The sequence below is a fragment of the Microtus pennsylvanicus genome, chromosome X (assembly GCF_037038515.1).
Source record: "Microtus pennsylvanicus isolate mMicPen1 chromosome X, mMicPen1.hap1, whole genome shotgun sequence".
Classification (NCBI taxonomy): Eukaryota; Metazoa; Chordata; class Mammalia; order Rodentia; family Cricetidae; genus Microtus; species Microtus pennsylvanicus.
Genome location: NC_134601.1, coordinates 95,564,318 through 95,636,406, shown reverse-complemented (window position 1 = coordinate 95,636,406; position 72,089 = coordinate 95,564,318). Strand labels below are relative to the sequence as shown.

At 40.6% G+C, this 72,089-nt stretch overlaps 3 protein-coding genes across 3 annotated transcripts; all 3 read right to left on the bottom strand.

The window, feature by feature from the left end:
- Window positions 1-37,768: 37,768 nt before the first annotated feature.
- LOC142840424 (melanoma-associated antigen B4-like) lies at window positions 37,769-38,900 on the bottom strand. Its single transcript, XM_075956948.1, has one exon. The coding sequence runs from the start codon at window positions 38,858-38,860 to the stop codon at window positions 37,769-37,771; it is 1,092 nt and encodes a 363-aa protein (XP_075813063.1). The 5' UTR covers window positions 38,861-38,900.
- A 13,572-nt stretch (window positions 38,901-52,472) lies between these two features.
- On the bottom strand, window positions 52,473-53,528 carry LOC142840423 (melanoma-associated antigen B5-like). Its single transcript, XM_075956947.1, has one exon. The coding sequence runs from the start codon at window positions 53,526-53,528 to the stop codon at window positions 52,473-52,475; it is 1,056 nt and encodes a 351-aa protein (XP_075813062.1).
- A 13,516-nt stretch (window positions 53,529-67,044) lies between these two features.
- LOC142840422 (melanoma-associated antigen B4-like) lies at window positions 67,045-68,157 on the bottom strand. Its single transcript, XM_075956946.1, has one exon. The coding sequence runs from the start codon at window positions 68,155-68,157 to the stop codon at window positions 67,045-67,047; it is 1,113 nt and encodes a 370-aa protein (XP_075813061.1).
- Between the last annotated feature and the right edge of the window lie 3,932 nt (window positions 68,158-72,089).

Here is a 72,089-nt window from a genome sequence, read left to right as displayed (position 1 = left end):
TTTATTTTCCAGTTTTGTGGCATACAGGCTTTTGTAGTAAGATCTAATGATTCTCTGAATTTCCTCTGTGTCTGTGGTTATGTCCCCCTTTTCATTTCTGATCCTATTTATTAGCATGTTCTGTCTCTGTCGTTTAATTAGTTTGGATAGGGGTTTGTCTATCTTGTTGATTTTCTCCAAGAACCAGCTTTTTGTTTCATTGATTCTTTGGACTGTTTTCTGTGTTTCTATTTTGTTTATTTCAGCCCTCAGTTTTATTATTTCCAGTCTTCTCCTTCTCCTGGGCGCGTCTGCTTCTTTTTTTTCTAGAGCTTTCAGGTGTGTTGTTAAGTCCACAATGTATGCATTCTCCGTTTTCTTTAAGTGGGCACTTAGTGCTATGAACTTTCCTCTTAGCACTGCTTTCATTGTGTCCCATAGATTTGAGTATGTTGTCCCTTTATTTTCATTGAATTCAAGGAAGACTTTAATTTCTTTCTTGATTACTTCCTTGACCCAGGTGTGGTTCAGTAGTTGACTGTTCAGTTTCCATGAGTTTGTAGGCTTTCTGGGGGTAGCATTGTTGTTAAATTCTAACTTTAATCCATGGTGATCTGATAAGACACATGTGGACACTGATATTTTTTTGTATCTGTGGAGGTTTCCTTTGTTTCCGAGTATGTGGTCAGTTTTTGAGAAGGTTCCATGAGCTGCAGAGAAGAAGGTATATTCTTTCCTATTTGGGTGGAATGCTCTATAGATGTCTGTTAAGTCCATTTGCTTCATTACCTTCAATAATTCTCTTAATTCTCTATTAGGTTTCTGTCTGATTGACCTGTCCCTTGGAGAGAGAGGTGTGTTGAAGTCTCCTACTACTAGTGTGTGTGGTTTGATGTCTGCCTTGAGTTCTAGTAATAGTTCTTTTACATAAGTAGGTGATTTTATGTTGGGGGCGTAGATATTCAGGATTGAGACGTCATCCTGATGAATTGTTCCTGTTATGAGTATAAAGTGACCATCTCGGGCTCTTCTGGTTGATTTTAGTTTGAAGTCAGTTTTGTTACAAATTAGTATGGCCACACCTGCTTTTTTCTTAAGACCATTTGCTTGAAACACCTTTTCCCAACCCTTTACTCTGAGTAGGTGCCTGTCTTTGTGGTTGAGATGTATTTCTTGCAAACAACAGAATGTTGGATCCTGTTTTCGTATCCAATCTTTTAGCCTGTGCCTTTTTATAGGTGAATTGAGCCCATTAATATTAAGTGATATTAATGACCAGTGGTTGTTTATTCCAGTTATTCTTATTGCTTTTGGTAGTAGAGATTGTGTGTCTCCTTTCTTTGAGATGTGCTGGTGAAGGGTCACTAGATGCCTGGGTTATTGTAGGCAGTGTTGGCAGTGTTGGATTCCTTGGGTTGCGATTTTCCTTCTATTACTTTCTGTAGGGCTGGATTTGTGGCTACGTATTCTTTAAATTTGTTCTTATCCTGGAATGTCTTGTTTTCTCCATTGATAATGAATGATAGCTTGGCTGGGTATAGTAGTTTGGGTTTGCATCCATGGTCTCTTAGCTTCTGCAGTACATCTATCCAGGACCTTCTGGCTTTCATAGTTTCCATAGAGAAGTCAGGTGTAAGTCTGATCGGTTTACCTTAATAAGTTACTTGCCCTTTTTCCTTTGCAGCTCTTAATATTCTTTCTTTAACCTGTATATTTTGTGTTTTGATTATCGTATGGCGAGGAGATGTTTTTCTTTGATCCAGTCTGGTTGGTGTTCTGTATGCTTCTTGAATATTTAAATAAATATCTTTCTTTAAGTTGGGAAAGTTTTCTTCCATAATTTTGTTGAAAATATTTTCTGGGCCTTTGAGCTGTGACTCTTCTCCTTCTTCTATTCTTATTATTCTTAGGTTTGGTTTTTTATTGTGTCCCGTATTTTCTGAATGTTTTGTGTTGAGAATTTGTTGGCTTTGCTGTTTTCTTTGATCTGTTCGTTTATTTTCTCTATGGTGTCCTCAGCATCTGAGATTCTTTCTTCTATCTCTTGTATTCTATTGATTATGCTTGTTTCTGTAGACTCTGTTCATTGACCTCGATTTTCCATATCCAGCTGGTCCTCAGTTTGTATTTTCTTCCTTGCCTTCATTTCAGTTTTTAATTCTTGAACTGTTTCCATTACCTGTTTGATCGTTTTTTCTTGGTTTCCCAGGGTATCATGTACGTATTTACTCATTTCTTCAAACTTTTTGTTATACTTCTAATCCATTTCTATAAGGGCATTTTTTACATGTTGTTTAAGGGACTCTATTGCATTCATAAAGTCAATTTTTTCCACTTCTTCTGTGTTAGGTTGTTCAAATACTTCTGTTGTAAGATCATTGGGTTCTGGTGTTTCCATGTTGTTTTTCAGATTATTGGGTGAATTCTTGCCTTGGTGCCTGCCCATCTCCTCCTATTGATCCTATAATGGGTCTTTTAAAAACCGGATCAGGTTTCCCTGTTGGCCAAGGGCTCCGCTTACAAAATGCCCTCGCTCTTTTTCCTGGTTCCTGCCGCAGGCCAAGAACCCTCTCGCCCCTCCAAAGGGTCTTCAGGACAGGACCAGGCTCCCCGTTTGCAAGTGACCTCGCCAACCAAAGGCCTACCTCTTTGATTTAATTGTAGTAGGGCGATCTGCTCTCCTTATTGCACGCCTGTCCCCGCCGCTTGCGCCTGCCCCTGCGCCGGTCCCCCAAAGCCTCTTCCTGAATGCGGTGTCGCTCCGTTGCACCTGGCCGCGCCGCTCCACCGCGCTTGGCCGCCGCGCCTCTCCGCCTCTTTGCGTCTGGCCGCCGTGCCACTCCGCCTCTGTGCCTCTGGCCGCCGCACCGCTCCGCCTCTGTGCCACTACTCCTAGTTTTTAATGTGCATATTTAGAGCTACAAATTTTTCCTTAAATATTTCACTGCAACTCAACTCAGATATTTCTGTGAGCTTTGTTCTCATTTAATATTTCAAAGTGTTTTTATTTTAATTTCTTTCTTGACATATGAATTCTTCAGAAATGTATTTATTATTCTCCAAGCACTTTGTGCCTACAATAACTTTTCACCCAATTTTACTTTCTCTTATGTCTTCATAGCATGCTTATATGATTTGTATCCCTTCAAACTTGACAGTGATGTGAATGGACAGAATGTGGCCTACCATTATTGCCATATATTCTATTCCAGCTTGAACATGTGTTTTTTTATCTTAAGTATTATATAAAACTTCATTCAACTTATGGTAATTTTCTGTTCAATCTTTTCTTACTTATTCCATCACCTTTGCATCCATTAGATATTCACGAGTGATAAAATCTTTAATAATGAGCTTTCATATCTTTGACTAGTAGTTGTCTTATCTGACTCATTTTAAGACTGTGCATTTCAATGTATACATAATACACAAGCATGTTATCATCCTTCAAAAAATTAATGATTTTATCATTATGTCTTGCCCATCTAGCCCTGATAATTTTCCTTGATGTGAATTCTGCTTCTTCTTAAAATAAATATTGTTCCCTCAGCTTTCAGCTTTCTTTTTATTTATGTTAATATTTTGTGCCATTTCCTATTTTTTTAAAATTAATCAGTGTGGGTAGTTGAGAGATGGCTCAATTCTTTAAGAGCTTGCATATCTCTAAGAATATTTACAACTTGAGTGCCTCACTGCAGAGGATCTAATTCCTTCTTCTGACCAGCACTCATGCATTCACACAGTCTAATATTTAAAAAAAATAAAAATAAATCCTAAATACAATCCATTTCTATCCTGCATACACACACACACATATGATCTCAGGGCATGACTTCATTTAGTGCTTGCTCTCAATCTGAATTTATGTTCACTATCAATTAATGCTCTAACACTTCACATTATTTATAAGATTCTTATAATAGGGTATTCTCAATATTCTTTCTTTTCTTTCATAGTGTCATCATACATTTCCCAAGTTCATAAATTACAAACAATGAATGTATTAGTGCTCTTATCTTTAATAAATTATCAGCTAGATCGCATATAAATACAAAATGAAACTTTTTAGCAACTATTTCTTTTGTGATACATTTGCTTTCTCTATGAAGATCTGAGTTTCTGGTTTACTTTATCTTCTTACTCTGAAAAAGTACATCCAACATTCCTTGCAAGACACAATTCTTGGCTACAAATTATCTGTGTCCTTCTGTGAAAAATTCTTTTGCAGCCTGGCGGTGGTGGCGCATGCCTTTAATCCCAGCACTCGGGAGGCAGAGGCAGGCGGATCTCTGGGAGTTCGAGACCAGCCTGGTCTACAAGAGCTAGTTCCAGGTCAGGCTCCAAAACCACAGAGAAACCCTGTCTCGAAAAACCAAAAAAAAAAAAAAAATCTTTTGCTTCGTATAGAATTTTATGTTGGTGGATATATTTTTTTAGCATTTTAGGGCTTTAGCTTGATTTTATCTCTGTGTTTTTATTATCCACTCTTGTTTGCATTTTTTTTTTACTTTTTTCATTATACTTTTTAGTATATTCATCATGGGTATTTTAAGTTGTTTGGTTGATAACTTTAAAATATTTTCTATATATGAATAATACTCTAATGTTGTGTATTTTATCAACTGATTTTTTCATTTAATATAAGCTTTAATATTTTATGAAATTCTGGTAAACTGTAATACTTAATGAGGAAATAATTTATGTGCTTAATGTGAAGTTTTATGTTTTTATGGCTAGGAGTCAGGCTGTGTTTAGAGTGGTGAAAATGGTTGGGTGCTGAAACTGTTGTCTTTTTGTCTACTTTTTGTGAGATGCTCAGTTCTGTCCATTTTAATCCTGTTATTACATAGGAGCCCTCTTGATGTTGTGGCAAGCTGTGAGGTGAGGGAAAGCATTCTATAATCCTATGATTAGATCTCAACGTCTTAGTGAACTTCTGCCATATGGCCACTTCATAAGTACTTTTCAAGTTTTTTTTTACACTTTAGATGAAGAAAATAGTCAAGAGGGCATGTAATTTGGTGTTTCATTTCGACTGCTTAGAAATCTAGAGAAGTTAGGATATCAGTATTTTCTTTCTTCCAGACTTGTTAGGTCCTGTTGTATCAGGTGCACTCTATTAACAAGCTTCTCTTTTGGTAGGCTTTTCTGTCAAAAATGGGTTACCCTGCAAATATACCATATGAGATTTTTTCTCTCTCAGTTTGAAATCAAAACCATCTTTAGCCAAAAGTCAATACAAATTCTAACAACCTGTTAGATTCTTCAAATTAAAAGTCATAAAAGCATGACTCTTTATTCTGGACACTACTAGGGTTGTTTAACTTTCAACACAATCTACTATGATAACCCAGCAGTCTTTCAAAGCGTTTTAGTGTTTCTTATCCAGATAGTGTCTCCAGCTGTGGCTTCTGTCCCTAGTTTCTGTTCTAGTGGGTTATGATTATCTTTATTTTCTGTATGTTTCTTTAGGTTTTTAGAATCAACCATTCTCTAAATGATCTATAAAAAGTCGTGTTTTTATGCTTGGTCAACTATGTCATTGTAAGGAATACTGGGGTGATAAAGTCCAATCTTTTCATGTTAGACTACAAACTAGAAACTTATGTCTAAGTCCACTGTTTTTCTTGCCAAAATTTATTGCCTTTTGTCTATTGTATAAAGTGTAGAAGATAAATCAAGAACTCTCTGAGATCTCTTTCTCTTTCTCCCTGTCTCTGCCTCTTCAGCACTGGGAAACTGGGACTACAAGTACACACCACTATGGCTGTTTCTTACGAACTGAGATTCTCACGCTTCCGTAGCAAGTATTTCACTATTTTAGCTCTCTCCCTAGCTTTTGTTTCTGATTTAGTCATACAACCTTCTCATTTTAAAATAGATTCTGAAGTAACATGCTTTATTTTCCTTTCCATAAAATACTAAAAGACATGGCAACTTTCTTCACGGGTGAAGCTAAGTAGCAAGAATTAATTGGTAGCCTCTTGGTTTGTTATGTAATATAGATTATCAGAGAAATTTCATCTTATTTTGCCATACTCAATTTTCAGAGTAATGTCTCATCGGATTTCTCATAGTATTTTCCTATAAACCTAAAAAACATCTCTACCTACACTTCAGGGAGAAAGCATGAGTTATGACCACCAAAAGGTTAGAATCTTTACAGAGCCATGAGATAGATCCTGCTATTATCTGTTTCTAGGCCCCATTATCCATGTCCTTATAGTATACAAAATGTACTCACCTCTCAAAATTCTTCCAACCCATATTTACACATATTATCACATCAGCTAAAAATTTGTATTTCATCATCAAAACAGCAATCACCTAATGATACTTGTGGTAGATTTGTAATAAATATATCTAGTAAGTCAATTTATGTATTTGCTTATAGATTTGAGAAGCAAAGAAGTCACCTATCCCACAGTCAGTGTATATCAGTACTATAAGTCTAGGGAAGTGGTCATATACATACTTAGCTACTGTTCTGCTTTGCTTTATTGTTGCTGTGATAAACACTATGACCAAAAAGAACATGAGGAGGAAACGCTTTATTTTAGCTTATAGGTTATAATCTACCATCAAAGGAAGGCAAGGCAGCAAATAAAGGCAGGAACCTAGAAGCAGGAACTAAAGCAGAGACCATAGAAGAATATTGCTTACTTGCTTGCTACCATGCTTGCTTTGTTATACAACTCAGGATCATCTGTCCAGGGATGACAAAACCCATAGTGGGCATAATCATACAATATCAATTATCAATCAAGAAAATGATCCCGTCGACTTGAACATGGGATAATCTTATAGAGACAATTTCTCAGTTATGTTTTTTCTTACCAGGTGTGTAAAGTTGATAACCATGATTATTTATAACAGATACATACAGACATTATTGGAATCACAAAAATCTTACTAGACAACAGCAGGTCTGCTATCTTGATGAAAAATATCATCAGTTTTTTTGGTATTTCCAAACCTAATGTTAATTATTTTGTCTACTGCCATCATCCGAAAGGCTTCAGGTTCCACCTTCTCTGTTATTATTTTTTTTTAATAAAGAGTAGCAATAGTTTACAGTTACGTAAGCAGGATGACTATTTACCTTACTGTGATAAAATGCTGTATGTACCTGGAACTCCAGACTTCTCTCTTCAAGTAAAATGTTTCTCTTGAAGTATCTAAGGTTCAACAATAACAATGAAGGGTCATGTTGCATTCTCGGCTTTATTAGATACTCTGGTACCAGCTAACTACTCCTGTAGGCTTCCTCAACAACTGTGATGTAAATATAAGCATCAGCAACATAGTAACAGATTACATGTCTCAGGAAACTTGTATCATTTTTTCCTTTGTAGACTTCTACCTTCTAACAATTTCTTTTAAATGATTTCTCTGAGCTTCCATGGCAGTCCACAAACTTTCAACCTCTCCTGTAATAAATACCAGCTTCACTAAAAAGGATCATATAGTACCTTTCAAAAACAATTAGTTAATGCTTGAAGGAAAAAAATGTAAACAGTGTACACTGAAACTGACTAAATTTTTTTTTCCTTTAAACTTACGTTATGGAATCCACACCCCCAACACAATAATGTAGCCTTTTGAAAGGACTTAGGTCATGTGGATTGCATTCTCATGAATAGGATTAGTGGCTCCAATGGAAAAAAAAATCCTGGAGTTGGGAGTGCTATGCAATTTCCAAGATTGTATTTTTTCCAAGTTCTTGAATAAGCAAGGAAAAACCTTAGAATTTTTTTTTTACCAAAGAGAAGAATGACCATCTAGAGAAGGCAAAATTTCATTACTTTCCCCTTTATTTACCTATATTTCTTGTGCTCAATAAATGTTATGCACCATTATTTATATTTTCAATAAAGAACATTTATGCCACATTAGCCTGAATCATAATACAAGGAAAAATTTCCAATTTATTTTCATATGCATAGCATTCACCATAGGAATAGTTATATAATTAATGTCATAATTCTTAAAGGTTGTGTTCCAAAGCTACTTAAACATTCAGTAAAGAGGGAATATCATTTAAAACAAGATGAGAAAAAAGAGGATGAGAGGCAGGAGAGTTGCCCCAGGGGCTAAGAGTACATACTGCTTTTGGAGAGGACTGGAATTTTGTTCACAACACACACCTCAAGTGGCTCGTTACTTGTCTGTAAATCCAGCTCCATGGGACCCTACACTTTCTTCCATGGGCTCTACACGCAAGTGCACATACTCAAATGTATATGCACATACATATGCATATATATTAAAATAAAAATAAAACCTTTAAACAAAAGAGAATGATGACAATAAAGGAAGGAAAAATGAACAGAAGGAAGATGGAAATAAATGATTAAAAAGGAACCGAGGAATGAAGGAAGCAAAAGGGAAGAAATTCTTCAGAATATTCATCAAATCAAAATAAAAATGATAGTGTATTGTGTTCCCTTGTGGCCAGTACTAGCCTTGTGTAAGTTGTTAAGTTACTATGTAACCAGAATGTAAACAACCATCTTGCAACTTCAGTAGCCGTGGTATATGTTGCACAGGGTCCAGAAACATGGAATACCTGCAGTAAAAGCACCATCCCTGGTTTGAAGCCAGAGTTGGACTCTTTTAATATTCTTATGAAAAGTTCTTCATTCAGAGATAGAAAGAGAAAAATGTCATGGATTTTAATAAACAATGTTAGACTTTCTATTTTATTATATTTTCAGTATGAGCTCTTGTTCTCCCCAGTAACTCAAAATTGATGTTATCACTGTTGAGCACATACTAAATTTCCTGTTACATTTTCCTATACTACCAAATTTCTGGTTCTGAAGTTTGTTGGTTTCTCATAGATAAAATGCAGTATTTCGAACTGTGTCTGCATCACACAAAAATTATAAGAAATTCTAAGCTACCTTTAATAGTGCAGTTGCCTTGGATGCAGTACGACTTCAGGAGATTTATCTAGACCCTGGATTCTGGTAGTCTCTGTCATTACTCTGGTTCATCATTGATGAATTTTGAAAACAACACAGGAAAGCATACCATTTTCAGGATACCTTAAGACGAGGTCAGTGACCCTTCCCTCTTACATGCCATAGACTACATTGGGTGGCTGGATTTGAATGTAAATTTGTTGATGATTTTCAGCATGTGTATCATCATGGTGGGATTTTTGACTTTAAATCTTAGCAAAATACACAAAACAGAAGAAACACTTCTTTTTATGTACCAAGTAGTCAAAGTTATTGATGATAGCTAACACTCAGGAGTTCATTCATACAGATCTGTATTACACATTTTGGCATTTCATTCAGCACATACCAAAGACTAAGATGTGCTATGTTGACCACAAGTAAAGCAATATTAGCAAGAGGCCAATGCTTGCAACAGATGAATTAGAATATATGTTTTTTTTTGTGCACCCAATGAAATAGCTTCAGTACCTACAGAAGCTTGTTTACTGTGAAATTTTGTGTAATTTCATAAATACAGCTTAATTTTTAAGACCAAAATTTAAGGTAAGATAAAAATTAAATTGAAACATTTAAATTTAGTAGATCTTAAATTTGTAGTTACATTTGGCTTTCACAGTAATGACAGGTACTTACATTATGAACTAGTTACTATAGTTCTGAGCCACTGAGTGGGTTCACGAGTCAGGCAAAATGAGACTGAAATTAATAAAATGAAAATTTTCCTTTTCCTCCCAACTTTCTAAGAGGATTTGGGCAGGATTTGCTCATATAGTTTCTATTTTGTGTAAAAACGGTAATCAATTAATGCTTTCATTGTAAGTGTTTTAAAATGTGTAAAACTCTAATGCATTTGTGTATGAATTTTATTTCATCTTGCTGTTTTAATCCTCATATCTTAGGATATATGGAAAGCACCCACTTTTTGTCATATTCAATATAGTTTGAAGTTCCATGGTTGCTTGTGTTTTAGGGAAATATGGGCACTCAAGTTCACAATTAACTTTCATGATTAAAATATTAATAATAATCTAGAGTATAAGCAAAAATTCACTTTATGGACTTTAAGAACTTTTCTTGAGACTTCCATGACAGGCAGAGCTTCTGTAATGCTCAGATGTTCTTAAAATAAGCTGTTGACATCTTCTGAAGAATGATTGGTAGATGGGATGAGCAGGGATGTGTGGAGAATAGCATGTCATTACAGCAGACAGTATCTGGGAGATAATTAGAAAATTTAATTTTCGTTGCAGAGGCTTGAGATCCCACTTTTTGGTACTGGCTCAGTAGCATCTACAGACAGATGCATGGTATTTTTCTGGACTGAATGAAGGGGCAAAGATAGGATCGTTGTTTGATTCTGAGTTTTGTGACCTGCTCAGTCCTCGGTCATGTGGATGTTCGTTGCTTTTTGATGAAAGGCTTATAGTTTCCTTGTGCCTTTGAACAACAATGTCTTTCGTTGAGAATGAGTCAATATGTCAGGCTAGATGTGGAGTAGGGCAACTGTGGCAAAAGGCAAAAGTTCAGGGTTGATGATGGCTTGTCAGAAGAAAAGAATATTGATTTATTTCTTTCTCTTCTGGCCTGAATCTGTCTCCCTTTGTCACTGGCCAGAAAAGATTGACAAGCAGCCCACAATGATTATCTAATCTGGATAATTTGGACAGACTTTGATCTTTTAAAGTTATTGTTAACATTGCATCATCTACCATAAGTGCCTGCTTATTTAACCCAGAAATATAGAAGCATATATGTAATAAAGTTATTAATAAATGTATTGTAAGTGATTCTACATTCACATGTTTTCACAAAAGGCCAAGAGTTTCACGAAAGGTAATGTTAACTATTCTGCTTTTATTTTATTTTTTTAAATTACATACAATCGTGTTGAAAATTTGCAATTCTCACCTGTTAAAAAAACTAAGTTGTAGGTTTTGAAGTTATGTAACCTATGGAGTCATTGTGCTGCAATCATTTACATATTTCTGCTTTTGAATCTATGATCCAATGTACTTTCTCAGGTTCCTGTATCGAAGCACTATTAAGGCAATGTTCAACGACACTTCAGGAGGAGAGAAGGTTAGAGTTTTAAGACATTTAGTTTATTATATTGTCATTCTTATATCTTCTCTCATTTGCTATAGAGTAGCCCTAGCTCAAGGGCATGTCCTTCTCTTCTTCCACGGTAAAACTAAGACTTAATGTATATGAAAAAGCCATATGTAAATCTAGTAATCTAATTTTAAAACTACATATGTGTAACGCTATTTAAGTGGTTCCACCATGGTAGATAATGCTGCCCCCCAAAGCGGTAGGTTAGCTAGCAAAACTCCCAGTAAGAGATGTAGCTTATCTCCCTATAAGTTAGTTATTGGTTAGAAAGGCCCCAGAAACTTCCAAACAATGCAGGCTATTGGCACTATGCTTTGTAAACTGCATAGCAAGATTCAATTGCTGAAGACACCATACAATTTGATAGTGCTATATAGATAAATTAAGGTAGGAACAAACTAAAAACTTCCTTGTTGATCACAAGCCAGAATATAGTATGCAGGCTGCTAAAAGAAAAAAAGTCATTCATAGTCCTTCCAAATTTTGAACTCTGTGTGCTATAATACAAACCTGCCATGTAAAAATATGTCCACTGATGTAAAAGTCACAAATATTTTGGGAGTACCCAAATGCATTATGATTAGATTTGAGGTCTGATTCAAGGAGAGAATACATATGCCCTGCTGTAAAGCTTATGACTGGGGAGGTCACAGTCCACAGTGGGAGCTTTACTACTGATGATGGACAGGTAGTCAAACTACTTCTAAATATTTATGTTTCACCCACAGCCAAATGCTGTTTTGAGCATTTTTTGCAATGTGTGATGGTTAATGCCAGGAATCACAATTGATTAAAATGCAGATCATAAGTGACTATTGCGTACTTAGTCTTAAATGAGGTCTATGTCATCATCACCATTAAAAGGCCCAAGGAACACCATAGAAGATAGAGAAGGAAGCTTCTAAGAGCTGGAGAATGGGAAGGATTGTTGTGAAATTCTGTATTATCGATATGATACAGCTGTAGCAATCATGAACACATAATAGTTGTGTTTAACTGCATAAAACCTGCGAAAGAACACAACATTAATGTGGAAGGGGGACCAGTTGGGAAGAAGAAAAAAATCAGCAGGATTAGGATGGTGATAAAAGTGTGTTAATGGAGGTGAATATAATCACAATGCATTGCATGGATATATGAAATTGCCAAAAATCAAAAAAAGAAATAGTATAACATCAATAATTTATACGGATCTGGAGCCATTGTATCACTCATACATTGCTTTTTGATAGACAAAATTGTCCAGGGTTTATGAAAACAAATGTAAAAGATTTTGTAAAATTAAACTCATATATTTCATATGATCAAGTGACTCTGTCCTGGATATTTCACTATAATGAAATAAATCACATATTTTTGTAAACAAATGTACCCATCTGTTACACTCACTTTTCCTGTTCAGATAGAAAGAAATATCTATTCATCCAAATTAACGAACCAATGACACATTAAAGAAAAGTTTCCACAAAAGACAGTTTGGCAAACAAGTGAGGGGTGTGGCTATAGGATAGGGTCATTTCAGGTTCCCTCTCCTCAGTTGCCCAAGGTACTAGCTGGGGACATCTCCCTGGACACCTGCGAGCCCCTCTAGAGTCAAGTCTTTTGCCAACCCTAAGATGGTTCCCTTAATTAGGATATATACTTCCCTGTTCCCATATCCACCCTTCCTTTATCCCAACCATCCCATTCCCCCGAGCTCCCCCCATCCTCCCCTTCTCACTTTTCTTCCCCCATTTCCCCTTAGCCCCATCCTACCCCACACCCATGTTCCCAGTTTTTTTTCCTGGCAATCTTGTCTACTTCCCATATCCAGGCAGATGACTATATGTTTTTCTTTGGGTTCACCTTCTTATTTAGCTTCTCTAGGATCACAAATTATAGGCTCAATGTCCTTTATTTATGGTTAGAAACCAATTATGAGTGAGTACATCCCGTGTTCATCTTTTTGGGTCTGGGTTACCTCACTCATGGTTTTAATCCTAGCACTCAGTAAGGCAGAGGTGAGTTTGAGGTCGGCCTGGTCTACAGAATGAGTTCCAGGACAGCCAGAAATACACAGAGAAACCCGGTCTCAAAACAAACAAACAAACAATCAAACAAACAAAAAAGGCCACTGTACAACTATCACAAAATTGTGATAAAGACCAGAAATGGGTTGTCAGAGGTTAAGATTTGGGGAAGAAAAGTGTAACTTAAATGCATAAGTAAAGATGTTTAGTGTAGTGAAGTTTCCCATCCTGATGATAGTAGGGGCTACATTAATGAATAAATGTTGGATAAATATCAGCATTATTAGGAATTGTGTTAGTTGGTGTTTTATCATTCTCACAAAGTATCTAAAGAATAATTTATTCGGGCTTATGATTTCAGTCCATGGTTATCTGCTTCCATTAATGGCAAGAAAGCATAGCAGAATATGTTGGACAACACAGCTGTTTCCCTCATGGTGACAGGTAAAACAGGAAGAATGAGGGGAAAAATCTAGGAACAAGATACTCCTTTAAGGCCACAGCCACAGAGACATAATTTCTCCAACTAGGGCTCACCTCTTACTTTCTTTTACTTTCTGTTAATGACATCTAGTATTGAAACAACCAGTGAATAAATCTTGTCAGAGCCATCATGATTCAGTTATGTCCCTTTATACTACCAAAACTGAATAAAGTGTATTACTTTTATACAGTTTTTAAATATGGAATCCAAACATGTCAGAGAAAATGCACTTTAAATATAAATACAATTTCTTGAAACATTTTTTCAAGATAGCCTTTTAAGTTGTGTCAGTATACATAGTATAATGCTTAGTTTTTAATTATTCCACAGTTTATCAGTGGAGGTTTTAAACCCGTTTAAAACTAGAGGTTGAATATATTTAGGGAACTATTTAGCCAATGATGCAATACAACATTCTAGAGCATGCAGTTATTTTTATTATTGCCAGGGTTAATTTTATGTCAAACTGACTCGACCACTGTGTGTTCATATATTTATTTAAACATTATTCTGGATGATTGAATAAGAGTAAATTCAGGAGATATAAGGAAGAGGAAGCAGAAAGATTGTGAGAGCCAGAAGGTATGGATGACACCAAGGAAATACTGTCTTCAAACACAATGGGACTGGCACATATATGAACTCAAAGAGATTGTGGCAATGAGCATAAGATAGGTTCAAACCAGATAGGGTCTCAGTGCTAAGAGGGGGAAGTGGACAGGAACTCTCATCCTTAAGCAACAAGCCATCTCAAATTAATATTCACTTTCAAAAGAAAATTAATTTTCCCCAGTGAAATCTCACTGGGCATATTAACTGTACATAAGGATAAACCATATGCTCAGCACAAAATGACCAACAGAGAGTGACCTCGGTGGGATTTTTGTAGGCTTTTTGTTTCACATTGCCTTGTTTAAGCATTTTAAAACTCTTGCTGGTCTTTTGTTTGTATATTATAGTTTCAAATTTTTGTTTTTATGGGTAGTGTGTCATGATTTTTTGTGTTATTGTTTGCCTGTTTGTTTTCTAAAAGAGAAACAAAAGGCATGGAGTTGGGTGGGTGGGGAGATGGGGTTAATCTGGAATGGTTTGGGAGAGGGGAAACCATGATGAGAACATAGTGTGAAAAAAATTGTTTTTCAATAATACATTTTAATATAATTTTAGAAAATAATAACTTTGAGTGACTGAATAAAGCACCCTTTTCCAATGTGAATGGACTTCAGCGTGAACAGAATATTTAAAAAAAAAAGCTTTCCAAGGGTAGGAATCAATTTTTCCTAGGATATCAGCTCTTTTACTGTTTCCCTTCAAATTACCAGCCATGTAATCAAGTGATCCTGAATTTTGAGTTTGTCAATATTTGCTCTAGAAGTGTCTCATTGGAGCTTCTATGTCTCCAGCTTAATGGCACTTCCTGAGTATGGAGTAAGTTATGAATTTCCATATTTAGTGAGTTATTTCCTTATTTAATATGTGCATATATTCATACATGTGTAAATATATGAATATACTTGGACGTGTATATTAAAACCTGATGGGTTCTCCAGCAGATAGGACTGAGGCAGAGCCAATCCAGCTGATCTCTCCCTGGGGCTGAGAAGGAGGGTGAGTGTTGACAAGCCACACCTCCTCTCAACCTCTGGGGAGAAACACACACTGAGTCGGGAGTCTGTCGAAGCAAGAACTCACTTTATTGCATCAGGGCAGGAACTTACATAGGGCTGAGGTAGTGGGCTGGAGTCTTGGGATGGTGTGAGGAAGAGTGAGGAATAAGGGCCACTAATATCCTGTCTCATCAGCAGTGGGTGGGCAGAGGTGGACCTAGGTCAGGCTGTGCTGAGTCACCCCTCTCCAAACTCAACTTAGGCTCAGGAAGTTACACTGGGCCTTACCAAATTCAAGTTAGGCTTAGGAAGTTACATTGAGCCTCATCAAACTCAAGTTAGGCGTAGAAAGTTACGCTGGGCCTCATGAGGCCCAACAAAAACCTTCCTTAGTTCATTTGGGCTAGCATAAAAGAACAGTGTAGACTGAATGACTTCTAAACAACAAAAAGTTCTTTTAAGTTTTTTTTTAAGTTCTGGAGGCTCATAATTACAGACTTAAGTCACTAGCAGATTTAGTATCTGGCAAGGCAAGGTCCACTTCTTCGTTCATAGGCAATCATCTTTCCTGGTATACTCACATGAATAAACAGGATGCTTTTTTAAAGGCACTAATCCCTTTCATTAGAGATTTTCTTTGTTAACCTAATAAACTTCTAAAAATTATACCTTGAAATATCATATTTTGTGATCATAAGTTTACATGTGTGTATTTCATTGATACTGCAAAATATTGAAAATATGAAGAACATTTTTGAGTCATTGCATACATTTTTATCCATGGAACATGAATATTTTGGATAGTTTCCTCTACTGGTTTATACTATTTTAGTAAGATGTTAATGGAGCTATAGGAATTCATATGCATATATGTGCATATAACATATATAAAACTGCATATGTCTTGGAGTTTTTATTCTAATCTTTTAAATGTTGCTTGGATCAACCCAACTACTAACGCTTTTATCTCCAATGGTGGCCTGCCTGTGAGATGTGCTACTGTGATGGTGGCCCAAAGCTTGTGGGAGTAACCAACCAATATCTGATTGGATTTAAGGGCCACTCCACAAGATGGAAAACATCTGTAACATTGGTTGCGTGGTCAAGAATCTAATATTAGATAGGCCAGGGACATAGGAGGAAACCAAATACTATTGTTCTCCTAAATGAAAACAGCAATGAAATGACTCCTAAAGACATTCTGCTACACTTATAGATTAGAGCATTGTTCAGCTATTATCAGAACAGTTTCCTCCTATACTAACTAGGAACAAATACAGAGACCCATAACTGGACAGTGTGCAGATAATGGGGACCTTGAAACACTCAGTCCTAAATTAGATGTCTCCACCAAATCCCCTCCACACAGAGTTCAGGGAATGACAAGGCTTAAAGAGTGTAAGAACCAGAAGGGGACACCAAGTAAACAAGGCTATAATAAACACAGTAGGATTGATGATCCTATGACATTTCAGAGACTGAGGCAGCATGCACAGGTCCTGCAAGGAACTGCATCAGATTGGATCCCAGTATTCAGGGGAGAAGTAGACATATGCACCCACCCCTAACTCAGAGGCTCTCTCCAATTTATAACTACTTGAAAATGAAAAATTAGTTTTCTCCAATAGAGTTTCAATGTGTATACAAACCACTCTTAAGGGCAGGGCCCATGCCCAGTAGGAGATGACCAACACAAAACAAATTCAATGGCATCTTTGGAGATTGTTTGTCACATAATGTTTATCAAGGCATCGCCATCCCTTTTTTGAATGTGCATGTCCTTTGTGTATAAATCATAGCTTCTGATTTTTTATGGAATACCTGTGTGTATGCTAACACAAGTCTCTCTGCACCTATATGTTCTTCTTGTGCTTTTTCTTTGGATCTTTTTCTTCTGTTTGCTTGTTTGTTTTGCTTTATTTAATTTTTTTGTATTATGTTGTCTTATTTTATTATTCCTTATATGCCTGTTTGTTTTCTAAGTAGAGGCAGAAAGTATGGATGTGTATGGGAGGAGTGGTAGGAAAGATTTGGAATAGTTGGATGAAGAGAACCATAATTAGGATAAACTGTATTAAAAAACTATTTTCAACAAAATAAAAAATATTCTTAAATAATATGAGCAAAATAGCCATCTGAGAACATAAAAACATTTCGCTTTGCTTAGAGTTTGAAAGCATTTGCATTTTATTACTGGAGTTTTAAATTTAGATTTTTAATAAGAAGATGATGTAAAACATAGTAAAAATATTTTTATGTGCACAGCATAAATTCTAATATCCTAAGCATTAGGAAGCTATAGAGAATGATTCCTGAGAGGCTGAAAACAAACAAGGTTTATCATTGCCTCAGCTCAGTACACTGAATTCTGTATAAACATGATCAAGACTAAATTCATAGTGTGTGCCATTGAATCAAATTACCAACCATGCAAAGAAGCAGGAAAACATGTTCAACAGGGAAAATTAAAAATACACATGAAACATCACAATGTATTACTTAAGTATACATGGTTATTGTTTGTTAATTAAAGTAAAAATTTTAATTCCCTAGATCAGCAGAGCCTGATGGCACAAAGTTGTATTCTAAATTTCTCAGGAGTCTCACAAATTGAATTATGTCAGGACCACAGAGCTAATTCAAGGCCAGCTTGAGCAACTTCAAAAAAACTGTCCCAAAATGACAGTAAACGGGGTGGGAGCTGAGCATGTGGGAGGCCTAAGGGACAATGTAGAGTACTCCAAAACAAAATCAATACATCTCATCTGATCAAAATGATGAGCAAAGACTTAATGAGTTTTTATAACTATAGTCCATGTGTTAAAAAAAGGGGGAAATATTAAAGAGATGAGTAGAAAATAAAAACAAAAATGCATAAAAGGCAGTGTAGACAATGTCAGATATAAAAATGCTACAACATTAGATATGGCAAAAGATTAATGAAGCTTCAAAAATACCATCATATTTCTAATAATTTTCTGCATTGAAAAACCCAAGAATCAGCTTTATAGATCTAGGAAACATATGCTACATTTATTGAGTACTTGGAGGTTGATGTACGGACTGGGAATTGTATAAATTTGGAAATTATATTTTCAGTATATTTTGTAATTATTTGGATATAAGAATATATGTACCACTAGTAATAATATAGCATTTAGTAATTACAATGCTTAATTGTGGTCAACGGCAGAAATAGCAGCTGTACACTGGATAAAGTAATTGTTTGCTAATGTAGGAAACAGAATATGAACTATGAATACAAGTTTATTTCTTTAGGAAGGCTGGCAGAATTAAGGCTGTGGCACAGTTACAAACCCTGCTTTATACAGTATTCTAGATCAGCACCGTCAAACAAAGGAGAAGGTAATGAATAATAGATGAACAATTGAAATTTGTTATAAATACAAACCCTTCCTTATATGGTATAATTCCTATGAATGACAGATTCTCCATTTATAATCTTTAGTTACTTTTTTGAGCTTACTCGTGTGGTAACTGTTCATTAATATAAGAACACATTAAACTTTCAGCAAGAAAGACTCAACTTATGAACTAAAAGCACCTTTCTGTACTTACTTTTGAAGTAAATTCTAAATCAGTAGGGTGAAATTTGCTTTTTTGTGTGTCTAGTTAAAAGTCTAGGCCAGGTGATGACAGCACACACCTTTAATCCCAGTGCTTGGGAGGCAGAGGCAGGTGGATCTCTGTGAGCTAGAGGCCAGCCTGGTCTACAAGAGCTAGTTCCAGGACAGGCCCCAAAGCTACAGAGAAACCCTGTCTCGAAATATATATGTATGTGTGTGTGTATTGTGTGTATATTTGTGTGTGTGTATATATATATGTGTGTGTGTGTGTGTGTGTGTGTGTTCTACAAAATTTATCAGGATGGAATATGCAGCATTCATTTAATAGATGCCATTATATTATAAGACAAAACAGGATTTTCCTGTAAGGTCAGTAATTTGGTATTCTTTCCTAATTTCCTGTGTATAAACATGGCTTTGAATATTCACAAATAAAGTAAGCCCAGATATTTGTGCATTTGTTTAGGGGCAAGACTCAAACAAATCTACCATGAAAATTCTGCTGAAAATGCATTGTTCTTGGTAAATTTCAGATCACAAAAGCAAATATATTCTCAGCCAAAAAAGATTCTGTTTCTCTGCTCAATTTTATGTTATTTTTTTTCAGAATTGTTTGGATTTTATGGCCTAAGGTGAACTCTTAGGTAGAAGGATACTGTGACGTTTTTAAAATCTGTTTTGAGATTACAATATCATTACACTGATTTCTCCCTTTCCTTTCCACCCTCCAAAACCTCGTATATACCCATGTTTGCTCGCTTTCAAATTCACGGCCTCTTTTTCTCTAATCCTTATTGCAGGCATGTATGTATCTCTGTGTGTATTCCTAAATGTAACCTTTCCATTCCATATGTTACTTGTATTATGTTTTTAGGACTGATGTATGTATCAGTGTTTTGTAGACGTATTCACTGGGACTGGGTTCTACAACTCTGCATTTTTGTTGGTTGTGGTTTTCAGTGGTGATTTTAATCTGTTGCAAAGAGAAGTTTCTCTGATGAGGGATGAAGACTAAATTTATCTGTGGGCTATAGGGACATGTTTATAGATTATTGTTATGGATTATGCTCGTTTACTAAATTTAGAGGTTGTCCATTTCACCTCCTATAACCATGACTTGTGAGCACCAAGTAGCCACCTATGTTTCTAGAATCAGACATGTTTTCCCTCTTGTTGAGCAGGACGTAACTCCAAATGGAGAGCTGTTGTTTCATGCCAAGGTATTAATGCCACTATTTCACCCTTAAGGTTATTGACCCATTGAAGTGTGTCATGGAAATTATAGCTAGATATGAATCTTAGTTGCTTATCTTCTTTGGAAACTTGTACAGTGCTTTCTGGGGCACAGCTTGTAGAATGGTGCCAAGCACACTTAGAAACAATACTCGGAGCTTGGTTCCCAATGTGGCAGTGTTAAAGGGTTGGATTTAAGAATTGGAGACGAGTGCAATATGCTAGGTCATGGCATCTAAACCCTCATAAATTGCAAAATGTTATACTGGAACTGGTTCAACTCTGTGGGTGGATGAGTTCTTGTGAGACTAGATTGTTATAATGAAAGGCCACTGTTTGCCAGGTCCCCATTTGTATAGCATCATTTTCCCTTGTGCTGCTATGTCACAATGTGATACAGTTAGTACTTTGTAAATAAGTTGCTGATACCAGGCTATTTGGAGAATTGTAAGCCAAATAAGCCTCTTTTCTTTAAAACTTATCAGAGAGTGCTGATCCTGCTGCAGTGATGTATGATGTTAACCCCAGAACTTAGGAGACAGACACAGTAGATATTTCTAAGTTCAAGGCCAACCTAGTCTTCACAGGGAGTTCTAGGTCAGCCATGGTTACATTGTGAAACAGTGTCTTAAAAAAAGAAAAAGGTCTTACAATTTTAATAGCAGCCTAAAACAAACAAAAGCTCTTAGCATTTTTATATGACCTTAAATATATTTTACAGTTGTGAGAAGAAATAGGAATACAGAAACACAATCTCTGCGATCAGCTAGGAGGAGAGGAATTGTTGGGTCTTCTGTATGTTTTTGTATTTAATTCTACTGTATATTACCCGTTTATTAATGCCTTGATTACTAATCATCATCACCAAGGCAACTCTATTAAGAAAAGCATTTTATTGTGGGTTTGTTTATAGCTTTAGGGTGTTAGTCCATGATCATCCTGGCAGGAAGCAGACAGGCATGGAGCCAGAGGAGTAGCTGAGAGCTATTCATCCTGATCCAGAGGCAGTAGTTAAGAAAGAGACACTGGACCTGATGTGGCCTTTGACACATTGCCTCCAAAAAGACCACAACTTCTAATCATTCTCAAATAGTTCCACTACCTGGGTGCTAAGTATTTAAACATAGATGGTTATTGGAGCAATTTTCGTTCAACCCACCATAATTAATAAAGTGAAGTTTTCTTTTATACAGATAGCTATTTATGTATTAACTTATTCACTGAGAATTTTATATATTTGATTACATTTTCCCTCTCCTCCAGCTCATTCTAGATTCACCCACCCACCCACTCAACTATATACTCTTTCTCTCTCTTAAAAGCAAAACCAAAAAAATGGTTTCTGATTTCTGTTTGCCATTGAGTATGAAGGCTATCCTGGAGCATGATTGACATATCCAGTGTCATTCTACTGAAGAAAACTGATTCTCCTGCTTCCAACAGATATCAATTACAGATACCTTCCTATCTAAGGATCAGCTTCCATCTTCCATGCGAGGACTATTTTCTGACTTTACCTTTTCAGATATTATACAAATTATCACAGTCTGTGTGAGTTTTTATGTGTTTCTGCCCAATGTGTCTTGAGGATGTTGGTTCCCTGCTATTATTCACCATCTCTAGCTATTATAATTGTTCTTCCTCCTCTTCTGCAAAGATACATTAAACTTGAAGGGAGGGGTGAGATTAAAAAAAATCCCTATAGGAATGACTGCCACAAAGTTTCTTACTATCTGCACATTATCCAGGTGTGGGTCTCTATCTGGGCACAATTGAATGCATGTTTTCTCCTCTGATAGTGTGTGTAGCACCTACCAGCACTCTGAATAATAGATACTGGGACAAAGCTTCCAATTAGAGTACCAGTCAGAAATCTTCATGCTCTATATAGTCAAAGAGCATGGGTTTTAGATGAACTCAGATCAGGGCTTTTATCTCTGCCTTATTACTCAGCATCATCAAGAACTTTAAATAATTGTGAGAGTTATTCACAATTAACAAAGTGAGTCTGATAAAGATTATCTTGTAATACTATCAGAATACATGTAATATTTGAAAATGTTTGAAGCTGGACTGGAGAGAGGGATCAACTGTTAAGAGCACTTACTGCTCTTTCAGAGGTTCCAGATTCAATTCCCAACATACACATGGCTAATTACAACCATTTTAAAGTTCCATTCTATGATATTCTGAACCTTCTTCTCGATTCCATGCACATCAAGCTTGCATATGGTATACACACACACATACACATGCAGGCAAAATATTCATTCACATAAAATAAAAATGAATATTTTAAAACTACATGGAGGCTGTGCCTTTTAAATAATGTCATTTAATTCTTATTATAACACTAGACAATGCTGCCAGCAACCTTGACATTTTAAGAATATCAATATATATAAAAGTATGTAACACCTTGGCCAAAAATAAAAGAGTTTCAAATAAATCTACAGTAATTTTTCTTATGTGAGTCTGTATTTCATTAATTTTGGCAAAAATTCTATAAACTAAAAAAAACACTTGAAAGTCATAGGGTTTACTAAAGCCCACCACTCAGATACCTGGACCAAAACCAATCCCTTCTCATTCATTTGTTCATTACCAAAATGAGGCTCTCCCTAAGAGTTTACCAGACTGCATACAAGGTAACCTAATTATGAAAATACCCCTTTTAATATGTCTTAATTCAATCTTTTTTTAAAAAAAAATGACTTTGGGTGTCTGAGTAAAGCACATTCCTTCCTGGTGCCAATGGACACTAAACAGACCATAAAGATTAGCTTTCCAAGGGTAAGAATCAGTTTTACAGGGACATTAGCCCTTTTCTGTTTCCCTTAAAATTACAGAATTAAACAAATGCAACGTAAATGAATGAAACACATTTTTTTGCATTATTAAACGTGTGTGCATGTGTATGTGTGTGTGTGTGTGTGTGTGTGTGTGTGTGTGTGAGAGAGAGAGAGAGAGAGAGAGAGAGAGAAAGAGAGAGAGAGAAAGAGAGAGAGAGAAAGGGAGAGACAGAGAGAGAGAGAGAGAGAGAGAGAGAGAGAGAGAGAGAGAGACAGCAAGCACAGGTCCTACAAGGGACCAGACCAGGTCGTCTACACATCCATAAACACTTGCATTCACACACACACGCAAGCATGTACACACAAACATGCACACACATGCATGCCTGAAAACACAAGCACATGTATACACACACACGTGCACACACACACACATACGCAGAGGACCTGGTCCAGACCCTTGTAGGGCCCGTGCTTGCTGCTTCAATCTCTGAGTTCATATGAGAATTGTCCACTTGATTTATGCAAGATAACTCTTTCTATATGTTATGAATTAATAACTATATTGAGAGGGTTTTTTAAAATCCCTCAGTACCATAAAAATAACATAATTCTACATTTTGGACAGAATTATAAGGGCTTTGTTTCATCTTATTTAATTCTTCTGATTTGTATCCTGCCTTTCCTGATATTTTTGTTTGTTTGTATTTCTCGAGACAGGGTTTTTCTGTAGCTTTGGAGGCTGTCCTGGAACTAGCTCTTGTAGACCAGGCTGGACTCAAATTCACAGAGATTCCCCCGCCTCTGCCTCCTGAGTGCTGAAATTAAAGGAGTGCACCACTACTGCCCAGCTGCCTTTCCTGATTTATTTGTATCAGTATAGAATATACAGGCTCCAGTTATTGGTACATCACATACAGTTTGGGGAAGATTCCAAGAAGTTCTCTTTATAAGTTTAATTCCATCACTTTTAGGATGATTGCTATTATTTTTTTTTACAGAAATTAGCACAAGCTCTTTGCCATGGTTTATTGTCTTCCCATTTATATTTCTTCAGTAGTGAAAGGCACTATAATCACTGCTGGGTCTATACCTGCTAATTGACAAAGACTTAATTTACCTTTTATAATTAATTCAGAAACATTTTTCACAAAAGTTTTTAGTTTTTTACATGGTTTATGTGGTAAAAAGATCCATTCTAAGATGATATCATCCCTCTGCATTAAAATTCATGTAGGAGAAATTCTGGAAGGCAATATAACTAGAATACAATGACATGTGCCTACTGTAATTTCTCCTTAACAATTGTCAATTCCTTTTCTGCTTTAGCTGTTAATTCTTTTGGACTATTTAAGTATTTGTCACCATCTAAAGTTTTACTTACATGAACTATTAGGTCTGGTGTTATCCAAACAGCCAGTTGTAGACTAGAAATATCCCCTAATAATCTTTGAAAGTCATTAGGAGTCTGCAACTAGTCTCTCCTAATTTGTGCCTTTTGTGTTCTAATTTTCTGTAAACCTACTTTGTAACGTAGGTAATTAATAGAATATCCTCTTTGAATCTTAAAGGAACAATCTGTAATCCCCATTTAGGCAAAAGTTTCTTTACTTTTTAAACATCCTTTTTAAAGTATCTGCATTTGAATCAGATAACAAAATGTCATCCATATAATGATAGATTATAGACAGGAAACTGCTTATGTATTATTTTCAATGGTTGACTATGTATTGACACCAAGTGGGGATATTGATCATTCCCTGTGGGGGGACGGATCTTTGATATTTCCTTGTAGGCTGAGAGTTAAGTAGGCACTGTGAAGGCAATTTTTTTCTATTCTGTTTTTGTAAAGTTATAGTAAAGAAACAATCGTTTAAATTAATAACTATGAGAGGCTGTCCCTTTGGTAACAGAGAAAGCAGAGGAACTTCAGATTGTAGAGGGCCCATAGGTTGGATTACCTGTTGTCAACTCTTAGGTCTGTCATCATTTTCCACTTACCAGATTTCTATTTAACAACAAATACAGGAGAATTACAAGGGCTGGAAAATTCTTCAATGTGGTAAGCATCTAGTCACTCTTGTACCAGCTGTTCCAATGCCTGCAGCTTTTCCTCAACTAGAGGCCACTGTTTAACCCATATTGGTTTCTCAGTTAACCATTTTAAAGGCAAGGCCATTCATACTTCTGAAGGTTTATCAATTGCTTTGTGTTCTTATACAGCCTGAATGGCTAAAAATCTTCATCTATAATATGTTCTAACATTTTCCCCAGAAACATAATTATTTGAGGCTGCAGGAATGTTAATTTGGGTATTTTATTGCTGTAATAGGTTATGATCCTACAAATTTATTGTAATATTAGGCATATATGTCCTCAGTCTTTTTCTTTGTTGTTTTGACCATATGTAGTCTACCTATTTTGTGTTTTGATTTACCTGAGATAGGGTTTTAATTTCTAGGAACTTAACATCTACTTCTTGAAGAGGCCAATTTGGATGTCAAGATTCTGGAGTAATCATACTTACATCTGCACCCATGTCTAGAAGCCCTTCAATAAAATTGCCATTTATACACACTCTTAGCTTTGGTCTTTGATCGTTTATAGATGTCTGCCAGAACATATGTTTCTTATGTCCTTCTGGAGTTTTTCACTCATGCTCCACATCTATTCCATTATCCAGACCAGTATTGTTTTTTACAGTAGGCAGTGGATTTTTAAATTTTCCTGGTGAGCCACGTTCTCTACAGTAACTGGGAACAACTGGACTGCGTTTGTCATGGGGGCCTATAAGCGGACCCCATGGCATTTCTGAGTGGTATCCGGTTGCCTTTTCTACCTTTTGTTGACCTACATTCATTGGTCCAATGTCGGCCTTTGTCACACCTCTTACATATACCTGAGGGCAGAGTCCTTCTATTCTAGCCATTCCCACAGGAGACATTATTTCTAGGAATTCATTGTCTACAACCCTTTCTCAGATGTCCCATTCTAACTAATGTCACAATTAAAACATTTGGTATTTTGATGTCTCCTCTTAACATTGTAAATTGCTTCTCCTACCCAAGTTTCAGTACCATAGTAAAGTGTCTTGACATTCATTGTACACAAGACCCATTTATCCATGGGTGCTGATCTTATCTTTAAAGGCCCAAGAATCCTTTTGCATTCTAAGTTGGCATTCTTATAATCCAAAGATTCTGGGTCAGTTACCCCTATTTGTACAGCCTTAGTTAATCTTTGCAAAAAGTTACTAAAGGGTTCTCTCTGACCCTGTCTAGCCCTAAGATATAATTCAACTCTCTTTCCTAGTTCCTGAATCCTGTCCCAAACCTTTAAAGCTGCTGTGCCACATAAGGACAAGGTGTGGTCATCATAAGGACCTTGATCCTGATGATCAGAGTAAAGTCCTTCACCTAGAATTCGATCTAGGGAAATCTCAAGTCCTTTTGCTTTTTCTTGTTGCTCGAAAATTCTCACTTCCTCCTTAAAAAAATCACCTTCAAAGCAATTGTGATCCACTTTCTAGGACTGCTGAGATTAACTGAACACAATCTTGAGGCATGGCTTTTCTACTGAAAGCCCATGTTTTAACCATTTCCCTAACAAAGGACTAATGTAGTCTGTAAGGCACAATTGCTTGTTTATTTCTTTTTCGATCAGTGATACATATGGGCTCCCATGTATATTCCTCGACAACCTTAGGGAACTTGAAGCCAGATACTTTTTCTGATATTATTAATGGAAAGGAAGGCAGAACTCTGGGGAAGCTATCCCAGAAATTTTTACATACTGATGAGGCTAAATTATGTCTTTGTACCTTTTGTTCCTGGTCATCAAATTTGATAAATTCCTCAATCTTTTCAAATCACTTCACTACTGCTTTTTGTAAGTCTGGATCTCCTGTTCAGTTTTCAGCTCTATACCCTCACTGAGGATTCCAAGGTGTGAAGTCTGTCCAGTAAAGATAACGTCTCATTTTTGGACATAATCTTTATATCATGGATATTGTCTTCCTATATAGAGACATTGTATCAGTCAATCTGTCATGGCCATTTGATCGACTGATTAATACTTTTAACAGTATGAATTTTCTCAGACAAAGTCTTAGCATTACCCTTCTCTATAGTAGTGAATTTTTGTTTTAAAAGATTGGTATTAGTATGTAAGGACTTTAACATTTTTAAGAGTGCCTCATTCTTGGCCTTGTTATAAAACTATGTTTTTAAGGAAATAATATGGAAGACAAACCTAATCCCCAGACTCAGATACAGTGGTGTAGGAGGGAAATCATATGTCTTGCAAAACCTTGTACGTGGTATAAGGGAAAAGTCTATTGAAACCCTGTAGGGTTAAATTGTCCATAATTTTGCCCTTTTAAATTTTTAATTTATATTTCAAATCATAAATCTTCCCTGTTGATGATTTTTGAGCTGGAGTAGGTGCAATAACCATTACCTGCCAGTAGGTGTCACGGCATACTTGGAGTCGGGTGGCTGGTCTGAATCTGATTTTAGAGTTAAAATCTGAAAGATATGCTCAGATTAAAAACAGTTATTAAGTATAAATCACAGAGTGTGTGCTCCATGGATGCCCTGATTGGTCAGCAGTTGCCCAAGCAGTAGAATAGCAAATGAAGACAAATTATTAGAAGCCACAGAACAGCTGGCTCAGACCAGGAAAGCCTGCTTCTCCCCTGAGTTTCTGCCACACAGAAAAACTGAACCCAGAGTGACTCCATGTCCTTAGGCACCCTGGCCCTCTGCAACTGTATGACTCTGAGGAGTTTAATAAGGAAATATAAAGAACCATCATTGCTCAGGGTCACTGTGCGAGAATTATATGCCCAAATGAACTACTGGCTGTGTGCACAAGCCGTGACTAAGGTGGACTGAGCAAGGACATGACACGTGCCAAGCCAGATGCAGGTTGAGCCTGGTAGGCAGTCAGGGCTGGGAATTTATATCCAAATACGTTGGGCACCAGGTGTTGAAATGATCAGTCTAGCTAAGGATACAACCATTATATTTTATTTATTATAAGGGGAAAACTCACAAAACAGGGAACAAGAAAATCCAAGCACAGCAATGTCCTGCGTTAAAAGGTGCAGAGAGCACACACAGGAGGTGAATGCATTTTACCCTGGGTCCCAGTGAAGCCATGCCTTAACTAAGACCCATCTCATAAAGATGATTGGATAACAAGGTTCCCCATTACCAGGTCCTCTATGTACACACGCGCGCGCGCGCACACACACACACACACACACACACACACACACACACACACACACACTTCTGGCTTTTAGAGTCTCCATTGAGAAGTAAGGTGTAATTCTAATCGGTCTGCTTTTCTGTTACTTGTTTTTTTTCCCCTTGCAGCTTCTAATACTCTTTCTTTGTCCTGTATGTTGTGTTTTGATTATGTGGTGAGGGGACTTTCTTTCCTGGTCTAATCTGGTATTCTGTATGCCTCTTGTACCTTTATGGGAATCTCCTTCATTAGGTTAGGAAAATTTTCTTCCATTATTTTTTTAAAACATTTTCTGGGTGCTTGAGCTAGGCTTCTTTTCCTTATTCTATTTCTATTATTCTTTTGTTTGGTATTTTCATAGTGTCCCAGATTATCTGGATGTTTTGTGCCATAAGTTTCTTAGATTTCACATTTTCTTTGACCAATGTATCTATTTTTTTCTAAAATATCTTTAATGCCCAAGATTTTCTCTTCCATCTCTTGTATTCTGTGAAGCTTGCCTCTGTAGTTCTTGTTCAAATTCCTAAACTTTTCATTTCCAGAATTCCTCAAGTTTGTAGTATCTTTATTGCTTTTATTTTCATTTTGAAGTTTTGGACAGTTTTATTCTTTTCCTACAATTATTTGTGGAATTTGTTGTTACTTTTCTGTAAGGGATTTATTCATTTCCTAAAATTGTCTGTGTTTTCCTGGGGTTAAGTGATTTATTAATTTCCTCTTTAAACACCTCTACCGTCCTCATGTAGTTGGCTGCAAGGTCTCATTTTTTGGTTTCAGCTATGCTGGAATGTTCAGAGCCTCCTGGGTAAGATAGCAGGATATGGAGACATATTGCCCTGGTTGTTGTCATTGTGTTTTAATAGTAGTGTTTGGCATCTGCTTTTGTCATGACTACAGTTTTAGGTGCTGATTTCTGGATTTCTTTGATGGGATGGGTGCTTTGTTCATTGGTTTCAGGTTTTTGGAGAGTGTGGTGACTGTGTGTTACCTGTTTTACTGACCTGTTCAGCTGGTATGTTCCCACAGAATGTCTACTGTTGTTGGAAACTGGGTAACTGGGATGAGTTCGGGGCAGGAAGGTTGTAGAAGGTTGTAGTAATAGGGAGCGGTGGCTGGGCTGCGTCCCCAAGACCCCAGCCACCTGGCTCGCTCGGCTAGCTTATGCCCCAAATAATTACACGGACACTGTATTCTTTTAAACACTGCTCTGGCCCATTTCTAATAATCTATGTAGCGCCCCTAGGTGCGCTTACCGGGAAGATTCTAGCCTAAGTCCATCCTGGGTCGGAGCTGGGGCATGGTGTGCGTCTTCCCTGGAGCAGGTAGCATGGCGTCTCTCCTGCGTCTGCTCCGGAGAGGAGAGCTGTGGAGTCTGACCTCACTTCCTCTTCCTCCCAGCGTTTTGTTCTGTTTGCTCCTCCCACCTATCTCCTAACCAATGAGCCAAGCAGTTTCTTTATTGCTTAACCAATGAAATCAACAGATTGATATGACACTCCCACATCACTTCCCCTTTTTCTGTTTAAACAAAAAAGAAAGGCTTTAACCTTAACATAGCAAAATTACATATAACAAAACAGTTATCAAGTAAAAGTTACATCAGAAACATTTATACATATATCAAAATTGACCATAAATCTCTATCAATAAAGCAAAATCTATACTAATGCAAATTATTCATACCTATATCATTTCCCCCTTTAAATGTTAAAGAACATTTATAAACTATATTTGGGAACATGGGCGCAGTTTTTTCTCTCCAAACTACTTCCTGCTGAACGGGGGCGTCGTTAATTAGGTCTTTCTTGGTATAACCTGTGTGCTAGTTTCATCTCAGTTGGCAGTTGAGCAAAACAATTTTCTGAAGATGTTCACAGCAACCCTTCAGGAGGACGTGGTCCATCATACCAAATCGGAATAGAAGAAATCCATAGAATCTCATCCTCTGTGAAAACAAAATAAGAAACTCCTTTCCAAAGCATCATATCCTTAGACCCAAATTCTGAAATCATACCCTCATGATATCCGTTCTGGTTCCACTGGGCAGCCCATATAATGAAATGTCTCTCTGTACTTAGCTCCTTCACAGTCAAAAATTTTAAAGAAAACACAATGTACATAATCCAGACTCTTTGTGAATTTTTCATTTTTACGCGGCTTAGTTTTACTCTATCACTTTACTTTATTCTGTCTCTTTAAAGACTTTACTTTTACTTTTTTTTTAACCATTAACTTTATTCTCTATATTCTTTTTCTTCTCTCTCCCAAGCCTACGTACATTCATCCAACAGTGTGACTCGTTTAGCGGTCTGAATCTGTCCTATTGTGAATCTGCAATTTTTTACTATCCAGGAGCACTTTTGATTTGCGCCTTTAAATCACTAGGCGCTAAAGAATCTAAGCTGCGACATTCCTAGGTTAACTTTTTGCTTTTTGAGCGTATATCTGTAGACCAGGCTGTCTTTGAACTCTCGGAGATCCGCCTGTCTCTGCCTCCCAGGCATTGGGATTAAAGGCGTACACTACTACACCTTGAACTCACAGAGATCTGTTCGTCTCTGCCTTCTAGGCACTGGGATTAAAGGCGTGTGCTACCACACCTTGAAGTCACAGAGGTCTATCTCCCTCTGCCTCCCAAGTGTTGGGATTAAAGGGGTGTATACACAACAACTCTCTTCCTTTTTTTTTTGTTTTTTGCTTTAAGAACTTCAACTTTCAGCTTGCATATATTTTTAACACACTTCAAACCATTCAGAAATTTTCTTTGTCTTTGAATCTCTCTTTTTACTGTATCTCTCTCTCTTTTTCTGACCACATGAGGCTTTAATTTACCAAGCAATATCAGTAGGACTAAAGGCGTGGCTTTGCCAGCTAGATCCAGTCCATTCCTTAGCTTTCCAGCCTCATGGCGGATATACAGGCTGCAGCCATGTTTATAGCCACACCTCTATTGCATTTCAAGGTCCCTGCCAGCCAGCAAGCTACAACAGACAACACTCAAGTCCTCTCTCGGTAGCCGGCCCTCCTGCCTCAAACAGTCAGAGTTTGCCCTGGCAGGATGACCCAGAAAGCCGGCATTTTTAAACAGCGCAGCTTTTTTCCTTCTACGGCTGAAAACCGAAAAGCATGTGTTCAGCTTTTCGTCAACACCATTTAAATGTTTCGTGCCAGGACCTCTTAATGAGCTGCAGGGTTTGCAGCTGAAGCTGAGTCAGGAAGCCTCTCTTAGATGAGGCGCTTGCTTGCCTCTAGCAAGCAGAGTAGACCCGAGAAATTGCCACAAGAAACATGCTTTACTCTATTCTTTTCCAAGCTTTCTCAGGCTTTCTGTGGACTCAGTTAGCCCCACGTCTGGGCATCATTTGTAGTAATATGAAGTGGCGGCAGGGTTGCGTCCCCAAACACCCCAGCCGCCTGCCCGGCTCGGCTTCGGCTAGCTTATGCCCCAAATAATTACACGGACACTGTATTCTTTTAAACACTGCTCTGGCCCATTTCTAATAATCTATGTAGCGCCCCTAGGTGCGCTTACCGGGAAGATTCTAGCCTAAGTCCATCCTGGGTCGGAGCTGGGGCATGGTGTGCGTCTTCCCTGGAGCAGGTAGCATGGCGTCTCTCCTGCGTCTGCTCCGGAGAGGAGAGCTGTGGAGTCTGACCTCACTTCCTCTTCCTCCCAGCGTTTTGTTCTGTTTGCTCCTCCCACCTATCTCCTAACCAATGAGCCAAGCAGTTTCTTTATTGCTTAACCAATGAAATCAACAGATTGATATGACACTCCCACATCAGAAGGTCTTTAGGATCTGTTGGGAAAGAGAGACCACAGCAAGTTTCTGCCTATAAAAATGTGTATGAGACTGGGGGATGGGATCTCAGGAGCAGTGGGAGAGGAGATGTGGGTCTGCATACAGCCTTCTTGTTGTCCTGAGTGGAGCTGCTCATGGGTTAGTAGGGAGCATCAACTGGAGTAGGGATCTGGGACACAGATACCAGTGGGGTGAAGGAGATTATCAAGGCATGGTTTGTGGGATCCACCAGATATGTGGGCAGGGTTGAGGGGAGTCTGCAGCTAGTGTTCTATTTCAGAGCTGGGGACAATATTGGAAGATTGGGTTCAAGAGAACAGAGAGGGAAGAGGAAGGGTGAGAGAGAGAGAGAGAGAGAGAGAGAGAGAGAGAGAGAGAGAGAGAGAGAGAGAGAGGAGAGAGTGTCAGCTACTGTGTACTTTTCATTTTTTTATTTTTTATTTATTTATTTGATTTTTTGAGACAGGGTTTCTCTGTAGCTTTGGAGCCTGTCTGGGAATTAGCTCTGTAAACCAGGATGGCCTTGTACGTATAGAGATCCACATGCCTCTGCCTCCTGAGTACTGGGATTAAAGGTGTATGCCACCACCACCCAGCTTTTTATTTTAAACAGGCATGGCCTGCACTTTAGCAGGGGTGTCTGCTAGAGTTGGAGACTTGGACAAAGTAACCAGTGGAGTGAGGGGAGGGAGATTAGGAGGGGGGGATGGTTTATGAGATCCTCAGGAGATGTGGGTAGGGGTGAGGGAAGGCTGCTGGAAGGCTAGGAATGACACTAGAGAACTGGGTCTTGGGGAACAGAGAGCATAGAGGTCTGTAGGCAGCCTACTTGGTTTTCTTCCCTCTTTGTTATTTTTTTTTAAATAGCTCACTTATTTCGATTAGTTTTGTCTAGATTTTCAGGGGAATAGGGCTCCCCAGTGGAGCACGGGCATCCGACTTCAGGATATATCCATAAAGAAAACCAACACTCTATCCTTCAGCAGCCATCAGTTTCAAACAGCTCCTCAGCTAGGAGTCTCTCTTGTGAGTCTTTGAGTCTTTCAGGTATCTATACTGAAATATAGATTTAGGCCAACTTGATAGTCCTATTGTGTCCTATTTTTAATTGCCCTCATCTCCTGCCGAAGCCTTTATATTTACTGTAACCTTTCTTTCAAAAGCCATTCTGGTAGCCTTGCCCAGTTTGTTCCAGTGCATATGGTAAAGTCAGGTTCTGTACCACCTTAGTTCTCCGTTATTGCTGACCCTCCGTGTATCACTCATCATGCTGCATTGGTTCCTGGAAAGACAGTGTGAACTTCTTCCCAATGTCTTGTCTCAAAGACTCAGGCCAGTTTTGTTCTTCCATAAAACTCCAGAGAGAGAAGTTAATCACTGACAAATGGCCTAAACCTGTCTGTAGCTTGCAGTTTCAGGTTCCCAGTCTTCTCTCCAGACGCTGATGTTAAATGTTTGGAATTTCAGCTTTTCATCCTTATAGCCACTTAACTAAACAATTGTACATAATAAGTTTATACTGTAGGATATTTCACTATTTGTATACATTTTATATACAGAGTATGCATATATACACTATACATACACAGTATACATAAAGTTTGATTAAATAATTTCTTCGTAGTGAACATATTAATCTTTTTGCATTTTGAAATTAAAGAATATTATTGTTATCAGTAGTTGCAAAATTGTAAGTATAATAGGATGAGGTTTTTGATTTCCAACTGTAGCTTACTACCCAGAGACCAACTTTTCTCAAACTCTTCCCTTACCCTACCCTTCTGATCCTCTAAGTCTCACCATTCTGCTCTTAGTTTGCTGGATTCCAAGTATTTCACGTTAGATATTTAAGATCACATAGTACCTAACAGAACTATGCCCTATATCAGAGTCTCTTATTTTTAGGTCACCTTGCAGAAAAAAGCTCTCATGTACCTGGGAACACTGGGCATCGAGTGATGAGGTATCAGTCTCATAAACCCACCTCAGCCTTCTAGATCTGAAAGCAGACCCCCCGGCTGGGATCTTAGCAATTCCTTTTCTTGAGCAGCATTTGTCTTTTGGAAGAATTCTAGGAAATAGTATGGTCCTCCAAACCCTTGGTTAATCCCCCTCTGCAGGGGACAGACATACTCCAAAAATGATAGTCATGACCAAGCTGAAATCCCAGGACAGGGGTTGTGTGCTGTTACACATAAAAAATGGTGATCTATACCTACCACAGCCATACAGGCATGGTCTCTTAGGTAATTTCTGTGTAAGGATAGTTACTTTCTATAGGAAAGCTTAAAAGTATGATTTATGAACCTCTAGTCTTTTGAGGTTTGTTTTTATTAAGCTTTAGGCAATTACACTGTCAAATAATCTTTATGATAGGTCTTGCTATGCATCCTAGGAGGTTCTGTAGGTTGGCCTCCAATTCCCAATCCTCTTGCATCAGTCTCTCACTTTAATCGTACTTTACATTTATGTTTTGTATTTTCATTGCTAATCCCTTGTTCTCTATATTGTAAAACGGTATTTTACATTGGAAATCAGATGTTTATCATCAGAAATAAATTTTTGAAGTAATGGGTAGAAAATGAATCACAGATACAAGGCCTGCTTCTTTCTTGGAATGATACCATGCTTTTTATTTCTGAGTAATTCAGCTTAGATAATTAGTATAGCTGCACAGTATACTATTCTTGATAACTTAAGAAACTGCAAGTTCTTTGACTGCATTTTGAATCTGATAAAGGTCAAATGGCACAGTGTAATGCCGAGACTGTATCTTTAAACACTTAGTTTTTATCTGTATGAATGTTACGCCTGTATGTATATCTGTGCATCATGTGCATGCAGTGCCCATGAAAGCCAGAAGGAATTGGATCCTCTAGAATTGCAATTACAGATGGTTTAGCCACCTTGTGGATACTAGGAATCCAACCTGTGTCCTCTGAAAGAGCAGCCAGTGTTCTTAGCCACTGAGCCATCTCTTCAGCCCTGCTGAAATTATTTAGGCTGAAGATGATAATTTGATATGGGATTCCCCTCTGTATGCTGTGAATAACATTGGTTAATAAAGAAACTGCTTTGAGCCTAAAGCAGAGCAGGGCAGAACAGAGCTAGGTGGGGAAAACTAACCTGAATCCTGGGGAAAATAAGGCAGAGTCAGGGAGATACCATGTAGCTCCACCAGGGACAGATGCCAGATGGAACTTTACCCAGTAAGCCACGGCTATGTGGCAATACAGATGAATAGATATGGGTTAAATTAATATAAGAGTTAGCCAATAAGAAGCTAGATCTTATCAACCAAGCAGTGATTTAATTAATAGTTCCTTTGTGGTTATTTTAGGACCGAGCAGCCAGGAACAAAGAAGTAGCCTCCTAGAACAGTAATTTATTAAAGTTCCCTACTAATGGAACATAATCTGACTTTATCTGTGTATACTGAGTGTGCATTCAGTGACTTCTTAGTACCTCTTCACAAGTATCACTTTGATTTTTTTATATAATTCTCTAAATATCGTTATATAAAATTTGTGTACTCTGTTTATCTGCACTGGGGCAATTAGCTGATGGTCCATTCTTGCCCCAAGTGGAGATTTGTGGCATTGTCAAGTTCCAAAAGAATTTTCTTTGGGCTTACAAGGGAGGGGGACTTCATTGGGGGAGGGGGAGGAAAATGGGAGGTGGTGGCGGGGAAGAGACAGAAATCTTTAATAAATAAACGCGGAAAAAAAGATTTGTTTCCTTATTCAGACCTAGTCTGTCTGCTCTCAGAAAATTCATATGAATCTGGTCCTTACCACTCCTCCAACTTATTCAGGATGTTGGGAATCACCAGCTCAGGTACCATTCCAAATGTAGCCCAGATACTTGCCTGGTATGCCAACCCCACCTCTCTCTAACCAGATCCCTCCCCCAGAAAGCCTGCCATTGGCATTTCCTCCCCTGGAGCTGCTCAGAGACTGCACCTACAGGGTAATTAAGGCCCCCTTCTTGGGTGCAACAGTGTGATTTCTCTCCTGCTTTCTTCTCTCCACCAGAGCAACCTGGAAGTTGCTTTGCTCAGATTAAACCTGGTCATATGAATTTGGCTTGATTTCGTATATTGCATGGTAGAAGAAACCCACTACTGTGGATTTCAAAATACTTACCACAGGCTATTACACAGCCGCACTTAAATTACTTGCCATTGATGAAACTCAGTCACCAAATGTTTTGTATTACAGTTTGTGAAACTCTAAAGGAGGGCTCAATATTTTGGTGGTAAAAATATTTAAAAGCATAATTTGGATAATCACCTAGTGAGTCTGGTAGCCCTTGACTGAAAACACAAACTTAAATTTGTCTAGCAGAGAACAACCCCATAGGCAAATTAAATATTCCTCAATTATTAAATCCTAGCAATAGTCATTGAGCAACATTTTCATTCATTTATACTCTTTGAATTGCCTGTTCTAATATATTCCAGAGTGATCTCCAGTTAGCTCTCAAGAAAATGTCATGTTCCTATCATGTTTCTATTTGCATTTTATATCTTACCCAATGTATTATCCACTTTCTTTAATATAGCTGCTCCTAGACTTTGATAACCTCATTGTCAGTGACTACACCATGCTTTCCTTACTAGATTCAGTTATTGAAGGGAAGAGGGGAAATTACAGAGAATCAATGCTTAATTGAAAATTGAAGGAAATAAGCCGGGCAGTGATGATAAATGCTGTGAAGATTGTTCTGTCTCTTTAAGGGACAAGCCACGCCCACTCCCTCCCCCAGCTGCTGAGGCAGGCTGATCTTCAGCTTCCAGCCTGAGCTCTCCTTTTCCATCTCCCTCTCAGAGAGGCAGCTTCTGCCTCTCTCCCCACTTCTCCCCTTCCCCTGCTCCTGTGTCTCTCTTCTCTTTTTCTTCTTCCTCTCAGAGAGGCAGCTTCAGTCTCTCTCCTCTCTCTCTCTCTCCTCTCTGCTCTCTCTCTCTCTTCCACGTTCTGCCCTTCTCCATTCCATAACCCCTAAATAAATGTCCAACACCACTTAGTATGGCGTGCTATCCGTCTTTCTCTTTTCTGGCCCCTACCACCACATGGAGACCTGGAGACCTGCTGCGTGGTCTTTTGTGCCATCCCTGCCTAAGACTGCCCACTACTGGGGACTTGCAGCATCCTGGGACCCACTGTCTGTTGCCGGGGACCAGCCAACAGCCCACAAAGCTTGCTGGGGACCAGCCACCTTCCTGCCACGTGGTCTCCTGCACAGTCCCTGCCTGGGACTGGCTGCTTTCTGCAGCAAGCTGTCGGGAACCTGCAGCAAACCCATTACACATGCCTTTAATCCTAGCACTTGGGAAACAAAGTCAGGCGGATGTCTAAGTTTGAAGCTAGCCTGGTCTACAGAGTGAGTTCTATGACAGCCAGAGCTATAGAAAATTAAAAAATTCAAAAAATAAATTCTTGAATATAGTAATAGAGGTTTACAATTTACTTTCTAATGAATCCAAGTAAAGCCATCAAATACAATTTTATTTCACTTAGCATTCACAAGAAAGGAAAAAAGTATATTGCTAACAAATTGCAGTGGAATATGAAATTTTCAAAAATAACAGTAAGATACTTGCCACTTTACTTTCATCATCATATGACATCACATTTCCATGCAAATCCTCTTTCCAATGCAATGTTACATAGCATTTTAATAAGGTAAGGTTTTCCAATTTGTTGAAAGTAACAAAACTCTTGAGTCCTAAATTCACAAGTGACTAACCATTTTATGCAGTTAACATAAGCATTACGCAAATCACTGATTAAAGAGACATTTACAAAATAACAAAAATATATTGTAGTAATGTATAGAAGGTCAAGAATGTATACATTTTGGTTCTGGTATTCTATGAACTCTCCACTCATTAGGAGGCAGACTGTTCTTCAAATATAATACGGAAACCATAGAACAGACTCAACTACTTGTGTGAGTCTTGGATTGTATCCTGGCTTTGACAACGGTGCCAGCCCTACCTTGACCTCTCCTTCTTATTCCCCCTGCCTGATCTCTAAGAGCCAACTGGTAGAGATTAGGGAAGGCACTAGGGACAGTGCCACTGACCTTAGCTAAAACTTCCAGAACTTTCATCTTGGTGGTTTCAGCATGGGCTCTGGGTCCCCACAGGAACTCATAGCATGGTGGATCACTGCCAGGAATTTGGCGGTACTCCAGGTACTTTTCCTGCACTAGATCTTTGTTTATGAACTCTTGGGGCTCCCCAAAGATTAAGTGTTTCTTCCCAGCATATACCCCTACTGCATTCAGAAACTGCCAGACCTCTTGTTCAGTGGCACGATTGCCCTTCATGAAGATCACACCCAGGACAGACATCAGGAGACCGGTCCTGGGCAACCCCCAATTGCTACTCAGACTTCCCTCAGTGGAGAGACCCAGTTTACCCACCAGCATATAGGACTGAGTGCTGGGATCTATTTCCTTCAACTCAAGACCAAAGACTAGCTCTAGGCGTGCAGAGGTTTTATCGAGGATCTCAGGGAACTGTTCCTTATACTTCTTGTTCACTATGGCTATCATTTCACTCCGTGTAACTGCCTCTTTCATCTTAAACTTATCCAGCAGAAATTCTATTAGCACACTAGCCTTCCGCATGATCGGATCCTTAAGTGTGTGCTGAATAGAGGTCACTGTCTGAATAGCACCTGAAGTTTGCTTATCAGCAAGAGCAACAGCATTCCTATCACCTACACCAGAGACTGTGCAGGACACATCTGCCCTGTGAGATCCAGTGGCTTTTAGCCCCTGTAGAGCAGAAACATCAGGGAACCTGGAGCCATCACTCTGGTCAACAGGAGGACATGCAGCTTCTTTTCCAGTGTGAACTTCTGGGAGACCCTGGAGCTCACTGCGTGCCTGTTGTCGTTTTGCAGGGGAGCAGCTCTTACTCCTTTGACCCCTAGGCATGATGACTGGGCTAAGGAATGAAGCAGTAGAACTGACAAGGCAGGAATCTGAAAGGGTGACAATGAAAATCTCTAAGCACCACATTGTTACCAGATATAGAATACCTGGGATTTAACAAAGACCTGCTTTTGCAGCTTTCCAGAAGCACATCTTTCTTGGAACATACCAGGGCTCCTGTACTCGTGGATCAGTCTCTATTTTGCAAACCCTGTGGAGGAAATTAAAACTTGTTAGACCACTGCATGAAAATCTAGTCTCAGGCTTCCAAGAGTAGGTCAGGCCTTTCACTGGGGTCCCTTGGGATCAAGATTCAAGAGTTCCCTTACTTTACATTCATAACCAATCATATCTATTATTAGCAAAGTCCTTTATACCCACTTCCTTTTGTTCTTTCCAAACTAACACTACAAACTCCCTCAGTATTTCTCAGGTAGAAATTTAATCTGCCTTTCTTCCCACTTCATCATTCAGGTGTCAGTCGGGACGCAGTACTAGCAAAAATTGAAATACTGGGGGATTTTCCTCTTAAAAGGAGTGTTGTGCCGGGCGGTGGTGGCGCATGCCTTTAATCCCAGCACTCGGGAGGCAGAGGCAGGCAGATCTCTGTGAGTTCGAGACCAGCCTGGTCTACAAGAGCTAGTTCCAGGACAGGCTCCAAAACCACAGAGAAACCCTGTCTCGAAAAACAAAAAACAAAAAACAAAAAAAAGGAGTGTTATTTCCATGGTGATTTAAGTCTTTATCCTGACATTATCTGACTGCGGTAGAATTTCTAGGTTATTGTAGTGATAAGGAAACATTGTCTTACTATCTTTTCTTTTTTAAAAATATTTATTTATTTATTTATTATGGATACAATACTCTGTTTGCATATATGCCTGTTAGAAGAGGACACGAGACCTCATTACAGATGGTTGTGACCCACCATGTGTTTGCTGGGAATCGATCTCCAGTCCTTTGGAAGAGCATGCAATGCTCTTAACCGGTGAGCCATCTCTCCAGCCCCTTCTTACTTTCTTAAGGGAAAGTGAAGGAAAACTTCAGTCTTTGGTCCTTATTAGACCCACTTAGGCCACTGTACAGGAGTGAAGTCCTATGGTTATGCAAACCCACTTAGGCCACCATCCAAGGAGACACCTATGGGAATATGCATTACCCACATAGATCCCCATACAGTGGCAGAGATCTGTGCAAATGGACCCTCTTAGGCCACCATAAAGGGATAGAGCCTGTCACAACAGACCCATTACAGCCACCATGTATGGGAAGAAGCATGTAACTGTGCAAAACCATTTGTCCATAACACAGCACCACCTGTCTGTGTATATCCACCACACCAACATACACAGAGCATAGAATTTTGAAGACAGGTTTCTCTCTAGCCCCTTAGAGCCCAATAATTTTGTTTTGGTGAAGTCTAGTGCCCCGTGCCAGGGCATTCATCCAATGAGACCAGCAGAAAAAACAAACAAACAAAAAAACAGGCTCTTGGTAAAACTGCTGCATCTACCCAAAAACTCGAAAGATGCACACAGGCACCTAACCGAAAACAGCTTTACAAATAAAATGGCTAAAAGGGACAAGGAAGGGTGGAAGAGAAAAATTCTGACAATTTTAAAACAGATTACCCAACCCAAACCCAGAATTACCTAGAATAGATCACTAAGATGACTGGACAATTCAACTTCTCTCAGCTGAGTCCACGAAAAAAAGAGTAATCCTCAACTTCTGGTAACGTCTCTGCTGTTCCCACACACTCCTGAACAGAGAAAGGAAGCGAAGTCATGCTCACCTACAATTCCCTGGACTTATAATCAGAGCCCATAACTGATATTATGCTCAACTTCCGGCCCCTACCCTTCTGTTCCCTTAAACTTCTGAACAGAGCTGGAAATGATATTATCTTCACGTTTGGGTCCCTCCCTGTATGTTTCCTTAGACTTCTGAACAGAGCGCAGAAGTGAGATCATCCTCACCTTCGTGTCCCTCCCCTTATGCTCCCCAAGACTGCAGAACAGAGCCAGGACCTGATATAATTCTCAACTTCCGGTCCCTCCCCTTATGTTCCCATACACTTCTGAAGAGAGCCGGGAACTGATATAATCCTCTGATGACAACCGAGAAACGATAGTATTCTCACCTTCCGGTTCCTCCCTGTCTGTCCCTTAGACTTTTGATTAGAGCCCAGAAGTGAGGTCATCCTCACCTTCCAGTCACATCCCCTTCTGTTCCCGTAGACTTCTGAACAGAGCCGGAACTGATATAATCCTCCTATCACAGCCAGGAACTGATATTATCTTCACCTTCCGGTCCCTCCCTGTCTGTTTCCTTAGACTTCTGATTAGAGCCCGGAAGTGAGGTCATCCTCACCTTCCGGTCCCTCCCCTTACGTTCCCGTAGACTTCTGAAGAGAGCCAGGAACTGATATAATCCTCTGAATACAGCCGAGAACTGATAATCCTCACCTTCCGGTACCTCCCTATCTGCTTCCTTAGGTTTCTGATTAGAGACAGGAAGTGAGGTCATTATACCTTCTGGCTCCTCATCTGTTTCCTTAGACTTCTGATTAGAGCCCGGAATTGAGGTCATCCTCAATTTCCGGTCCCTCGCCTTATGTTCCCTTAGACTTCTGAACACAGCCCAGAACGGATATAATTCTCTTAACAGAGACCGGATCTGATATTATCCTCACCTTCAGGTCCCTCCCGATCTGTTCCCTTAAACTTCTGATTAGAGCCCGGAAATGAGGTCATCCTCACCTTCCGGTCCCTCCCCTTATGTTCCGGTAGCTTTCTGAACACAGCCAGAACGGATATAATCCTCTCACAGAGCCCGGAACTAATATTACCCTCATTTTCCGGTCCCTCCCTGTCTGTTCCCTTAGACTTCTGATTAGAGCCCGGAAGTGAGGTCATCCTCTCATTCTGGCCCCTCCCTGTTTGTTTCCATAGACTGCTGATTAGAGCCAGGAAGTGATGTCATCCTCACCTTCCGGCCCCTCCCCTTATGTTCCTGTAGGCTTCTGAACAGAGCAGAAACTCATATAATCCTCTGATCACAGCCGGGAACAGATATTATCCCCATCTTCCGGTCCCTCCCTGTCTGTTTCCTTAGACTTCTGCTTAGAGCCTCGAAGTGAGGTCATCTTCACCTTCCAGTCCCTCCCCTTATGTTCCCATAGACTTCTGAAGAGAGCCGGGAACTGATCCTCACCTTCCGGTCCCTCCCTGTCTGTTCCCTTAGACTTCTGATTATAGCCCGCAAGTGAGGTCATTTTCTCCTTCCGGCATCCCCCCGTTTGTTTCCTTAGACTTCTGATTAGAGCCCGGAATTGAGGTCATCTTCACCTTCCCGTCGCTCCCCTAATGTTCCCTTAGACTTCTGAACTAAGCCCGGCATGGATATAATTATCTTAACAGAGACCGGATCTGATATTATCCTCACCTTTCGGTCCCTCTCTGTCTGTTTCCTTAGACTTCTGATTAGAGCCCGGAAGTGAGGTCATCCTCACCTTCCGGTCCCTCCCCTTATGTTCCGGTAGCTTTCTGAACAGAGCCAGAACGGATATAATCCTCTCACAGAGCCCGGAACTAATATTATCCTCATTTTCCGGTCCCTCCCTGTCTGTTCCCTTAGACTTCTGATTAGAGCCCGGAAGTGAGGTCATCCTCTCATTCTGGCCCCTACCCGTTTGTTTCCATAGACTGATTAGAGCCCGGAAGTGAGGTCATCCTCCCTTTCCGGCCCCTCCCCTTATGTTCCTGTAGGCTTCTGAACAGAGCAGAAACTCATATAATCCTCTGATCACAGCCGGGAACTGATATTATCCTCACCATCCGGTCCCTCCCTGTCTGTTTCCTTAGACTTCTGATTAGAGCCCGGAACTGATATTATCCTCACCTTCTGGTCCCTCCCTGTCTGTTTCCTTAGACTTCTGATTAGAGCCCGGAAGTGAGGTTATCCTCACCTTCTTGTCCCTCCCCGTATGTTCCCGTAGACTTCTGAACAGAGCCGGAACTGATATAATCCTTTAATCACAGCACAGAACTGATATTATCCTCACCTTCCGGCCCCTCCCTGTTTGTTTCCTTAGACTTCTGATTAGAGCCCGGAAGTGAGGTCATCCTCACCTTCTTGTCCCTCCCCTTATGTTCCCATAGACTTCTGATTAGAGCCCGGAACTGATATAAATCTCTGATCAGATCCGGAATTAATTCTCACCTTCCGGGCCCTCCCCGTTTGTTTCCTTGGACTTCTAATTAGAGCCCGGAAGTGAGGTTATCCTCACCTTCTTGTCCCTCCCCGTATGTTCCCGTAGACTTCTGAACAGAGCCTGGAACGGATATAATCCTCTTATCAGAGCCTGGAACTGATATTATCCTCACTTTCCGGCTCCTCCCCTTATGTCCCTGTAGACTTCTATAGAGAGCCTGGAAGTGAGGTCATCCTTACCTCCCGGCCCCTTCTTGTATGTTCCCCTAGTCTGCTGATCAGAGCCCAGAAGTGATATTATCCTAACCTTCCGGCCTTTCCCTCCTGTTCCAGTAGACTTTTATCAGATCCTGGAACTGATATAATCCTCTGAACAGATCCTGGAACTAATATTATCCTCACCTTCTGGCCCCTCCTCTTCTGTTCCCTCAGACTTCTGATCAGAGCCAACTAGTGATATTATCCTCACCTTCTGGCCCTTCTCCTTCTGTTCCCATAGACTGCTGATCAGAGCCAGGAAGTGATATTATCTGCAACGTCTGGCCCCTCCCATTTTATTTTTATGTATCTCTAAATACAAGTTGGAAGTGATTTAATAGGCAACTCTCTTCCTTCCCATTTTGTTCCTCCCATTCTATTTTTCTTGATGTGTGACTAGATCTCAGCAATGAAGTAATCTGCAACTGTGTTCCTGCTTATTTTGTTCCTGCAGACCCGTGATTAGGGACTCATGCACTCTTCAACTTCATATTTCCCCTCTTCTGTTCCTGTTTACCTCTGAACACAAAATGGATGTGAAGCAATCTTCACCTTCACATCCTACCCATTTTGTTCCTGTGTTTCTGTAAATAAAACTCCATGGGTATTGTTCTGCTTTCTTTTGTTCTATAGGTTGGAGTTTCCTGATGCTTGTCTTTTCTAGCTAGTTATTATTCATTCTTATTTAGCCCTTTCCCATCGCCTCTATTTGTCTTGCTTCTCTTTAATACTGTTAGTTTTCCTTTGTTTTTATTTTCCCCATCTCATCTCTGCCCCTTCTCTCCGTTCACCTATGGCTGTTTCTATTTCAGGGTTCTGATCTCTCCTTTTTACCACTCCCTTCCTCTCCCTTCCCTTGTCTCTTGTTTCCTACTCCCTACCTACCTCTCACCTCTTTTAGCCTAGTGACTCTTCCCCTTGCTACTTCTCCCAGCATTTTCTTTCCCTACCACTCCTTAACTTCTCTCCTCCTCTCCTCTAAAATTCCTGCCTCCCCTACATACTTCCTTCACTTGCTTTAACCTAATCTTTCCTCCTCTCCTCCACTCTCCCCTCTTTACTCATCTCCCTACGTATTTTGCCTTCCCTTTCCTCCCCTCCCCATCTCTTTTTTCCTAATATTCCTTTCCTCTTCCCTCCTCCTCTCCTTCGTTTCCATTCTCCTCCCTTATCTACATGTAATTACCTACATGTCTCCTTACTTGGGTTCCTTTCTCCTTTACCCACCTTGCCCTACTTCTCTCATTTCTTCCTATCACTTCCCTTCTCCACCTACTTCACCTTTACTTTTTACTTCCATCCCCACTCTTCTTCACCTCTCTCCCCTTTGTATCCTTTACCCTCCCCACCTACAACTCCACCCCTTTTTCCTTTCCTTTATCCTCTCCTTTCTTGTTCTACCCTACCTCCTTTCTCACTCTCCACTAACTACTGCCAGAGCTGTTTGGCTAGGGACAAAACTTCTGGGTCCTCTCTTTGTTAAGTGCAAAGAAAATGGTGGCAGCCACGTTTTTCCACCTGGTGTGACTATTTACATTTAGCTGTCTGCTGGTAGAAATTAGAAATGTCAACCTATTTTCCATGAGTGGGGCAGAAAAATATCCAAAGGGCTCCGGGCCCCAAAAAAGAATGCACTGCTCAACGAGTGCAGTGCTAGGGGAGAACTCGAGAAAGGGCAGCTGTCCAAGAGGCACTAGGCCAAAAAGGGAGCAGTATCTGAGGGGCCCCAAACCCCCAAAATGAATGCACTGCTCAGTGAGTGGAAACCACCAGTCCTGTTTGCTGGTAGAAATTTAGAAAGGAACTGATAATTTTTGCAGGTTTGTTTCCCACAGCTGAAACTGTGAGAATGGCAAAACCAGTGCAAACCCCAGGGCAACTAGCTAGATGTCTCCAGGCTAGTGCAGGGGTTGATAATAAAGCCAAGTTGATTCCCAGCATGAGCTCAGGAACCAGGGGCTAGGGACTGTTCCAAACAGCAGGGATAGCAAGGACTGCTTATGAGAGGTCCAAAAAGGGAAAAAAAATCTGAACAATGTAAAGACTATTCTGAGTGGTTTTTAGCTATGGGAAGCAATAAGAGGTGAATGTGAGCCAAAGCTGACATGGAAAAGGGAACCTTACCATTTGCAGCATTGGAAATTGGTCCAAGTCCTGGGTCCCGAAGTGTCCTCAGCTAGCTCTCCTGCATGCAGGAGCGAATGTGGAGACAACCTGGCTGAATCATACACCAATGTTATGATTTATAAAGACGTGGTGGAAGAACAGTCCCACGAGGCACTTTGGATGGTCACACAATGCCTCGGTGGAGCAGTGATGGTCACCTGAGGCATCAGCAGGTCCTGTGTCTTCTGCTGCGGGTCACCTTGGTGGGTGGAAAACCATAGTGCGTGAGAGATAGACAGATATGTCATGTGGAGGGAGAGTTTGAGTGTAGAGTTTATTTAGTGAGTTATGGAAGAGAAAGGGGATCAGTGGGAAAAAGTGAGAGAGGCAGAGAGATGGGGGATGTAGGAAGAGGGGGAGAGAGACAGTGGTTACCTCTTTAGAAGAGGGATGGGAAAAGAGAGAGCACAGGCTGGAGGAGGTAGGAGATCCTCTTGCCTTGTCAGAAGGGGTAGTTGGGAGTGGGTGGGGCTTGTCTCTTAAAGGGTCAGGGTACCCAGGTGACATGACAGGCCACCAGGCCAGCAGATGAATTAAAAGTTGTTAATTTTGATAAGCTCTGAGGGACTACACAATTAGCTGACAAAAACCTGGCCATCTTTCTGTATCAATTACAAGAGACCATGGTTTAGTATATTCAACTTGATGTAGCGTCCCTTGCAGGAGCCACCCATTTCATTTCTCAGTCAGTGCCCAATAGTAGAAAGAATTTTTTTAAAAAAGGCTGAGGAGGGTCCACCAAATCCCTTGAAAGTTTTAATGCCTGAGAAGGGGCAGCTGAGTCTTCCTGAAAGACAAGGCTGCAACAGAAGGCTGTGCTCAGAGCCCAAGCCTTAGCAGCTGCCCTGAGGCCACCAGGACCCCCACAACATGGACAAGGTAAGCCAACCATGAGACTCCATCCCACCAGAGCTCAGCTTCAGTCAACTCTGCCAGGAGCCTGCTGCAAATGTAGTCTGGATGGACACTGGTCATGATATTTTCCTGAGTCTCAGCAACCAATGAGACCAAATACTGTCTGTAGACATCTGGACACTAAAAATCAGAATGCCCCTGTGCTGGCTCATCCTCCATGCCATGCTACAGAGGCCCAGCCTCAAAAACACCGGTAGCTGAGACTGTTCAGCCTTCAAACTACTCAGCCTGGCAGAGGACTGATGCAGCCCAGACTTGGTGACTCCCATTGCCCTTTCCAAGCCTAGGATAACAATGCAGGTACAGGGTAAGTTCATTACTTTTCTTTTGGACACAGGAGATACTACTCTGTTTTAACAGCTCACTCGGGTCCTACAATTCCCTCACCAAATTCTATCATGGGGTGAATAGGACCCTTTCCTTACCACTTAAAACCTTGCTACTTCCTTGCATTCTTGAGGGGCGATTCTTCTCACACTCTTTCTTAGTCATACCTGCTTTCCCTGGACCTCTACTTGGTTGTGACATTCTCAGCCATTTTGGAGCCATACTTGCCTTGAGCCCCACACCCTCTCCTGAGTGCCACTTTCTTCCCCCCTTAATAACCTCATAAGTTTCTACCCCACTGTCCTGTTCCTACACTTCCTTAGCCAGTGGATCCCCAACTATGGTATATTTCAACCCTTGTGGTTGCTACTCACCACCAGCCAGTCCTAGTCCATCCTAAGGACCCTTCTTCCTTCCCTTCCAGGCCCCAGTTTCCTATTTCTGAAACCCACCACAGAGGCCTTAAGCCTATTATCACCCGCCTTCTATCTCAGGGACTTTTCATTCCTGTCAACTGACCCTGCAACACTCTAATCCTTCCTGTGCATAAGCCTTCTGGTTCTTACCATCTGCTTTAAGACTTCTGCCTCATAAATGAGGCAGTTATTCCAGTTTACCCTCCGGTTAACAACCCTGACAATCTCCTGTCTAACATCCCTCCTGCTCTCTCCCACTTTACTGTTCTGGACCTGAAAGATGCCTTCTTTACTGTCCCTTTACACCCTGACTCATACTTCCTCTTTGCCTTCACCTGGGAGGACCCTAACACCCAATGCCCCAGACAGCTTATGTGGACTGTTCTCCCTCAGGATTTTCAGATAGCCCTCATTTCTTTGGCCAAGCCCTGGCTCTGGTTCTTCCTACCTTTGACCCTGGTCTTAGAACACTTCTCCAATAGATTGATGATCTTCTCTGTAATCCCACATTTGCTCTGTCACAATAGGCCACTACTTGGTTCCTGAACTTCCTCAGATCCCTGAGATACTGAGTTTCACCAGGTAAGCCTCAGTTATGCTTTCCCACAGTGGCATATTCATCCAAATAAATAAACTCAGCCCAGAGTCTAAGACCCTCCCTCACCTCTGACAGGGTCCAGGCCCTGCGGGATTTACACCCCCTAACCACAGCGGCTCAGATCCTCTCATTTGGGGGCCTGATGGGATTCTGCCATCACTGAATTCCTAACTTTTCCATTACAGTCAAGCCTCTGTATCAGGAAGCCAGAGAGACCCACCGGACATCTCACACACCAGGCCACCATTTATTGCCACTTCTCTCTACTGTGAGATGCCCCTCTAACAGCCCCTGCCCTTGCTCTATCCGACCCCACGAGAACGTACCACCTTTATACAGATGAGAGGTCAGGAGTAGCCATCAGAGTCCTAGTTCAACTGGTTGGGCCTTAGAATCAGGCTGTTGTCTTTTTGTCCAAACAGCTGGAGCTCACGGCCTGTGGATGGCAGCCATGCTTGAGAACTTTAGCAGCAGCAACCTAACTCACCTGGGAGGCTCTCAAGATCGCCATGTTCAAGCCAATTATGGTATACTCCACTCACCACCTCTTAAACCTTCTAAGTCATTCGTCTCCCTCCTTGGGCCCTCATGAGTACAAGTGTTTAACTTACTGATTCTAGAAAACCTTCAGATTACCTTGGCCTCCAGTCCTGCCCTAAACTCTGCAACCCTCCTTCCTGTTTCCTTCTCCTCTGGTACCTCCTCTAACTTGTGCCCAGAGGCTTTGGAGGCCTTATGCTCATCCTGGTCTGGTCTCCTAGACCAAGCAATCAGAAGCCCCCAGCTCACCCTGTTTATTGATGGAAGTTGTCTTATAGACAAATCAGGAAACAACCTGGTGGCATATGTAGTTGTCACTTCCACTAAAACAGTTGAGTGACCTGCCTGCCAATGGGAACCTCCTCACAAAAGGCAGAAATAATCACCTTGACTAGAGTGCTCCACATAGCCAAGGGTCAATGGGATAATATCTATACTGACTCTAAACATGCCTTTTTAATAGCCCATACCCATTCTCTGCTCTGGAAGGAAAGAGGTTTCCTCACTACCAAGGGCACTCCCATAGTTAATGGACCCCTTATAGCTAAGCTCTTGGGGGTGCTCCAGCTCCCTGTGGAAGTAGCCATAATTCACTGCCAGGACACCAGTCCTCCAAGGACCCAGTGGCCTTTGGCAATGCTCATGCTGACTCAGTAGCCCCGGGGACTGACCTCTAGCTCCTCTGGATCAACAGAACATATTTTGATTTTTACTCCCTCCTGTCAACCTTGTTATGAACAAGAAGAGAGGATTGAACTCATGAAAACAGAGGCCACATAAACAAAGGATGGATGTTTCTAATTAAATAACCATCTCATTCTTCCTCAGGACCAGGCATCATTTATCATTTTAGACACCCACCAGACCTTACACATAAATCCTAAAGTTTTTTTTTCATTTCTTAAGAGGGCCTCTTTGACCCCACCCATCTCTGAGTTTTCATTTCACAGGTTCACTGCTATGTTCCACAAGCAGTTCTCCATATACATCAGCCTGTGCACCAAGTTTTTGGACATCAATCAGGCAAGGACTGGCAGGTTGGTTTCACTCACATGCCTACTCATGAAATACTCCACCACCTCATTACACTTGTTGGCACTTTTACAGGATGGGCAGAGCATTTCCCACCTCCAGGGAGACAGCAGATGTGGTGGTTCAGGTACTCCTGGACCCCATCATTCCTTGGTTTGGCGTTCCACAGATCATCCAAACAGGCAACAGATCAACCTTCTCTTCCAGGGTTATGGAGATCATGTCAGAAGCACTCAACATTTTCTGGAAGCCCCACATCCCCACAATCCTCAGGAAAGGTGGAGAGGGCCAGCAATCTAATTCAGCAACAGCTAATAAAGCTCTGCATTGAGCTCAGGTTGTCCTGGTCCTCCTTTCTTCCCATTTCCCTTACCCACCTCCAGGCCACCTCACATTCTCCTATAAGCCTATGTACTTTCAAACTCTTTATAGAAGACTCTTCCTCCTCATTCACCACCTACCTACCCAAACTCCTCCACTGGCTGGGTACCTTCCCTACCTCTCCATTCTGAGGTCCCTTCTCTACTTACATGCTGACAGCTTTCTCCCTGCCCCCATGCCAATGGACCCAACTGCCCATAAACCTGCCTTGCTCTCCCTGGGCTAGTTCCTAAGTTTCTCACGTCCTAGTGGACAGGACCCTACCTGATCTTCACAACACCCTCAGCTGCGAATTTCCTGGGACATCCATGCTGGTACTAACTCTCCAGGCTCAAGTGGGCACTTATTCAAGATACTTGGTCTGTTCAGCAACTGGGACCACTCTCTAGTTTAACCAGATGTCTCAATTGAAAGGCCTATGTGCTCTTTTTCATGGCACATCTGTCTTTGTCAGTACAAGTAGGACAGGTGATAATAATCTGTTCTTCTGTTTTTTTTTTCTCCTAGCAATTTGCCTTTTCTCCTTCCTCAAGACACAAATGCCTGAAGTCTCCAGGATGGCAGTTAACTGGATGCCTCTCCTCTCATACCTCCTGTTGAATGTGAGCTCACCAACTCCTGACTCCCCCTCCACACATCATTCCATGCCTGTGGGAAGCAGCTAGACATGAATCAAGGGTCTGTATACCCAAAGAGGCTGGGATGTTCTGATGGCAGCTTCACCCTCAGCCCCTCCCCCATCTCTCTGCAAACCCTGCTGTTGCTCAGAAAGCCTGCCAAATGATAAACCCTCCCCCAGAGATGTTCAAGGCCAGTCCCATAGGGTAGTTAAACTGCCCCCAGAAAACCGACATGTGGTTTTCTGGTGTATCTTTCCCATCTCCTCTCTGGGTGTGGGGGGTGTCTGGAAAATCACCTGGGAGTGTGATATCCAATAAAAGAGCTTTTACTAATTTTGCTTGATGCGGTCTGATTTGTATTGCTATGTTGGCAATTATTATTAGGGTACAGAAACTTTTCAATGACAGCACTAATCTGAGTGTAGGAAGTCCTGTCCCAGATGACTAAAATTCAAGGCCTTAGAATTTGTGATAAGGCCAAATCCTTCCATTGCTCCCATGATGTCCAACTGTCTCATTTTGGTCATTATTGACTTAACAAAATGTTGGCCTTTGTAAATGTTTGTGAAATGAAAAGTACCCACCCAACTTCATGTTCTTTCTGTCTCTCTCTAAAAATAGACAAAAGAAACAAAGAAAATAAAAATACCCAAACAAAATGAAACAAAACACCCCCCCACTCATCATTTTGTGATGGTCAGCTACTCTGGGCATGAGGCCTGCTTGGAGAATGGTTGATAAACCTAGTGATACTCCATTGAAGAAAATGGGATTTCCCTTTCCCAGTAGGAATCAATTGCAAATATATTTTTGATTAAGGGCATAACCCATGTCCACTTCACTCTGTGATAGGAACCCATATGACTTGAACCTGTGTGAGTCTTAACACATGCTGCCACAGTCTCTGAGTTCATATGTGCAATTCATTCCAGTTGTGTCTGGAAGACAGTTTCCTTGGAGTCAACTATCACATCTGGATCTTACCATCTTTTTGCTTACTCTTTCACATGGACGCCTGAGCTTTTAGGGGAGAGGTTTGATGGAGATCTCCCATTTAGCATTTAGTGAGAAAGAGCCCCCCATTTTATGTTAATTACACTAAAACTGGAAAAGTAGATTTTTCCTCACTCTTTTATGCTTTGCTACTTTTCCTCCTCTTTCTCTTACTTCTTCTCTACCTGACTGACTCCTTTCCTCCTTCCATCTTTATCTCATTCTTCCTTCCTTCCCTTTCCTCATGTATCCTTTACCTTTGTCCATCCCTTACTGTCCTGTCTTTTTCCTCCCTCAAAGTTTTTTTATTGGTTTTTTTTTAGATTTAGTTATTTATACAGTATCCTGCCTGTAGGCCAGAAGAGGGCACCAGATCTCATTATAGGTGGTTGTGAGCCACGATGTGGTTGCTGGGAATTGAACTCAGGACTTCTGGATGAGTAGTCAGTGCTCTTAAGCACTGAGCCATCTCTCCAGTCCCCCTTCCTCAAAGTTTTAAATAAGGATAGAATTATTAGGAACTGTCACCTTGATCTTACAGTTTTCAGCATTAAGGAAATATATCACCATTCCACTCCATTCCCCAATGTTTGATTTCTCTAAACTGATAGCATAGAATTATAGGATTTGCCCCGTAAGATAATGGCATTTATTCATTACTTTTAAAGTTGAGTTAGCCGAACATCTTCATGACCAAGAAATGAAAATTGCATCAATTTTCCAAGTTTTGGGAGTTTGAATTTTCCACATGCCTTGCTCAATAAATTTCAAATTGACTGTTCTCATAAGAAAAACCATCATCCTTATTCCTTTTTTTTCTTTATCTTAAGTCACAAAGGGGAAATTCAGTATTACTGGTAAAACTGCAGAAATTGGCTTACAATTTCTAAAATTAAACGCTGGAATATTGTATTACCTTTCCAATACTTTCACATGGACTTCTAAAGATAAGATATTTAACATAGATTTCTTTAGTATCAGTAAATAAACACAAAGTCTAATTCATAAACATATGACTTTATCTACCAATTTTACAAACCAGGAAAAGTATTTCATTGCATTTATTACATTTAACTTTACCAAACCATATAATGAAAGCAATTAAAGGAAACTAGGCCTGGCCATGTTTTAATCCTCTGCTATTCCCATTTCAGTGACCTAGGAACTCTAAGATTCTTTCACATTTTCAAGAAAACTTTTTTCATGCTTTATATCCTTATCTGAATGACTGGAAAACTTCAAACATCAAAAGGGATGGAAGAACTTGCTGGTAATTTTACCGGGGAATCTCCACTAGCAGAGTCAGTGGTATCAGTACGGCCTTCATCTTGGGCTTCTGCTTGTTCTTGCTCATTTTTCAAAGACTTGAAGTAAGTGTCAGCGATGGCACTAGGTGTTGTTTCATTTATCTTGGCCAAAAATTCCAGGACTTTTATCTTGCTTATTTCAGCATAGGCTTGGGGACCCCACAGGAACTCATAGCGTGGAGGATCACTGTTGGCCACCTGCCGGTACTCCAGGTACTTCAGCTTCACAAAATACTGGGTCATGAGCTTCCGGGGCTCACCAAAGATGCGGTGTTTCTTCCCTGGATAGATCTGCCTCTTCCTCAGGATTTTCCACATGTCTTCTTCACTGGCACAATTGCCACTAACAAAGATGATACTCAGGACACTCATCAGGAAACCAGTCTTGGGTAAGCCTTTGCCAGCACGAATCCTCCCATTGTTGGGGAGCTTCAGCTTGCTGATGAGGTTGTATGAGGGCTCACTCGAGTTGACTTCCCTCACTTCCATTGCAAAGGCTTCCTCGAGCTTCTCGGAGGCTTTCCTGAAGATCTCAGGGAAGTCATTTTCATACTTCTTGGTGATAATCTTCAGCATTTCTTCCTTGGTACTAGGCTGCTTCATATAGTAGTTGTGGAGCAGGCACCGTAAGATCGCCACCGACTTTTTGGCTATTATATCTTGGTGCGGGCTGCTGGGGCAGGGATTGAGCTCAAAAGGGCATTCTTCTTCTTCTTCATATGTATCATTTTCCTCACAGAAATTTTCATCTGATTCAGAGGAAGAAATACTCAGAGCAGTTGAGGCAGATGGTGCTGCTTTTTGAGGAGTCTTTAGACTGCTTGAAGACTCAGCTGCAGGCTGGCTCTGGGAGGCAGCAGAGGACTCTTCTGCTGCCTCCGGGGTTTCCTTTGCTGGTTCCTGAGCACCTCTACAAGCCTGAGCTTCACCTCTGGCCTGGGAGCGTTTCTCTCGGGCATGGAGCTTACTCTTATGGCCACGAGGCATGATGACTCTGGCTAAGGACAAGAACAGAATATGTTAGAAGGGTGCTGGTGATGAAAGCAGCTGTAAGAAACAGAAGAAGACGATATGAACACTTTAGTCAGAGAACAAAACCCTTGTTTGAAACTATGGCTGCCTCTGCACGTTTCCACTAGTGCAATGCTTTTGGAATTCAACATGCTACTGTAATACAAATCTCATTCCCCAAGTAAGAAGGGAGAGACATATTTTAGACTGGGACTCTCTGTCTTGCCTCTTGTTCTGGGCTAATGAGCAGGGGTGGCAGTGGAGGACTTCTCTTTTGAGATCCCAGCAACCTCTCTCAGTTCCTCTCAGTTCATATTACCAGTTGTAAAGTGTTAGGCCTCTTCCTTTTCCTACTCTGAAGCTGCCATTTTTGTGCAATTCTAGTGTCTATTTAGAAAATATTCTTCTTGTTGGCTACCTGAAATACCCAGAAGGCCTTTTAGTGTGGATTTAGTCCATCCTCCTTACACGAAAAAAAAAAAAAAACCTGTCACTACTATTAGTAGTTTACTCCTGAAACCGGAGTAAACCAGTGGCTCTTCCATCACAACTACCCAGTCAATTCAGACTGTCCTTAATGGAGGACTTATATAGGTCCTTCTGAATCCTTGCCTTGATTTCTGGCCTTATGCAATATTCTTTTCTATGCTGATTTGAGGTCTCTCTACCCACACTGAGTTCCTCATATCCCTGTGTAGAAATGAATCAATAGATTTTCATGGGGACATTCAGGATTGAGGCCAGGGATATGCATCAAGCCTCCTGACTCACCTAGGGTGGTTAATTCCTTCAGAACTCACTCAATGCTGTGCCTTTTAATTTCCTATGGAACAAGCTACTCCTTTTGCTTAATAGAATCAGGTTTACCTTGACAGGTATTTGAGAGTCTCAGCTACATGTAAGTCATCTTCACTGGTATCTCCACCTCAGTAAGTTTCCTTACATTTTCTCTTACCATGGGCTTTTCCTACCTCTGTTCCCTGGCTTTCTTTAGTGTCTCATTCCAGAGACTATAGAAGAAAAATGAGTGTGGAGCTCTACTGGTCCACTCTCCTCAGGACTTCTTAAGACTGAGAACAGTGGAGCTGGAGAGATGATTCAGTGCTTAAGAGTCCATACTGTTTATACAGAAAACCAGAGTTGCATTTTCGGCACCCAAGGAGTATGGATCACGATCACAAGTAACTTGGGTTCCAGCATACTCAGCACCCTCTTGTGGCTACTGCCTGCAATTGCACTCATGTGCATATACCACACGAAGATAGGGCTAATTAAAAACGAAATAAAGCAGGGAGGTTGTGGCGTACACCTTTAAATCTCAACACTTGGGAGGATGAGGAAGGTGGATCTCTGTGAGCTCGAGGCCAGCATGGTCTACACGAAATAAATCTTAAGAAAAAAAAATGACTGAGGACAAGGGTGAAACTGGTGATAGTGGATGTTTTTTTTTATGAGGAATCACACAGCAGAGAGTGAACAATGAGTTTTCTGGATTGGGAACATAAACCTCCTATGTTGACAAAGACAAACAAAATGGCGGCAGCGGCTTATTTGCCGTTGCGGCCTCGTGTCTCCGCCCCCCGCCTTTGGCAGAGGCAGCCTGGTCTAGGAGAGCTAGTTCCAGGACAGGCTCTAAAACTACATAGAAATCCTGTCTCAACAAACAAACAAACAAAATACCAATAAAATAAAATAAAGCGAAATAAATAGAGAGCAAGTTCTATTCTTTGAGATGGAGGCATTGCTCTGAGTTGGACCAAATCTGTTTAAAAGGGCACAATTTGTCATGAGACTTCTTACGGTTAGCAGAGACTCGTGTCACATACATTGTGGACCTGCTTTTTGAGATTGGACAAGACTAAAAATAAAAATATGGCTTCCAGTAGGGTGAGAATAGTGTTGTTATTCTCTTTTGTTAATATAGAGACAAAGAACAATTATATATATATATATATATATATATATATATATATATATATATATATATATATATATCTTTTGAGTATCGGCCGCCGCATTTTTAAATGGCGCCACTGAGGAAAAAGGCCGGAAGTCGGGGAGGGGGCGGGGTAGCTAAATGGAGGGGGAGGAGGTGGCAGTGAGAGGAAGGGAAGCTGCCAGGGTAGCACTGTGGAGTGCTTTATTCTGAAATGGACCAAGTCCAGTAACAAGGGACCTGTGGTCAGGGCTAATTGGTGTGATGGTCCTTGGCTTTGAGGTGGGAATTTACTGAGAACAAGGGAGCCCGCCATTGGTGGCGAGGGAAGTCTAAAGGGACCCGAAACAGACCAAAGGGCACGGGCAAGAGCAGGGTACATTTGATTCTGAGTTGGCTATTTTTCAACCTCGCTGAAACTCCTCACCTTGAATGACAGACACTGGGACTTTTTTCCTGGTTTGGTTGAGTCAGCTGCCTTGGACTGCACTCCACAGTGACGCGCCTCCCTGTCCTCACAGCGTGGAGAAGGAAATCCCCGCTGTCTCCAAGGAAGCCCCCCCCACCGCCCCCGCAGGCCGTTGACGGAAGCCCCGCCTCTCTGGCCACCCTGTGGCATGGGATGTGTAGTTTCTCAATCTCATAGACTATTGTACGTTTAATACTAGTTGTGATTTTAGTCCCTTGCCACTTTCAACTCCACTTTAATGGGAAGCTTGCCTTCTGAAATTCTCCTTCCAGAAGTCACCCTCCCCGAGCTAACTCTTTAACCTAGATCTAGTGGTTTAAACATGGAGATAGGACATTTGCACAATTTGTTTTTCATAAGTCTGTAATTATCCCAACGTTTGTCATAACTCCCATCTCTTTAAAGATTTCACATCAGATGTTATATTTGAAAATATTCACGAGTAGTATCCTCCTTCAAATACTCGTAAAAGTAGAGGTGTATTTTCACAGTGTTGGGAGAAAAGCTGAAGATCAGGAAGAAGGCTTAGAAAGCGATGTAATTTTAAGAGAAAAAATATATACCTTCTCTTTATTATACAGACTCAAGTTTTCAAGGTATTTGACTAGTACAGAAATAAGATTAAGCCACTTGAGTTTGTAAATCAGTCTGTCCATACTTTACATATAGATATTCATATTCTTACCAGTTTCCCCCTTTATTAGTCAAACCTCTTAGTATGTTCGTATTCTTTTTATTCCAGCAGTGGATCCTATCTGGTATTTTGGGCACAAAATCTGTTTTTAAATCAACTGGGATACAATTTTGTATTAGTGTGTGTATTTTTTTTGTCTCTTAAAATTCTGGTTTGTTTGTTTTGTTGGTTTGATTATTTTCTAGGGGGGGGTGGAGCTGGGTGGTTGAGCAGATGGGGAAGATCTGGGAGGAGGTGGATGAAGGGACACCATGATCAGAATATATTGTATGAAAAATATTTTAGTAAAAATGAATATGGAAAAGGACAATGGAATTTTCTATTTGGAATTACAAAATGCCTCCATTTTAAGAATACTAAGCCGAGGAAATAGCTATATTTTGCATTTCATTTTTGAATGTAGCTACAGAATTGCTACCTCATCAACAGATCTATCCCACCACCTTGAAATTCACTGCATAAACTTCTACAGCTAAGGGAATGATTTAAAAATACAGGAATGTCAACAAAAGGAAAGTTCAAAAAAGGTAGTTAAGAAAAAATAATGCATACAACCCCAAAAGCTTTACTGTGGTAAGAGTAGAATAGTACACCCCCTAGATAAATTTAGATCAATAGTCTCTCCTCATGCCAACATTTAATAACATAGGAATCTTGAGAATATTTTAAATTTATTTTGTATTTTATGCATTTGTGAGTGCTTGATATATGTATGTGCATCCTCTCTCTCTCTCTCTCTCTCTCTCTCTCTCTCTGTCTCTCTCTCTCTGTGTGTGTGTGTGTGTGTGTGTGTGTGTGTGTGTGTGTGTGTGTGTGTGTTTGTGGTGCTGGTAGAGGTCAGAAGAAGGCATAAGATGCCCTGGAACTGGAGTTAGAGAAAGTTGTGTGATGTGGGATTCCTGTCTGTATGCTATAAATATGTTTTATTATCATTGGTTAATGAAGAAGCTGCTTTGGCCTATGGCAGGGCAGAATATAGCTAGGTGGGAAAACTAAACTGAATGCAGGGAGAAAGACGGCAGAGTCAGGCCGATGCCATGTAGCTGCCCAAGAAGCAAGATGTGAGGTTACAAACCACGAGCTTTGTGGTAAAATATAAAATATTAGAAATGGGTTAATTTAAGATATAAGAACTAGCTAGGAATATGCCTGAGCAGTTGGACAAACAGGGTTATAATTAATATAGTTTTTATGTGATTATTTGAGTCTGGGTGACTGCGAAATGAAAGCACAGCTTTCATTTACAGTTTTAAGCTACCTTGTGGTTCCTAAAATTTGAATATAGGTCTTCTGGAAAAAACAGGCAGTTCTCTTAACTGCTGATGCATCTCTTCAGCCCTGAACCTTGAGAATCTTGAGAAACCATTGAGACCATGTGGTAGTTTATTTTTTTTTTCTTTTGTGTGTGTGAGAGACACAGGGATGTGATATCCAGGGATGTGTGCAAACCAGGCAAACATACTGTCACTGAATAACTTCCCTAGCATTTTTTTTTTTAATTTTTATTTTTAGATAGTGTCTGGTTAAGTTGCTCAGGTTGATAGTGAACTCATTTTGTTCACCTAGAACTTGTATTTCCTTAGCTTATCTTCATTACATCTTAAATTACAGGGCATAAAATACAGCTCATGAGTTGAAAAATATCTGCTAATATGACAGTGGTAGAGATTGGGGATTAGGAAGCTTATTTTGTTTGCTTGCTTGTTTGCTTTTGAAACAGGGTCTCACTGAGTAGCTTTAGATGGCCTAGAACTTACTATATAGACTAGGCTGGCCTTGAACTCGTAGAAATCCACCTGCTTCTGCCTCCAGAGTGTTAGACTTAAAGATGTGTGGTGTTATTCTTTTCTCTGCCTTTCTTGTCTGCGGGGTTAGAGAGTGGAGACATTACGCGAGACACACAGCAGTGCAGGGTTAGGAAGGAGACACGAACACGCAGTGGTCCCACGTGGGTGCACTTTAGTGGGGGAGGGGTAACAACAAGTAAGGTACGGGTGCGCAGAGATGAAAGGAGAGGGGGGAAGAGAGAGGGGGCTCGTGGCGACCCCCGCTCTTAACGAGGAATGCAAGGGCATCTGAGAGAAGGTCCTGCACGTGCATTATCCATAGTCCAGGGGAATGTTGGGAGCTGTAGTTTTCAAAAGGAACAACGTTTTACCCTTTTGGTTTTATTAAAAAAATTGGGGGGTGGTGTCTTAAAGGGTAGGGAATCAGGGCATAGCCCGGTCTCTCATGACTGCTTCCTGCTGGCTTTGGGCGTCGAGGGATCCAGGGAGTGTCCGATTATTCTGGCGATGTCCTGTTGGTTATGTCCTGTCCGCTGGCGTTTGAGGTGTTTGATGTCCTGTTGGTTATGTCCTGACCACTGGCGTTTGAGGCCATGGCTGATTGAAGAAATCACATCTGTCTGGCTTTTTCTGAGTAGCTGGGTCATCGTTAAGATGCTGGAAGACAAAAGTTGCATTAGTAGAGAGGAAAAAATTAAAGGGGAGAGGAGGTTTGGAAAATGAAAGGGGAGATTTGGGGTGGGGGAGTCTTAGGAGGTCTGGGGTTAAGAATGATAAAAAATTAAATGATACTTATTCCATTAATGATCCGCTTGTGTTTGATTTGTTTAGGTGGGTCGGGCTGGCGTTCTGGAGCTCAAAGAAAGTGTCTTAAAAGAAATAGATTTTAACCGTATATTCCTCAACATTCCAGGGGTCACTGCTGCAGTCAGTGACTGACCTGTTATGTCAAGGAACTTTGTGTCCTTTGGAACTTAAGAGAACAAGGTCCTGTCTGAGTTACCATGTATGAAAGATTATCTTGAGCCGTGGAGATGAACGGTTTAAGATGTGACAGGTGAATCCAATGGGGAATTCCTTCAAGCTTGGCAGCTGTGGGAGTTAGAAGAATTACTCTGAAAGGACCTTGCCATTTAGGGGAAAGAGGTGAGAGTAATACCTTATCTTAACCAGCTGTGGACATGTATTAGCACATGGTTGAGGTAATGAGTGATCTGTGAAGTCCCACAGTAGCGAACGTAAGTGGAAAAGGAGGGGAGTGAGCAGGTGATCAGGAAGGGGAGAGGTTCCCAATGAGAGGCTGGGGGTTAAAACCAGCCGCCCATACATGAGTTCGAAGGGTGAAATGAAAAGGGGGCCCTTTGGGAGAGCCAGAAGCCTGAGAAGAGCAAGGGGCAGAAGCCTTACCTAGTCGAGGTGGAGTTCCTGTGACATCTTAACGAGAGCTTCCTTTAAAGAGCGGTTAGTCCATTCTACCTTACCTGAAGACTGAGGGTGGTACGGTATGTGGAAGTTCCAGGGGATTCCAAGTGCTTTAGACAGATTTTGAGAAATCTGGGAAGTAAACTCTGGGCCGTTATCTTTTGGCAGATCTGGCAGGAGGCTGCTGTAGCTTTTAGGAACCTGATATCCTTAGGTGTGGGCGTTTTAAGTGAATAACAAAGGGAGAGTGGTGATTAGTGATAGCAGGAGCCTAGAGGGGCTTTGGAAGATTGAGGGGGAGGCATAGGACAGGGAGGAGACGCTTTAGGCTGCCTGTGTGACCTGTGGCGGGGAGAAACTTCCAGCTGCTTGCCTGACCTGTTGGACGAATATTTATGAGGGACTCTATCGGAGGGGCTAGGGGAAGTCTTGGAGCAGGAGTTTCTTGGGGACCTGGGACGGGAATGTTTAGAGGTGTTAGGTGAGTCCTTTCTGTGCCTAGAAGAGACCTTGGAGGAAAGAGGAAAGGGTGAGCCGTCGCTGTCGCTCGACTGGGCGGAGCAAGAGCGAGTGGCCCCAAGAAGCCAGGGGTGGGGGGAGTGGGGGGTGGAGGTTTGTCGGCAGGAGCAGAGGGTTCCTGGAGGGATGGCATTGACAAGAACATGTGTGCAGGTGAATGGTGCAAGGCAACGGAGGGGTCAATCTTAAAAAAATGCCATAGTGTAGATAGTTTTATGGAGGGAATCAGAGCGTTAGGTTTCAGAGCTTCCAGAAGCTGCCTGAGAGGGGAGGCTGGGGGAATTGTTTTAGAAGGCTTAGCACCCATGGCTAGAACTGTGAAACTATCCGCAGAAGGCACCTGGAGGTGCCTCGAACAGAGCAGCTCTAATTACAGGCGTTCGTGTAACGGGAGGGCCGTGCTATAGCCCAATCGACCCGAACCTAGCTTCCGACGGGGAACAACCCCAGCTAGGAGAGGGCGGTTAAGCTTTTGGGGGGCTGCCCGTGCAGCCGAGAGGCGCTTGCCCCATAGCGGGCCCGTAAAGAGGACAAAAAAAAAGATCAGAAAAAGAGGGGTGAGAGCTGGAAGCACCAAACTTCCAGGCACAGACCGAAACAGGTTCTAGCTGAGGGCAGAAGGCCAGGGGAAGGGGGGAGGAGTCAGCAACCTTACCCAGGACATACCAAAGAGAGCTGGCCAGACAATCTCTGGGCGCATAATAGGAAGGTGACCCAACCCAGGTGAACTCACGAATTATTCGGTGTTGATTTCAGAAGGCCTTGTTGAACACGTGGGGGCGGTCGCAGGTTCTTGGTCCTGACCTTGTTCCGGTGAGGCCCTGAGTGCCGGGAAGCGCCAGAAAGCCCAGAGGCAAGGCCTCAGGCACCGGGACGGAAAGGTTACCGAGTCAAAGATGGCACCAATTGTTATTCTTGTTTCTGCCTTTTTTGTCTGCGGGGTTAGAGAGTGGAGACCTTACCTGAGACACATGGAGGTGCAGGGTTAGGAAGGAGACATGAACACGCGGAGGTCCCACGTGGGTGCACTTTAATAGGGGAGGGGTAACGACAAGTAAGGTACAGGTGTACAGAGACGAAAGGAGAGGGGGGAAGAGAGAGGGGGCTCGTGGCGACCCCCGCTCTTAACAAGGAATGCAAGGGCGTCTGGGAGAAGCGTCCTGCATGCACATTATCCGTAGTCCAGGGGAATGTTGGGAGCTGTAGTTTTCAAAAGGAACAACATATGGTACTTAAGATTGGCTACAATCTGGCTGCCAATCGTAAAAACTGAGCCAGGTTTCTTGCTAACACCATAATGGTTACCTCAAGATATCTCTTTCCTTACTCTCATCTCTGTCCTTCCTCAATCTCGACTATCCCATGCCTTTAAGTTCTCCTTGTCTACTTCTTGTACTGGCTTTTTGGGAACCTATTCTCTTTGGTTGGATACCTTGCTCCGCCTAGATATAGTAGGGAGGGCCCTGTACTTTCCCCAAATTAATGTGCCTTACTCTCTCTGAGGAGTGGATGGGGGTTGAGGTTGGGGGGGTATGTGGAGGGAATGAGAGAAGGAGAGGGAGTGGTAACTTGGATTGTGTTGGAGGAGGTCCACTTGCTAATCTGTTGGAGAAGGGCCGCTTGTTGGTTCCTGGCTGCCCAGCTAGCTTAAACCCAAAATAATCACACAAAAACTGTATCAATTAAATCACTGTTTGGCCCATTAGTTCTAGCTTATTAGCTAACTCTTACATTAATTTAACCCATTTCTATCAATCTGTATATCACCACATGGCTGTGGCTTACCAGGTGAAGTTCACAGTGTCTGTCTCCAGTGGCTCCATGGCTTCACTGTGACTCTGCCCTTCTTTCTCCCAGCATTCAGTTCTGCCTTCCCCACCTACCTAAGTTTTGCCCTGCTAAATGTCCAAAGCAGTTTCTTTATTCATTAATGGTAATCACAGCACACAGAGGGAAATCCCACATCCGGTTTTGTATGTAGAATGAAAAAAGATTGTTTTATTTCTTAAAAATAATAAAAAAATTAAAAAGAGGCGTGGAAATATACTTGATAATAATATTTGATGTAACACAGATTCTTCTTGGTCTTAATAAATAAAAACGCAGAGTCAGATGTTAGGGGGTGAAAGCTGAGAGATCATATAAGCAGTGCAGCCAGTCACTAGACTTCTACCAAATCCTTAGACTGACTGTATCTTCAGACTGTTTCAGACTGCTGCCTTGGACTGCATTAAGCTCCGGTCTCCTCCCATCTTATATTCATCTCTTCACCAAGCCATATCACACTTGTTTCCATCTCCCTAGTGCTGGGATGAAAGGCATGCGACTCCCAAGTACTGGGGTTAAATGTGTGAGCCACTGTTTCCTGGCTCTGTTTCTCTTTGAGGCTGGATCTCTCTAGTGTAACTCAGGGTGGCTTTGAATTCACAGAGATCTTCCTGCCTCTGTCTCCTGAGTGCTGGTATTAAAGATGATTGTCACCACTGCCTGGCCTCTATGACTAACTAGTGGCTTAGCTCTATACTCTGATCTTCAAGCAAGCTTTATTTGTTAGATTACAAACAAAATGTTACTACCTTTAGATTAATGAAGATAGAAATTTTTATGGTAGACTACATTACAACCCTCGTGAGAAAAGACCAGAAATATTGTGTCCCAGTCTACACACTATAGGGATGAAGCAAGAAAGAAATATGTAAAGGGATGAGGGCCTGACAAGGTACCCAATGACCAGATATTTGATCTTGGATATTCTGTCCTCCAGGATATAAAGTAGTAAATATTTTTGTTGTTAAAGCTACCTAGTCTATGCTATTCTGTTATTAAAATCCAACAAAATCAAACCAATTTTACATAATAATTGAATGTGTCATGTATAAAACACCTGTCAAGGTAACTGATAAATATATAGTACTTAATGAATGGCAGGTATAGTAATTTTGTACTGGATAATACCACTATCTTCTGAGTTACATGAGAGAAAATGAAATGCTCTCATATAACAACAAAAATTTTGCTTTAGCAAGTAAAATTAGATTCTTTCCTAAGGTAACACATGCTACGTAATTTGGATATTGGGCTTATTCTCCACCTAGCTACACTTCAAAGCTCCAAGAGTTTTGTTGAGCATCAAATGTTTCAGTGACTTTCACCTATCTTTCCATTTGTACTTTTTTTCATTTATTTCAACCAACACAAAAATATTCCCTTAGTTTTACCAAAGTACATTTAAGATACTCTATCAAGTAAACACCCTCAGTACAGTTCTGGGCAAGCCATGTTAACAGAATGGTGTCTACATGTCTCAACTTGGCAGGATATTACTATTACCCTTCAGCAACTATCTGGCAATACACCAAGAATGCCTATTTGTGCATTGTATTCTAGTATATAGTGGAACCAAAATATTTCTTATTCTTGTCTATTATAATTTTCCATTTATTTTTAATTTATTCTTCTTGTATATAATACATTCTGAACACAGCATTCCTTCCCTCCACTCATCCCAGTCACCCCCACCTCCCTTCTTCACCTGAACATGGCATAACAAGATGCAATAAGATGAGGCACCAATGTGCATATCATGGCAGGACAGGTCAAACCGGTAGAAGGAAAACGTTACCATGAGCAGACAAAAGACTCAACCTCACTCCCTTTATTAGAATTCCCACAAAACCCCAGGTTAAACAATCACAATATATATGCAGAGGGTCTCACTCAGATCCATGCAGGCTCTGATTACTGTTTCAGCCTCTGAGCCTCTATGAGCCCTACTTTGTTAATTCTCTGGACTGTGTTCTCTTGGTGTCCTTGACCCCTCTGGCTCCTACAATCCTTCCTTCACCTCTTCTGCAGGTTTTCCCAAGATGCATCTAATATTTGGCTCTGGGTCTCTGCATTTTCCTCATTATCTGCTGGAGGAAGATTCTCTGATTACAGTTGGGCTAGGCACCAGTCTACGAGTTTAGCAGAATATCATTAGGAATCATTCATTTCATTGCCTTTTTTTGTCAGTTGTCTTTTGTTCTACCCTAGGTTTCTGAGCCATCGAGGAATTTCCACTGCACTAGGTTTTCACAGTGAGCCCTACATGTCCCCAATTCTGTTGTCCCTTCCCAACCCCTCCTGATCTCTCCTATTCCTATCCCCACCCACCCCAGGGCAACCCACAAAATCTATTCTATTTCCCCTTCCCAGAAAGATCTATATGCCCCTTAAGAGCCCCCTTTTTTATCCTTTCTTAGCACGACAACCCAGACCCAGAAAGAGAAACATGGTATGTACTCACTTATAACTAGATATTAGGTGTTAAGTAAAGGATAATCATGCTACAATCCACAGGCCCTTTAGATTTTTTCTTGTATTCCCTCGCTGCAATATTCATGTTGCTAAGTATACCAAGTCACTAGGATAATCACACATACAGTGGGACCAGAATGCTCTTATTGGGAGATTTGGGGCATGAAAGAAAAAAAAATGATGTACACATGAATAGAGACTGACCTATGAATAGAGAGCAAGAAGATGCCACTTAGGTTGATGACAAAGTCCCTGCAGGAAAGCAAATCTGCTGACATATTAATATTGGACTTTTGCCTTCCAGAATTATGGAAAAATAAATTTACCCTATTTAAGCCAATGTGGTACTCTCATAGTATCCCATACAAGTCAATAGATTTTCCTGCATACACATTCTTTCTGGATTGTCTCTAACGACAATAGTCTTAATAATCATATGTTATAATGACCCATTTCCTCTGTATGTGGATTATGTTGGAATTTCCATAATAGGATTATGTGATACTTAAGCACACAACATTAGATACTATATAGATATGATTAATTAATCATCCACATGTTTATTATAGTCATAGAAGAGTCTTATATAAGTTGAAACAGAGGGCCACTTGTGTTTGCTCACACATGACAAATAACAAGATCTCTAGAAGTCAGGTTATGCTAAACAAGGAAAAAACATCCTATCCTATGCAATTCCAGTACATGCTTTGATTACTTGAGGTCCTGCTGGCTCCACCAAATGTCAAGGCAGTGTATAACATTAAAGCTTAATTTTACAACCTTTATAGTTTTCCATTAAGAAATCTTTCTTCAATATTCTGATATATCATATGGAGGCCTGTATAATGTTCATCAATCTCATAGGCTGATATAACCAATAATGTAGCTTACTTTAAAATTATATCACATTATATTGAGTTGAAGTTTTCAAAATCCTAAGTGCCTTGCCCAGGAACTTTATGCTCACTTTTATCTATTCTCCTTATTTTGCTGTAATTCCCATTGGACGTGGTAATATTTTCCTCATAAGATTTTAATTCCTTGCTTCTGAGATTCTATGGGATGAAGTTCGATCTTTTCCTGAGCATCACCACTACCAGAAGAGAACTTCGCAAAGACCAGACACTCAGTTGATATATAAGAATATGAGAGATAACAAGGAGAACTAACTTCTTAAAATCAATGTCCTCTCCCTATAAACTGTGCTCACTTAGTCTTCATTCCAGAGAATCTTTGCTGGCCCAGGCTTTCTTCTTCACATTATTAAAATGTACTTTTGACTTATAAAACCACAAAATATTATTCATATTAAATTTTAGAGGTCTCAGGAGGTAGCTCAGGGGGTAAATATACTTGCTATGTATGCATAAGAACCTGGGATTTTGTGTCCATGTACCAATTTATACATGGTCACATATGGGCCAATTCCCCCAGTTGTATAAAGGCAGATACAGGAGAATCCATAAAGCTTTCTGGCCATTGTCTTAGCTCCAGCTTCAGTGAGAGACTCTGTATCAGAGTAATAATCTGTAAAATAATGAAGTGGGCTATCCTGTACCCTCTTCTGGATTCATCTTATATGCATAGGCACGTAGTCATACATACTCATGGGCTTATTCCATACACACACACACCATAAACATACCGTCAACCCCTTCTTCATATTTTTGTCTTGCTCTTTGTAGCTTACATATTATCTCATCCTCTTCCTTATATGTACTTGCTGTCAGGCTATCAATTTTTCTGAGTGACTAGTAGATAATTTTGTGGACCATCTCTAGTACCATTAAGGGAAATTATTTAGAGCAGATGGTTAATTAATGTTCATATAAAAACAAAATATTAAAAAGAGTGAAAGGTTTAAATTATTACAATTAATTTCTCATGCAATTGGAGTAATCTTAATTCCAAATTTATTTCTATTAAACAAAAAGTAAAAGATAAAATGTACATCAAACTATGATATAAACATTTTAACACACCTTTATTGATACAACAGTTTTATAAAAATCACTTTTCAAAACCTATCCTACCTTATAATGTTTTTAAAATTATTTATGCTGTACTAAGTTGTTTAAAATCATTAAACTTATCTAAAACTTGACAAATAGCAATAAACATGTCCGATAAATGTTAAGAAGCATAGACTGTGAGACAATTAATTTGGTTAACAGAACATTTGCAATATAACAAAGAATAAAATATCTGTAACTTTCTAATCTATAGCAGGACAATAAGATACAAACTTCATTACTTTTAGCTTATAATACTAGCTTATAATATTTTACTACATAGAAGGCTGACAATTCTTCAACAGACTGGAAGACTCTCAAATCCAGCTAGATGTGGGAGGAGCTGTGGGCCTCTCACCTGACATGGGTTCTGGACTTGACAACACTGCCAGGCAGAATTCTGCCTCTCCTTGCTGCTCTATTAACTTCATCAATCAGAGCCTCCTCAAACATATATGGAAAGGAAGCAGGAATAGTATCATGCATCTTAGCTACAACCCACAGGACTTGCATCTTGGTGACTTCACGACAGGCTCTGGGACCCCACCTGAACTCAAAGCATGGGGGGTCACTGCCAATAATTTTGCTGTATGAGAGGTAATTTTCCTGTACCAGATCTTTTGTTATGAACTTCCTAGGTTCCTCAAATATTGGATGATTCTGCCCAGGAAATACCCCCACTATTTTCAGGTATTCCCACACATCTTCCTCAGTGGCACTATTGCCAGTTGCGAAGATCATAGCCAGGAGGGTCATCAGGAGCCCTGTCTTGGGCAACCCAATTCTACTACTTAGTCTTCCCTCAGTGGAGAGACCCAACTTGCCCACAAGCATAAAGGACTGAGGATTGGAATCAACTTCCTTCAACTCCAGACCAAAGAGAATATCCAGGTGCACAACGATTCTTCTCATGATCTCAGGGAAGTGTTCTTTGTGCTTCTTGTTAATCACCGTCAACATATCTCCCCGTGTAAAGGGTTCTTTGACCTTAAACTTCTGTAGTATAAACTGCATCAATAAACGTCCCTTCCTGAGAAGAGGATCTTTGCGTGTAGAGTGAAAGATAGAGACTATAATGGAGTTGAACGAACGTCTCTCAGCACTTAAAGCTAAAGAGTCAACATTTGTATCCGAAGTCTCACCACCTACAGCACCTGTCAACGCTTCCGAATCATCGGAAACAGAAGCTACATCCCCTTGAGTGTCCTGGGGAATGTTGGTATCAGGGGAGCTGGGAAGATTCCCTTGATCAATAGAAGATGTTGCCTCCTCCTCTGCAGTGGGCTCAGGATCAGGCCGACTTTGACTCTTCTCCTGCATGTTTTGACGTTTAGCACGAGAGCAGCCCTTACTCTTGTGGCCCCTTGGCATAATGACTTGGTTCAAGCACAGCAGGGTAAGGATGTAGGCAGGAGGACTGGCAAAGCATAAATCTGAAGGGGCAAAATGACACTGTGTGAGCACCATGCCTTCACCATATTAGAGAGTACCTTTCCTTTAACAAGGTCCCCACTATGCTGCTTTCCTAAACAAGTTTCTGAGAACTCACCGTGCTCCTATTATCCTAGTCAATCTGTGTCCTGAGAAATCTGTGGAGGAAATAAATTCTGGTTAGATGACCGCATGATGACCAGGTTTGAGACATCCTGGGGTAAAAGTATGGGCTAACATTGATCCTCATTTGCTAAAAGCTTTTTGGTACAGTCTGAATACCTACACATACATCCCTTTGCTGTTCTGTTAACACTGCAGTGCTTCCTAGAATCATACAGAAGAAAATTTAAGAAGACATGTCACCCCTACCACTCATTCAGGAGCAAATACAGATTACTAGTGTAGGCAAAAAGGGAGATATTTGTGGATACCTGCTGTTATCAGGAATGTAGTACCCACTGTGAGCAATATCCTCACTATGAGCCTACACCATCCCATAGTGACAGACTCTCCTCAGAATAAATATTTCACTTCCCTCTTTTCCCAATGACAAATATCAAGGGTAACTCAATCTTTAGGCTTGCCATTGAACATGATCAGTCCACCATAGAGGTTCACAGTTCTGCATGCCACCCTGCTCAACCCAGATTTAAATACCCCTTAATTTTCATGACTTTATTGTAATTAGGGTACAGCTTTCTCTTCTCTGGACTCTTCAGTTTTCCAGGTAGGATTTTATTCCTGAGAAGAGCAAGGGAAATCAATTGCCACTGAGCTTAACTGCCTGCTATGTCTGAGGATTCTGAAGTCCAGAGCAGAGGCAGGGCCTTTGTGGCCTCCTTTTCAGGTGGATTATAGTTTGGAGGATTTACAGTGGATTTCACTTTGCCACATTTTTAATTCTGATTATCCTTTAAGGCATCTGGCACCAGTTAACAACACATGGAACAGGAGGCCATACCTCTCAGACCAAGCAAGGCCTTACTGCCTCAGGAAGGGAAAGAAGTCATGGTCTCATAATTCCACCCTTACCCCTTTACTGTGCATCTATCTGGTTCCATGAATAGAATCCCAAAGTTGAAAATATGCTAGCTCTCTCTCTTGTTCCAGGGAAGAGAGTTGCCAGACAACTCAAGGAAATTGTTTTATTTTGCCTGGATCGGGTTGTGCCCCTCTTGAGATGAGCCAATGTGGCCCAGACAAAAGATCTCCCTTCCTTTAAAATTATTTCTTTGAACATTTCAGATAGTATTGTTTGATCATATTTTACCTGCTCTCCCAGCTCCTCCCAAATGAATCCCTTCTTCCCTATTGACACAACTCCATGTCCTCTCTTCTTAACCCACCCATCAAGCTCACTTTCACTGCTCTTGTATTCCTGGATGTGTGGGCTTCCATTGGAGCATGGAAGACTTGCCAGGGCCAACCCTCTTAAAGATGATAGATTCTCTCTCTCCCAGTAGCTATCAACTATCAAAAGTGCCCCTGCTAAGGGTGAGAATTCATCTTTACCTTCTGTCTTCATGCTAGAATTTGGTCTGGATCAAACTTGCACAGTGCTTGTGCATGCTTTCATAATCTCCATGAGTTTATATTCCAGCTCCTATAAGGAGTGAGATGGAGCAGTTCTGATTATGGATAGTGCTCTTTGTAGGTCTAGTTTATCTTGTGGTTAGGATGCTGAATCATCCCAGCATTGGGTCTCTTTAACTTATTCCTGTGTGAGCCTCTTTTCAGGATGTGGAAGATGGCAGTTTTCAGAAGGCTTTAAAGAGGGTTCACAGATTTCTCCTTTTATACACCTACTCACCTGACAACACTTAGGATGCTTTATTCAGCTGAACGGAGCCCACACCAGTAATACTGAAGGTATAATGCTGAAGTTAGGGTCTTCGATTTCCAGGATTATAGTAGACCTGGTTTTTGGAACAGAAACCATGGGGCTTTGTCAGTCCTGTTTTGATCCTGAAGGTGAGAGTTTCCTAATACCTCACAATAATAATTGACTAATAATTTGCTCAAAGCCTTTTCCATCTTCTGAAGTGAGTCTAAAGACCTCAAATCAGTGATCTTCCTTCCCTGTGAGTTCTAAGTAGGAAGTAAAGTAGAGTTTTATCAAGAACTGTGACTACAACTCTGCTTGTCTCTTCTTTTGGGGATGGCACCCTCAAACTGAACTGTTGTAAGGAGACTTCATTTGCGCACTACATTTTGGGCATCAAAGACCTAATAGTTTCTGGCAATTGCTGGTACACAGATGAATTGAGGGAGGTTTTTAAGGTCTTCTGTACTTTGTGTTTTGAAGTCCCTCTGTTTTAACTCATATTGTCAGGCTGACTGCTGACAGAGCCTGGTATTCCTGATTTTAATCATCCTCCCTTAAACCATGGCATACAAAATTCCAAGAAGAAAAACAAGGATCCTGAAAGTTGAGGCTGAAGTCTTACTTCACTTACATCATGGGCATTTCCAAAGGTTTCAGGAATGAATTCATACCCTTGTTCCATGATTCACTTTTATTTTTCCTATTCCATTTTATTTCATCCTTTGTAATCTATAAAGGTGAGAGTAATAGGATCACATAGAATTCTCATTTTGAGTTCCAGCTACTGATGAGCTTTCAGGTGGTGCTTATTAGGGTTTCTGGATGTCCTGACTAGGCCAACTCAAATGTTTATCCTGTCCTGTTTCCACGGGCTCCTCTAAGTAGTACTTTACACACCATCAGTAGTATAGTAGGGCTTTTCTCCTCCAAGGTACAATGGAAAAGAAACAAGGCTGAACTTCAAATTATTCTTCTACTTGAGCCTATCTCCATCTGTCGTATATAAAACGTTACCTAATTGTTTCTGCTCCAGAGCTTCCCATCACACAGGAACCAAGTCAAAAGACTCTGAGTGCCTCAGGGCTCTCTCATTTTGTTACACTAAGTGATGTTAATTATTTATTTCTTTAAACTTTTTGTGTGTTTGGTTTTGGGCATTGGAAACAGCAGTCATATCTTTATTGATATCTTGGAAGCCATTGATAAGAAACAGTACCTGCAAATTTTGGAAGTCATACCTTCACAACAGACTTTCTCTTGAATACACATAGGCTGTTGGGCTTACTCCTTTAAGTTTATGAGTAAATTTTTATTTTTACTGTCAATAGGATCTTGTAAATTTTTTGCTAGGTTTCATTTTAGGTTCAGCTTAGATTCTGCTAAGTCAAGAATGGCATATTTTCTGTTATATGTTCTAATTAGTTGTTTTCTAAGTAGCAAGTTTCAGTATCTCTTCTTAGGGGCAGGCAGGTCACCTTTGCCACAATGTTGTTTAGCAGTTTGGTAAAGAAGAATTTAGTTGGATGTTGTGCTATCTTCAGTGTTTAAAGTTGGGACTTAATCTTTGTTCAAGGTCCAGTCATTGGAAAGAAGATGAACACAGAAGTGTTTGAGAAAGATAAGAGGGAGGTGGACTTGAGTTTTTGTTGATGGAGGTAGTTGGTGTTGGGTTAAGGTTTCAGTTTAGATATTACTACAGTCAAGAATGGTACATTTTCTGTAATGTGCTCTAATTCCTTATTTTTACACTAGTTAATAGACAAAAACAAACTGTTATTAATATTAGTTAACATTGGAATGCAACAGCAGCCATCAAGCTGAGTAGCTGCTGCTATGGTAGCCTGTGTCTGCCCAATTCACCAGTTCACTGCTCTGGATCTGTAGATAGAGCCATTTCTGGGCACCTTCCATAGAAGGTACAGATGGTATGATGTTCCTGAGAAAGATGCTAAAATCTCCAAGCCTCAATCTCGGTGTGTCCTATCATGCATGGTCCTTGAGGTTGAGATGCAGGCTGTACTGTTTAGTTCTCAGACCACTAGAAAAACATACCAAGTTGAGGCAGGACCAATCCTCTCAGAAAGGCCCTGCCCCCTCTGAGGATTGAATGGGGGTGATATGTAGGGGAAGAGGGGTGAGA

What these genes read in the sequence shown, in the direction of transcription:
- LOC142840424 (XM_075956948.1), bottom strand. Translation starts at nt 38,860, where the DNA reads ATGTGGTGCTTAGAGATTTTCATTGTCACCCTTTCAGATTCCTGCCTT.
- LOC142840423 (XM_075956947.1), bottom strand. Translation starts at nt 53,528, where the DNA reads ATGCCTCGTGGCCATAAGAGTAAGCTCCATGCCCGAGAGAAACGCTCC.
- LOC142840422 (XM_075956946.1), bottom strand. Translation starts at nt 68,157, where the DNA reads ATGGTGCTCACACAGTGTCATTTTGCCCCTTCAGATTTATGCTTTGCC.